Below are 60,948 nucleotides of genomic sequence, written 5' to 3'. Positions count from 1 at the left end.
TGGAAACCAGCACGTCCGGCCTCCATCTGGGTCGTGGGCACAAAGCTGAGCTCAGGAGGAAGCGGCAGTCCAATCACCAGGTCCTAAACCACTTCTAACTGCAAGCCCAGCCGTGGCCGCTGTGGCCAGTGGCCCCAGCCTGCACCTGGGTCCAGCAGCAGGCTGAGAGGAAGGGCGGGGATGTGGGGGCTTGGCCATCCTGCGACCAGTGGATCAGTTCTCTGGCCACCCCCACTCCCACCCTGGAAGCTGCTGTGAGGCCCTGTGCCAAGCCAGGCCCCACTGCACCGTGGCAGGGCGGGCACCTGCCCCCTTCTGCACCTGCTCGGGCCACCCGCCGGGCGGGGCATTGACAGCAGTCCAGGGACTCGCTTCCCGGACCCCAGCCCCAGGACAACCTCTTGTGGCTCCGCCCCTCCCTGCCTCCACCTCCCTGGCCCACAGGCTCTGCCCCTGACCTTGTCAGGACCCGCAAGGTCCCGGCCAGGATGGTGCAGAGATCAAAGCTGAAGAAGGGGAGGGGGGAAGCCCTTGGCCAAGAACGGGGCGAGGAGGACACAGACACAGGCAAGGGCCCACCTCCCTCTGTGTCAGCGACAGGTGGAGACAGGGCAGGAGGCACAGTCATGCCGCCCCGGCTGCTGCCCGCTGTGTGCGGGTACTGGGATGTCACAGTGCACCCCAGGACCTGCCCTGGTGCTGTGCATCAGTCCCATCCCAGCCACGTCTCCAGAGCAGCCTGGCCCGGTGCAGGGAGAGGGCCATCGTCATCGTGTAGGCTGTGGCCACACGCGGGCCTCTGGCCTCACCTGCCCACATCCCTGCAACACCTTTCACGTCCCTCTCTTTTTCAAAGGGAGGCTTGCCGCGACATCAAGGCTGGGGAAACCCAACCCCGGGCCTCCCGGGGCCATGGTGCGTGGCTATCAGCCGCCAGCCGCCAGCCCAGCGTCAGACACCTTCTCCGCCTCAAGGCAGGGCCGCTGAAGATAACGGACCAAGGGGAACCCGAGTTTACTCTGCTGGACCGTGTCCTTGCCCCCTGCCGGCTGCTTCGGGAATCACGGTTGGCGGGCCTGGGGCGGGGGAGAGGGCCTGGCACCACGGTCAGGACACAGACCTGCTTTCCATCCATGGAGTGGTCCCCTGTGCCCTCCTGTGTCCACCAGCTCAACCCCACGAGCCACGAGCCCGTTACCCAGAAAACACGGGCTTTGGTGAGGTGCAGTAACTTCCCCTTCTGTTGCAGCTGTCTCCTGTGGCCGTGCAGCCCGAGCACAAATCTAGACCTCACCTGCCACTGGCTGCTAGTCCCTGCTCAGGAAGCCATCACAGGGCCCGGCGCTGTGGCCTAGCAGGTAAAGCCACCGCCTGCAGTGCTGGCTCCCATAGGGGTGCCGGTTCGAGTCCCGGCTGCTCCACCTCCATCCAGCTCTCTGCTGTGGCCTGGGGAAGTGCTTGGGCCCTGCACCCGCGTGGGAGACCCAGAGGAAGCTCCTGGCTCCTGGCTTCGGATCAGCGCAGCTCTGGCCATTGCAGCCATCTGGGGAGTGAACCAGCGGATGGAAGACCTCTCTCTCTCTCTCTTTCTCTCTCTCGGCCTCTGCTTCTCTCTCTGTGTAACTCTGACTTTCAAATAAATTAATAAATCTAAGAAAAAAAAAGCCATCACAGGGAAGCAAAAAATAAAGAGCTCAGCAGGTTTTCAACTGGAACAAGGAGATTGCTGCAACAACACACACACACACACAGAGACACACACAGACACACAGACACACGCAGATACACACAGACACACAGAGAGACACACATACAGGCACAGAGACAGAGACACACACAGATCACACACAGAAACACACACACACAGACACACACACAGGCACAGAGAGAGAGACACACAGAGACATACACAGAAACACACGCAGATACACACAGAGAGACACAGAGAGACACACAGAGACAGAGACACAGACACACAGAGACACACACACAGAAACACAGACACACATAACCACACAGATAGACACACACACACACGGGCAGAAACACAGAGACACAGACATACACACACAGGCACACGCGCGCGCACACACACACACACACACACAAAGCTCCAGTTCGCCCTTCCACAACAGACACAGGCACATCCTTCAGCAGGCAGGGAGGGGTCTCCGGCTCAGGCCTCTCCAGAGAGACACACACGCTAACACGCGTGCTCACGCGGGGCTGCCTTTACAACACCCGCCTGCAGCTCCCAGCGAGACAAAACCGAACACCGTCAAGCCGCTGAAGGCTGCCGACAGCCGGGAGCGAAGGTGTCGGCACGGCGTTCTTAGTGTTCGCTGTACGGTCTCTACACTCACACGACACCCACGCCTGTGAACCACCCGGACCAAACAGCCGGAGAGGGAGCCAGCGCGGACGCAGCCGCGTCCTCGGGGAGCCGCCCTGACCCTGCCGCCCGGCTTCCCGGCCCCTTGTCGCTGAACTCCCCGCCACACGCGTGTTCTCGCAGCTTCAGGCTGCACGCGTGGCAGGCTCTGGGGTGAACCCGCAAGTGGGAAGGGGGAGTCCACATTTTGAGTGACAAAGCCTGATCCGAAATGCTGATACCTCCACACCGGAGCAAACCGAGCTCCTCTGTTGTTTGATTTTAAAATCAGGCAGGAAAACCCGAAATCCCAGATGTGCCAACACCAACAAGACACATTTCAGATCCTGCATCCTCGGAACCAGGCCTGCTCCAGATCCCAAGAGAGGGAACCCTCAGTGACTCACGGCTTCCCCCTGGTGGTCCCCTGACCCCACACAGGCTCTGCCTGCTCCTACAAACAGCAGGGCCGACAGCAGGTGCAGCAGGAGGCCAGCCGGGACCACAACGTGGGAACCAACTTGGCATCACGGCTCTCAGAACTTCAGGTGCTGTTTGGCAGTGATCAAAGCCGGAATGTGGTCTTTTAAGCGAAGTGAAAAAGTCATGTTAAGGCCACTTGGTAACTCACTCCCGGAACATTTTTAATGAGCACTTCACAGCCAAATTCCCAAAGGAAGAGAGACCCCCAGCATTTTGGTTTTCACAGAGGCTTTCTGCATTCCAGGGCTCTCGTACCCCTCAAATGCATTTCAGGATTAACAAACGAGGCCGCTGTCGCATCCGGGGCAGAGGTCAGGTTCCCAGAGGAGCCATCGGGGTGGGCAGAGACCCCCATTAAAGTGTGCACGCATCTGAGCCAAAGGCAGTCGCTCCCCACTCACACGCCTGCGGCTGGCGGGGTGCACTCGGGGAACACGGGGAGCCGCGGCTGGCTGGGGGCACCCTGAGGAATGGCGCGGTTCCCACGGCAGAGGGAAAGCGGGCGCCCGATCTGCAATGGCTCCTTCGGAACCCGAAACACAAGGTCACCCAGATGTGGCCAGGATCACGGGAGAACTTCCGCCCGTCCGGCCCGCCGCGCTGTTAAATTCCGTTCCTGACACTGGCATCTCAGACACAGGGCAGTGTCCTGGATTCTCCCCAGGGCGCTTGTTTTGGTTCTCGGGCTATGAGTAATATTTGGCAAACGCCTCGTGCCTGCGTGCGTGCGTGCGTGCATGTGGCGATGCGCTCTACCCGCTGTCACTCACTGCTCCTCGCTTAACCGACACACTTTTGCGGCACTGGTCCACGGCGACCACTACGGCTCTGGACGCGATACGGAAGAACGTAAAAACCACGCCAGGACTGACACGTGTCCCACTTGCAAGCAGGTCCAGGACAACTTAGAAAAGTGTTCAGTGTGATATGCATAGGATATACTTAGTGTTTGCATACATGTCCCACGTCTATGGCTAATACCAAAGGCAAAGTCTTCCTACATTGTCAACGCATTTCCATTCCTACCCTTGACTTCTCCATTTAGCAAAGACCCTGTGTGTCCCACCTCCCTGCACTCAGGGCCAGCAGCAAATCAGAGAGGTGACCCGCCCATCCCATCACGGTGACAGCTCAGGGGGGCTCCTCCCTGGGGCCCCAGAGCACCTGCTGGCCCCCCCAAACCTTCCCTGGGTCTGTTCTTTGAAGCTTAGATTCGAGCACAATGTGAGCTGTCACTTGGCATCTGCCAGCTTGGTCAGTCATCCCCGGGTCAAGCGTCCTGGCTGGAGACAGACTGTCCCTTCCCTTTCAAAGACGAGGTGGTGGGGAAACCCGAGCGGGAGTCCGTCCTGCGGCCGTCCGGAGGGCGCAGCCGCCTAACGCAGCTCGTCCCCTTGCAGCCCGGCGGGCTGGCCGTTCACGGCCGCCTTGTGTCTGTGCCTGGCGAGTAGCTTCCTGTTGATCCAGGCGAGGGTGGCCCCTTTGCTCCGGGGGCCCTCCGGCTGTGGCAGGAACACGAGGTCGTTGTGCGACTGGCTCATGCCCGGGTCCTTCTGCGGGTGCCGCCGGCGGAAGAACAGCTTTGCGCCTTTTCTTAAAGCTCCCCCTGAAAGAGCCAAGCACAGGGGACGGCTGCTCAGGGGGGCGAGGACGGGAGGCAGGGACACAGCCCGAGCTTACTGCTGAAGGTTCCACTGCCGCCCGCACGAGCCACGGCTCACGCCTGCCCACCCAGGGGAACCAGGATTGGAGGGCGGAGCGTGGAGGCTGGACCGTGGCTCGGTGCCCATTCCGGGGGAAGGGACTTTGCCACCGACCTTCTGATCAAGCCAAATGGCGTCACCTTGGCCACCAGCGCCCCCTGGTCCCCGAGTTCCCTTCCTTACAAAGGGTGCAAACGCAGCACCAGGTGCCCAGAAAGGGTGGGCACACTCAGGAAGCCCACGGGCAAGCCACTCGCCCAGGAATGCCAACGATTTGTCCTGTTGGGAGGAGGACTTTTAAAAATAGCTCCAGCCCCTGCTGTGTGTACATTTCCCTACCATGAAATCGTTGCTCGCCCCATTTTCAACCTACAAACCTGGAGCTTCCTCCAGGCCGACCCGGCTGCAGAGAGACGGACAAGGGAGCCACCGAGGCAGCAAACCCGACCCTGGCCCGCAGAGATCAAGCCCAGCTCACGCCAAGAGCAGCCCACGTGCCTTTGCGCAGATTGGCCGGACACCCTGTGAACCGGGACCCACCAGGTCAGGGAGCACCCCGGCGTGGCCCGCGGCCCCCGTCACCTTCCGCAAGGAGGTGGCAACAGCTTTGATGCCCGTGAAGTGAACCTGTCAAAGCTGCGGTTTTTGAAAAGCTGTTGTCTCTCAAGATCACCCAGAGGGAGCCTCATCAGCTCTCACGAAGGCTAAGGCCGGGGCCCCGGTCCAGGGTTCCGGGGGTGGGGGGCCCTGGAAACGGGGTGAGGAGGCAGGTGCACTGGACTGTCTTCCCGGAAAGAGGCCACAGTTGGGGGTGCTGAGTAACGACCACCACTGGATGCGACTTTGGGCTCTGGCCGCTGGGGCCGTCCCTGGGGTCGCCCAGGACACAGCGCAGGGGCTCCAGGGACAGAAGGCCTGGCTGTGAGGTGTCCCAGCCGGACCAGGAGCACAGGCTGGGGGGTGAGGGAGAGGGGAGCACCGGCAGGCATTTCTTTTTCTAAGTTTTCATTTTATTTGAAAGACAGAGAGAGAGAGAAAGAGAGAGCTCCCAACCACTCATCCACTCCCCCAAATGCCCACAGCAGCCAAGGCTGAGCAGGCGGAAGCAGGAGCCCCCAGCTCAATCCAGGGTGCCCACGTGGGTGCCAGGGACCCGAGCACTCGAGCCACCACTGCTGCTTCCCACAGCGCGCGTCAGCATCGCAGGCGCCCGCCCAGGAGGCCTCTCTGACCTGCAGGAGCCTGCCCGGGGCCCTGCTTCAGGTTTACCCTGGAGTCCCAGCAGGGCACGTGGGCGGGGCTCTCACAGGTGGGATGGGGGTCTGGGACACTCTCACACCTCTCCCCCAACTTCTCCCCAGGAGGAAGCAAACAGACCGCCCCCACCTGGGACAGCCGCGGGCCAGGGGACGCACACTGGTGCAGAGGCCTCCCCTGGAGGGCCGGCTCCAGGGCCCACGTCACGTCTCCCTGCGGTGACATCACACCCGAGGTTTGAGCAGGGACAGTGCCACCGGCTGCCTGTGTCCCCCGGGAAGCTCTCAGTCCCCCATCTCAGAACACGGCCTTATTTGGAGAGTCTTGGCCATGGTTCTCGGGGTGGAGTGAGTCATTGGTATGGGCTGCCACCCAACACCACCACGGCGGACACGGTCACGGTGACACGGCGGTGCGGCCGGGGACGCCGCGTGAACACCAAGGCTGACATCACACGATGCTTCTCAGTAAGCCGGGGAACCCCAACCACGGCTGTACCTCCGGGAGCTGGCGGAGACCTGGAGCAGGTGTGCCCTCCCAGCCTCGCGGGGCCTCGCGGGGCCGGCCCTGCCCACGCCACCGGAGACTGCCAGCCTCCAGAGGATTATCCCTGCTGCTGGGACCCCAGGACACGGGAGGGGCGAGGCCCAGCAGTGCCGCACGCCTTCCTGTCCGGTCCTCACAGCCCTGGCAGCCACGCAGGGAATCCGAGGAAGCAGGAGCTGGCAGGGAGGTGGCGTGCCCAGCCCTGGGACAGCTGAACCCTGCCGCGTCTGTGCTCAGGTGCCCCCTGGACAGTCTGACGTGATGGGGTCTGGGAGACCCCGGGCAGGAACACTTCTCAGAACACCTGGGGTCGGGCAGGTGTCGGGCTAATGGTTCAGGAACTCCCTGGGTTCACGTCCCAGCTCCAGCTGTTGTGGGCGAGTCAGTGGAAGGGAGCTTTCTCTCTGCCTCTGTTTCTCTCTCAAATAAATTAAGAAAAAAAAAAAAGATCCCAGAGTCTCGCTAACCTGCAGCAGGGTTACAACCACGAGGCCAGGTTAGGCCACCGTACCCTCAGTAGAGCCACCCCTGTCCGCGGGGCCTGCGTCTGTGCACCCAACCACAGATGAGAATGTTTGTGTAACAGTGTGTCAGCACCCTCAACAGGAGACGGCACAGCTAACTACACGGCGCTGCCAGTGGCTCAGGCCCCGCAGGAATCCACGGGACACGGAGGTCAGGTGCAAGCTCCCGAGGACCTCCCAGTGAGGACCGGCACCTCGGACTGTGGAATCTGCCAGGGTCCCGGAAGGCAAGGGCCGCAGAGTGCACGTGGGAGCACAGCCCCCCTCCCCCCTGTGCACACACCCCCCTCCCCTCACCCCTCTGCGCAGACACACTTGCCTCCCCCCACCCTGCTCAGACACGGCTGCCCCTCCCCCCGCCCCTCTGGGCACCCCCACTCCCCCCACTCCTCTGTGCACAGACACGGCCCCCTGCCCACCCCACCCCGTGCACAGACACGCCCACCTGCCCCCCCTCCCCGTGCACAGATACGGCCTCCCCGCCCCCCGTGCACAGACACGCCCGCCTGCCCCCTATGCACAGACACGGCCTCCCCGCCCTCTGTGCACAGACACGGTCCCCTGCTCCCCAGCCCGCTGACAGTAACTGCTGATAACCCACATCCTTGCATCTGAAGATGGACCCCCGAGGGTTTCCACCTGCACGGGGCACCGGTAGGCTGGACACGCTGTGGCCTGCGCTGCCTAGGATCTCTGCTGGCCGCGGTTCACCCACATCGTGAGGACTCGCAGTCTGAGTGGCGCCTTCCTGCTCCGGCCTGCTCCGGCCTGCTCCGGCCTGCTCCGAGCGCTGCACACACACCGGGCGCCCACTGGGGTCAGCCTCCATTCTTCTGTGCTTGCTCAGCACCTCCAGAGCCGGTCGGCTCCTCTGCTGGTGTCACCGCGCAACGTCACCGCCGGAAACCTGAGGGCGTCCTCTGGACCCTGTGCAAATCTCCTGAAGTCACCGGTGCCATTCACGGACTTCCCTGCCTTGACGTGAGCTGCCGCGGGCTCCGTGGGGTCGGCAGCAGCTTCCTCCACAGAGGACAGAGCTGGGGGAGGCGCCAGACCTGCTGCCCTCCGGGGACAGCGCCGGGCGTGTCCTGGGCCTCCCGGCTGCCCGCGGACTCCAGCCTCGCCAGGGCCGCGCGGAGGGAGGCTGTCCTTGGGCACACGTAGCCGGCGGTTGTCCTCGGAGGAGGCTGGCGGGCAGGCACCGGCAGTTTCTGCGTCACACTGGACTCCAGCCCGCGGATCTGTCCCCTTCACTGAGAGCCCAGGTCCCGCCCACAGGGCGGGAGTGGCTGAAGCCCCCTGGGTTTTAGGAAACCTAACTCTGCCAGGCCACCCGCTCTCCCCAACAGGCAGGGGACAAGGGTCAGACCTCAGCTCCAAGCTGCTGCTTTTTTCTTAAAGATCTACTTATTTGAAAGGCAGAGGGACAGAGAGAGACAGAGACAGAGACACACTGATCTTCCACCTACTGGTTCAGGAGCTGGGCCAGGCTGAAGCCAGGAGCCAGGAGCTCCATCCGAGTCTCTCCTGTGTTGCAGGGGCCCAGAGCCTTGGGCCATCTGCTGCTGATTTCCAAGGCGCATTAGCAGGGAGCTGGATCGCAAGTGGAGCAGCCGGGACTTAAGCCGGCACTCACAGGGGATGCCAGGGTCACAGGTGGCGGTTTTACCCACTGTATCAACGCTGGCCCAGACTCAATCTGGAAAAGTCCCTGAGAAACAATTTGGGCAGAGGTTATGTGGAATTTCAAGCAAATAACCAAGACACTAACATGAGAAACAGGAAGAAGAAAAGTCTTCTTTGGTTCTAGCAAGGTTTGGAAAAAATGTGTCATAGGGCTGGAGTTGTGGCATAGCCAATAAAGCCACCACCTGCAACACCAGCGTCCCATGTGGGTGCGGGTTCAAGTCCCGGCTGCTCCTCTTCCAATCCAACTCCCTGCAAATGCACCTGGGAAAGCAGCAGAAGATGCCCGAGTCCCTGGGCCCTGCACCCACACGGGAGACCTGGAGGAAGCTCCAGGCTCCTGGCTTCAGCCTGGCCCAGCCCTGGCTGTTGCAGCCATTTGGGGAGTGAACCAGCAGATGGAAGACCTCTCCTCTCTCTCTCTGCCTGTCCTTCTCTCTCTCTGTAACTCTTTCAAATAACTAAATAAATCTTTTAAAAAAAATCACAAGAAGGCTGAAGAAGCACATGAAAGAATGAAGAAGTAGTTCTTGTAACAGCAGCTTTAGCAAGTATTTCCGAATGCACCCCCGCCGGTGTCGGCAGCGGTCAGGTGGACGGCCGAGGACAGACAGGTGGACGGCCGAGGACAGAAAGGTGGACGGGCGAGGACAGACAGGTGGACGGCCGTGGACAGACAGGTGGACGGGAGGTGACACCAGTGGCAGGAGAACACGGAAAAGCACGGTGTCTGCCCAGGAGCAGCTTCAGATCTCAGCTGGACCCACAGCCCGCAGGGCAGCAGGAGACCCCTGCCGGGGGCGGGCGGGGCTGCGGGACGCAGCAGGGGACAGGCGGCCCTCACCTGAGGGTCCAACCTGGACACAGGTGCCGTACAAGGGGGCTTCGCTCACAGGTGGAGTGGAAGTTACTTTGATGCAGAAGCGTCCTGGAAGCCACGCCCACTCTCCCACTAGGCTCTTTCCCGTGGACTTTCGGACGCCCCTGTGCACGCGCGCGGATTCAGAGTGTTTCCCACCCAAACCACCGATCTTGCAATTCTGTTTCTCCATGAGCTTTCTGAACCACCACCCGCCTTGTGATAACTTCAGCTTGAACAAGCAACAGGGAAAAGTAGCAACCTGGGAGGGCGGAACTGGAGGGGGTGAGAGGCAGGGAGGGGGTGAGTGGGGAGGGGCGGGCCCACTGCGGCCTGTGATGGGCACACGCAGAAGAGCTGCGTCACTTACTGTGCGGGCGGTTAGCTCTGGCTGGCACAGCGGTCTTCCGAGGTTAGAGGGAGCGAGCGCAGGTGCAGAGGTGAGAGGCAGAGAGACAAACGTGCGAGAGCCACATCAGGACGGAAGACAGCGAGAGCCCAGCCCCGCGCGCCGCGCTCACGGGGCCGCCGCTCGGCACAGCCTCTCTCCACGTGCCGGCTGTCACGCGTGGCTAGGCACACGCAAGGTACACGCACGGCTGCCCCACCCCCGCATGCACCGCCAGCGGTGTTCAGTACACTCGCATCACTTCCAAAATCTGAGACAAACCCCTGTCGGGCTGTGCTGGCTGCACCGTCGCAACCCGTGCCTTCCCGAGGAGCGAACACCCAGGGCAGGTGTACGCGGGCCGGCACACGCCTGGCTGGGAGGGAGGCACGGCCACACGCTGAGCGCGGTGCCAGAGCCGGGGGACCTCTCTTTCCCCAGTTCTGGAAACCATTTGGGCAGAAAACGAACGCTGTGGGGCCCAGAACCCAGAGCTGCCGGGGACTCTGGCGACGTCTCACGGAGACGCTGAGGACGGGCCGCGGCCGACGCCTGGGTCGGCAGCAGCGTCCTGTGACACGCGGGCTGGAGTGGGGGCTCGAGGCAGCCCCAGTGTACCTGCCTGACGCCCAGCCCCCCTGGAGGGTGTCCATGCAGCTGGCACACGATGGCCAGGACCCAGCGATGCTGGAAACCCAGGGAGAGAACTCTCTGGAAGGAAACCCAGAGGGCGGGCAGGGAGAAGGGGGAGGAGCCACATGGGGGGGCTGGCACCGTGGGGAGGGGGGACTGGAAGAGGGAGGAAACACACTGTGTCCATCAGGGAGGGGAGGGCCACGCACTCACGCCTCTGGCTTCCTGCCTGTCATGTGCCTGCGTGTGCGTGTGGGTGTGCGTGCGTGTGCGTGTGCAGCCCTGGCCCGAGGCGCCCTACCAGGAGCAAGGGAGCCGCCACAGAGGTTGGTGTAGGCACAGCCACCCAAGCACCCCACAGGGCAGCCGCGTGCAAAGTCCCCCAGGGCCAAGCCGCCTGGAAATCGTACGGGACATCTCCTCCTGCCTCCGTCTTCCTCTTGTAACTTTCAGCTCCTCGCCCGCCTGGCCCTGCACACGCGGTAAAGGAGTGGGTCCAGGAGGGGCAGCAAGGGAGCCCGGGCTGAGACAGGGAGCAGAGATGGACTGGGCCAGGCTGCGCTGGGGGCGTGGTCTCACTGCGGGGGACAGGGGCCCCCTGAGCCCTGTGAGGATCTCAGCAGCCACCCCCCTGCCTGGGCCCCCACTGTGACAACCAAAACATCGCCCACCTTGCCGGCTGTCCCGGCATCAAGGCAAGGGTGGCTGCGCCGGGTGTCACCAACAGCCGGCTCTGGGCACTGCTCCGCCCACTGGGGGCAGGAGCCCCAGGAATCGGGCACGCGTGGTGGGTAACGGTGGGATCCCCGCCTTGGAGGAGGTTGGGGCTCGGGGCGTCTTGGGGTCTCAATCCAGGCCAGCTCTGAGCCCCCCGCTACGTTCTTCCCGTCGCCGTCACACCAGGTGCTGTGCGGGTAAAGCCGCACCCTCAGAAATGTCCGGTTCAGCCAGGGCTCCAGCGAGCCTAACGAAATGACGGCCTCGTTCCCACACACCTATGGGCTGAGCAGCCCCGATGCAAAACCGCGACGTCCGCAGTGCTCCGAAACCCAGACTTCCTGAGTGCCGCCATGACCCCACGAGTGGGAAATCCCACGCCTGACCTCGCACTAACAACCACGGCTGACGGCAGCGCCGGCCCTGCGCACACGGTGTCTGCGACACACACACACACACACGTTTCCAGCTTAGACTCTGGGCCCCTCCCCAAGACACCGTCCCAGGCTTGTGCAAATATTCTAGAATCCGAGTCTCAGGCACTTGCGGTGGCAGGCGTTCTAGGACAGGCTCCTCCACCTGACCCTGTTGTCCCGGGGGGCGTGTGCCCTGGCAGACCCCGGGGGTCGGGGCGGCTCTGCCCTGAGCCCCATAGGGCAGCTCCAAGGCCTTGGTGACTTCTGCGCCCGCAAGGGGAGCCCAGGTGGAAGCCGGCACCCCCAGCAGAGCTGCCCAGCCGCTCCCCCACACAAGGACCCCGATGTGCCCCTCCCCGCCCCCACGAGCCCGGCAGGAGCTCACACGCTCAGGGTGAGGTGGGGACAGCATCAGAGAGATAAGGAACAGGAAACAGAAGACGGAGCGGACAGTGAGTGGGGCGGAGCCGGCGAGCGGGCGGGAGCGAGTACCTTTATGCTTCTTGGCCACGACGGGCTCGGAGACGCTCAGGGAGCTCTCAGACAGCTCGTCGGCGTCGGGCTCGCGCAGGCCGGGGCCGCTCCACGCTGCCCCCTGCGGGCACTCCTTCTCCAAGTCCCACGACCCCAGTTCACTCTCCTGGGGCTCCGCGGCAGTGGGCGCCGGGGCCGCCTCCGAGGCAGACGGGGCAGACGGGGCGGGTGGGGCGGACGGGGCGGACGGGGCAGCCGGTGCGTCCTCCCGGCGGGCACCGTCGTCCATGGCGGCTGCGTAGTCCAGCATCAGGGCAGCATCGTGGTCCTGAGACAGTGAGGTCTGCCGGGCAAAACGCACCATCAGAGGCGGAGGCGGGCAAGCAGGAGAGCCGGCAGGGCCCGAGGAGCTGGGCGGCGCTCCCGACACCGGCACCGGCACGGGCACGGGCACGGGCCACTTTGCAGCTTGGCCGCCGGTCCTCTAAGAAGGGGCGTCTGCAACAGGGGGCCGGGCGGGTCTCTGCCCAGCGGGGCTCAGTGAGGGGAGGCCCTGGGCGGGCTCGCAGGTGGGGCAGCAGGTGTCCCTCCCCCACCCGCACGCCTGGGGACGCTGGGGAACGGGGACGTGAGCTCGGGAGCTGACTATCTAGAGGTCCCTGCAGATCACGAGTGGAAATGAGCGGGAATGCACACGCCGAGTCCCGGGAAGATGTCTGTTTGTATGTGAACACACGTGGAGGGGTGCGGGGGCGGGAGGTCCCCGGGGCGGGGGGCGCTCGTGCTGCCTGGGCCCCCTGCGCAGTCACAGGTCAAATCTCCGGCTCGTGGACATGCCCACTGAATGGGGTGGCCAGAGCACGTGGCAGTGGGCTGGGGACACTGAATGCGGGGACCCACACTCCTAAAGGCTCCACTGTGAAACCTTGGAGAAAGCACCCCGGGGGGTGCCACCCACTCAGGGTCCAGGAAACCCAATCCAAACACCGCCCCCTGCTGGAGGCCACCAGACTTGCACCCAGGAACCCAACAGACACTTGAGGCCATCTGTGTGTGAGCTGGGGCCTGGGAGGCTGGGACAAGGCCACCCACACCCTGGGCACCACGGCCACACTGGTGACTCGCCTCCAGCACCTGCCAGTCCCCTCTGGCCCCCTCCCAGGGGCTGTCAGCACACCCCCCCACCTGACCTCGGGGCCCCCCAGGATCTAAGCCACCCAAACTCCTTCCTCATCCTTCCTCATCCCCTCCCGTCCCACATCCAACCCTCGCCACTGCGAGGCAGGCAGCACGTGGTCCAGCAGTCAGGAATCCACATCGCACGCTGTAGCACCTGCTTTGGTGCCTGCCAGTGCACACCGGGAGGCAGCCATGCTGGCTCGGGGGCCCGGGCTCCTGCCACCCGTGTCTGGGACCCTGACTGAGCCGGGGGTGCTGCAGGTGTCTGGGAGAGAAGTGGAGGACAGGCACGCTGTCTCCCTCGCAGACGAACGCAGAGTCTGCCAGCACCCCCGGCACAGGTGCGTATGGGAACGTCGGGTCAGCAGGGCTGGGTCAGGGACGGCGTCTCGCTCAGCCAGGCGAGACGAGGCCAGCAGCCACGGCCTGGCGGGCTGAGGACCGCGCTCAGGGCTGGGGCCGGCTCCCGCGCGCAGCCCCGGCCGGGCCGTGCCGCCCTACCTTGGAGACCCCGGATATGATGATGGTGCTTTTCTTGCGGGGCGACTTGAGCTTGAGCTTGGAGGCCTCGCTGAGCTGCCGGATGGCCACTTCCGCCACGGGGTCCAGGCCGTTCAGCACCAGCAGCTCTGCGGGAGAAGGCAGAGCTCAGCTCACTTCCCTGACATCAGGCGCGGCCCCGGGAACATTCTAGAAACCCTGCTCTATACAGGGCCGGAGAGAAAGCAGTTTGGACTTGGTGGGCCAGCTGGTGTCTGAAACAACTTCCCAACGCTGCCTCCGTGGTGTGAGAGCTACAGGGGCCTCGTGTCACCGCGGCTGGGTTCCAGTAAAACTTTATTGATGGGGCCGGCGCTGTGGCATAGCGGGGTAAAGCCACCACCTGCAGTGCCGGCATCCCATATGGGTGCCGGTTCAGTCCCAGCTGCTCCACTTCTGATCCAGCTCTCTACTATGGCCTGGGAAAGCAGTAGAAGATGCCCAAGTCCTTGGGCCCCTGCACCCACATGGGAGACCTGAAAGAAGCTCCTGGCTCCTGTTTTTGGTGTGGCCATTGTGGCCATTTGGGGAGTGAACCAGAGGATGGAAAATTTCTCTCTGTCTCTCCTCCTCTCTCTGTGACTCTGCCTCTCAGATAAATAAGAAATAAACCTTTAAAAAGTAAAATAAAATCCCCACGTGTAGGTGGGTGTTGTGCTTCAGGCTGAGCGAGTTTAATCCTGGCTCTTCCACTTCCCATCCAGCTTCCTGCAGCTCAAGCCCCTGGGGCCTGGCCACCGCGGGGAGACCCAGATGGAGCCCCGGCTGATGCAGCCAACTGGGGAGTGAACCAGCAGGTGGAGGACCTCTCTCTCTGTCTCTCGGCCTCTCTTTCTCTCTCTGTGTAACTCTGACTTGCAAATAAATAAATAAATCTATTTTTTTAAAATAAATAAAGGAAAAGAAAAGAGGGAGGAGGGGAGGGAATCGGCTTCCCAGACTGCAGGCGATGCGCGCCGGGTGGTCTGAGCAGACCGAGGGTCGGCACCAGGCAGCCCCGGCGCTACCTGTGTCTGAGGAGGAGAAGGCTTTGCTGACGGGCGCGCCGTGGCAGGGCACGGCTTGGATAGAGATGTCCTTCTCGATGACCTTCACCCTGACGGGCGTCTTCACAGGAGACTCTGGGGGAGACAGCGTGATCAGCAGGGCGGCGGGCCGGCTGTGGACCCACAGTTACCGGAGACGCGGAACGCCCCCCGCCCGTGTCTGCACCTCCAGCGAGGCGCTGGCTGAGGCAGGGGCCACGGCGGCGGAACAGGGGGCACTGCCGGCAGCCGGGGCCCCAATATTTCATAAACCTTGCAATGAGGCCGGACTCTCCCCTGCACTGTGCCAGTGGCCCATCCTGGGAAGGGAAGGTGTAGGCACTGGCGGAGATGCGATATAAATAAAAACAAGAAATCACCACTTGAAGTGAGGCTGTCTTGCAGGGGACAGAAAGGCCATGGCCGCTCATCGGCCCTCGAGGGGAGGAGGTCCACGGGAGCCGCGAGCGACTTCCCTAGGGCGCATTCCGTCCCCCCGCGGCACCAAGAGTACCCAGATGTGGCCGCAGCTCCCATCATCCCAGAGGTCGTGCCCAGCCACAGAACAAGCCCGCGTCTTGTCCGCTGCCCTCTTCCTGTGCCCCGAGCGTGTTTAGTGACAGCACAGGGGCTGGCTCTGCGGCGCAGCGGGCGAAGCCACCGCCAGGGACAGTGCCATCCCCTATGCCCGCCTGCTCCACTCCCCGCCCAGCTCCCCGTTAGTGCACCTGGGAAAGCAGCAGAAGACGGCCCAAGTGCTGGGGCCCCTGCGCCCATGCGGGAGACCTGGACGCAGCTCCTGGCTCCAGCCTCGCCTGGGCCTGGCCATTGTGGCCAGCAGATGGACTCCCTCTCCCTCTCCCTCTCCCCCACCCAGCCCAGCACAGGGAGGCAGCTGCCAACAGGGCCTGCGTGCCAGGCAGAGCTCCCGCAGGGCGCCCGTTCCCGGGGGTCTCACCCGGGCTCAGCGGGGACGCCCTCCCAGTGTCAAACCGAGGCTTGGTCTTCACAGCAGTGACGGTGGTGACCACAGTGCCACACGGCATCACCGTGCGGTCCTTCTCTATCTTGGCAGCCGGCGCGGGGGGAGGGGCTTGCCACGCCTTCGGGTCCCCGGGTTCTATGTAAAAAAACTGCAGAGAAAGCAGGGGTGGGGGTGTTATCCACGGGGGTGGGGCTTCCAGGGCCAACGCCCCAGACATGAGCTCCACCCAGGCTGTGGTCCTCTGTACTAAACCATCAATGACGGACAGCGCTGACAGTGCCAACGCTGTGTGCACGGCTGCCGCACAGCACGGGAGTCGGGCCCGGCTCAGCACAGCCCCAGCTGTTCTGTAGCCACTTCGCACGAGCAGGTGGGCAGAGGCCGAGGGCTCGGAGGGGAACCTGCAGGGCCAACGGCCGCCGTGGGACCCAGGCCCAGAGACGCCCTGCGGTCGGCAGCATCGCTCCGCGCATGAGCCGCTCACTTCTCACGGGGGCCACGGACGCGAGTGGAGACGCTCCTTCTAGCAAGGGGTTGAGCCCGGGCTGGGCTGCCGTACCTCGGCGGTGATGGAGCCCAACACGGAGCCGCGGGGGGAGGATCCGCCGGCCAGCGCGAAGCTCTGGGGTCCGGAAGGCTGCTTCTTAAACAAATCTAAAGGGACCGTGGCCACCGCCAGCAACCCTGCAGAGACAGGGGTGAGGCCGGGCTTCAGCGACTGCAGAGGGGTCTCGGGTGGGGCCCAACGGGCGGTGCTCTCAGCTTGAAAATGCCCCAGCCCCCGGGGCCCGCGCTGTGGTGCAGCCGGCTCAGCCGCAGCCTGCGACACCAGCAGCCCATGTGGTTCTAGTCCCGGCTGCTCCACTTCTGATCCAGCTCTCTGCTACGGCCTGGGAGAGCAGTGGAGGATGGCCCGAGTGCTTGGGCCCTGCACCCGCATGGAAGACCTGGAGGAAGCTCCTGGCTCCTGGCTTCTAACTGGCTTAGCTCCGGCCTTTGTGGTCATTTGGGGAGAGAACCAGCAGACGGAAGGCCTCTCTCTATAATTCTGACTTCCAAAGAAATAAATCTTTTCTAAAAAAGAAAGGAAACGCTCCCGCCGTGGGATGTGTCAGAAGCACGAGCGGTGGGAGCGCTCAGGGCAAGGGAGGCTGAGGCGTCAGGACAGCCAGGGGTCCACTGTGGCACGTGTGTGCATGCGTGTGGGTGTGTACACGTGCGTGTGTCAATGTGTGTGGGTGTGTACACAGTGTGTGTGTACAAGGTGTGTGTACCCGTGCATGTGAGTGTGTATGCGGCATGTGCATGCATGTATGTGCGTGTGTGTACGCGTGCATGTGGGTGTGTACCAGGTGTGTGCATGGGTGTGGTGTACATGCGCGTGTGTGCACAGGTGTGTGTGTGTGTGTGTGAGCACATGAAGCGAGGGCGGGACAGAGGAAGGGAGTAGCCAACCACGTGCATGACCACAAATTAGTACAGAAACGTGGGCAAATGCTCAGATTACCGAAGACCGAACAGGGCTCTAAGGGGACTTTGTGCACTTTTGCCAGTCTGACGTTGTGCGCGTTCCACCAGGCTGCACCACAGGGCCCTGGCTGCCACCGGCAGAGCGGGGTGAGCGCTAGGCTCCCCTCCCGGCCGGCTGTGGCCTGCTCTGGGTGTCCCGTGGCCCCCTCTGGACGCTCAGGGTTTGCCTCCGAGCAGCCCGGTGACCTCGGGAGTCCTGGTGACGTAACGGGTAGGACGCGTAGGGCTAGCAACAACCAAACAGCTGGATTTCCTAGCTGGATGAGGCGGGTGGGGGTCCCCCTTCTCCAGTTTGCTGTTTGAGGGGCTCTGCAAACGCCTAGCACACGTGGGAGCTGCCGGTTTACTGCAGGCACACACACTCTCTCAGCTTCCCCGGAACCACTCCGGCTGCTGCTTTCTTGTGTCTAAACCGCGGGTCCAGGCACTGGGACCGATGTTTAAGGAAAAGCCAGGGACGGGAAGTTCCGCGGGGGTCTCCAGGGGCTGGGGAGGAGCGAAGGGGAGCCAGGTTCCAGGAGGATGCAAGATTCGGAGAGGGGTGTGGCGATGGCTGCAGAAACCCAACGTAAGGACAGACAGCGGGCGGCGGGCGGTGGACAGCGGGCAGCCGACGGTGGGCAGCGGGCAGCAGGTGGTGGATAGCAGGTGGTGGGTTTGCCTTGACTGAACCATCTTCTCAAAGGAGGTCCCTGAGCCTGGGAGCACCCCAGATTCTCCTTTAAGCCCAGAGTTGCTGCCTAAAAGGTTTTAAGGTTTGGCCTTTTGGAGGGGCAGGGGACAGTGTTGCCCATCTGCTGGTTTGCTCCCCAAATGCCCACAGCAGCGGGGGTGGCCAGGGCCAGGCCAGGACTGGACGCAGGTCTCCTGTGTGAGATGCAGGAGCCCGACTCCCTGAGCTGCTGCTGCTGCCGCTCAGGTCTGCCCTGGCGGGAGGCTGGACCAGGCACCACGCCCACTCGCCGAACTGGCCTTAAAAAGCTGACGAATCAGCTGAACATTTTCCCAAAACGCATGCAGGAGTTTTCAAAAGGACCAGAGGATGCGCATTCGGGAAACGCGGCCCAGACTGCGGGACGCGCGCACCAAACGTGCACCCCTCCGTTCCATTTCCCAGAGGCTTCCCGAGTCCCCTGGAGGGCACTGTTAGCAACTTCAGTGCCCTTTGGGAAGCCTGGGGTGGTTTCGGGGAAGGGGCCTGGCCAGGAGGCGGGGCCTGGCCACCCACCTGCCACTCACCTGAGGACTGCCCGTCTTCTGAGATCTGCAGGTGCAGCTCCTTGGACTTGGCATTCAGTTCACTGCGGGAAAGGAGAAGCCGGGGCCTTGAAAAGGTACTGATTTGTTCTGATTTTTTAAATATATTGTTTTTTTTTTTTTTTTTTTTTTTTTTTTTTTTTTTTAAGGAAAGGAACACAAAATTGTCGGTATTTAAAGAACGACAGACACGTAACGCACACAGCAGACTCGGCGTCGTCACAGTCAGGGACAGCGCTGTTGGCAGCCGGGACGGGGCACGCGTGCGCCCCTGGCAGCCACGGAACACGGGCAGGGCGGGCGGTGCGCTTCCTTCTGCTTAATTTTTGCTCATTGGAACGCAGGGCCACACGGAAGCCACAGCCACAAAAAGCTCACGCAAGATGTGCACACGGAAACACTGGGCGTGGGTTTCAGAACATCGTGCACCAAACTGAACCCATCTTTTCCTCCCATTTTTTCATGAATTCTGCAACGCCTCATGTAATTACACAGACAAAATAAGGAACATAACGTACCTCCCTCCTACTTGTCTCTCTCTTTTGAAAGATTTATTTGTTTATTTGAAAGGCAGAGTTAGAGAGAGAGAAGGAGAGACTGAGAGATTTTGCTTCCATCTGCTGGTTCACTCCCCAAATGGCCACAACAGCCTGGGCTGGGCCAGGAGCTTCCTCCGGGTCTCCCACGCGGGTGCAGGGGCCCAAGGACTTGGGCATCTTCTACTGCTTCCCCAGGCCCATTAGCAGAGAGCTGGACAGGAAGTGGAGCAGCCAGGACTGGAACTGGTGCCCATGGGGGATGCTGGCTTCATAGGCAGAGGCTTAACCTGCTACATCACAACGCCAGCCCCCTACTTTTCTCTTATGAAAACAGAGAAAGCGACACCATTTTTTTTTTTTTTTTTTTTTTTGGCAGGCAGAGTTAGACAGCGAGAGAGAGAGACAGAGATAAAGGTCTTCCTTTTTCTGTTGGTTCACCCCCAAAGAGGCTGCTACAGCCGGCATGTTGCGGTCAGCACGCTGCGCTGATCCGAAGCCAGGAGCCAGGTGCTTCTCTTGGTCTCCCATGCGGGTGCAGGGCCCAAGCACCTGGGCCATCCTCCGCTGCACTCCCTGGCCACAGCAGAGAGCTGGCCTGGAAGAGGGGCAACCGGGACAGAATCCGGCGCCCCGACCGGGACTAGAACCCGGTGTGCCAGTGCCGCAAGGCGGAGGATTAGCCTAGTGAGCCGCGGCGCCGGCCAATACCATTTTTAACAGGCATAATTCTGCTACTTGGCCTCATGACAATTTATTTGGCCAAGTCTTTGATCGCCAGCTCTGGCCGTATTATCAATAAGCTCAACACCACTGCCAGGCTTTGCTACCATGAAGGTGAAAAATCTTTTTGAACTGAAGTTTATTCCTTAGTTCTCGGGCTGAACGGCTTCTCACAGGTGCACAGCCGCCTGCAGAGCTTGCGTCTAGATTTCTAGCGTGCAGATCTGGCTGGGTTTGCTAAGGGAGTGTTCATCCATTCCTTAAAATGTATGTATTTATTTTACTTGAAAGTCAAAGAAACACACACACCAAGAGCGAGAGCGAGAGCGAGAGAGCGAGAATCACACATTTGCCGGTTCACTCCCTAGACGCCCACAGCAGCCTGGAGCAGGGCCAGGCCAAAACCAGGAGCCTGGCACTCAGCCTGGTCTCCCACACGGGGGCCAGGGAGCCAGGTCTCGGTCGTTAGCTGCTGCTTCTCCGAGCACACGTCAGGAGGGGCTGGTGCTGTGGCGTAGGGGGTAAAGCCGCCGCCTGAGAGCCCGCCTCCCACGTGGGCAACAGTTCGAGTCCCGGCTGCTCCACTTCCCATCCAGCTCTCTGCTGTGGCCTGGGAAAGCAGTGGAGAATGACCCAAGTGCTTGGGCCCTGCACCTGCATGGGAGACCCAGAAGAAGCTGCCGGCTCCTGGCTTTGGCCTGGCCCCACTCCAGCTGTTGCAGGCAGCCAGCAGCTGCCTGTCTGTCTCTCTGCCTTTCAAGTAACGATAAAAACAGGAAGACGGGTGGCACTCCCAGTGCTGAAGGCACCTCACTTCTAACGTGTGGACAGGGGCTAGCACGCGACTTTCATGTTCTCTCCGGGGGCAGTGGGGACGGCGCAGACTCACAAGGTGAACTCTTCTTCCCACGTGAGGTCAGTGGTGCATCTCGCGAGGCCGCTGGAGAACCTCTGCAGGGGGTCGTTCAGCTGCGCGGTGCACACAGGCTGAGCGGAGCCTACAGCGGGGCAGAGGGACACGCATCAGCCTCACACGTGGCCGCATTCACACACGGCCTGCGCGCCACCCACAGCTGCATGACATGGCCCGCCTGACCTCTGAGGCTCTTTCCTTCGCTTGCCGTCTACAAACTCTCAAAGCGCTGGCCTGCACTGCGGTTTACAGAATTTCTTCCTGGGGCCGGAGCTGTGGCGTAGCAGGTAAAGCCACCGCCTGCAGTGCCGGCATCCCACATGGGCGCCGGTTCGAGTCCCGGCTGCTCCACTTCCCATCCAGCTCTCTGCTGTGGCCTGGGAAAGCAGTGGAAGATGCCCAAGTGCTTGGGTCCCTGCACCCACGTGGGAGACCCGGAAGAAGCTCCTGGCTCCTGGCTTCAGACTGGTGTGGCTCCGGCTGTTGTGGCCATTTGGGGAGTGAACCAGCGGATGGAAGACCTCTCTCTCTCTCTCTCTCTCTCTCTCTCTCTCTCTCTCTGTAGCTCTGCCTCTCAAATAAATTAATTAAAACAATTTCTTCCTGTCCTCAATGTCAACAGCCTTGAACTGACCCCAACGGCCCTGCCTGCAGGCAGGGCTCCCGGCGGGGTGGGAGAGGGGTGGACCTTCCTCAGAGCTGGGCCCAGTTTTATTTGTTTGAGGCGGAGCGAGGGGAGAGGGAGAACTGGTTCATACCCAAATGCCTGCAAGGCCTGAGGCCGCCCTGGGTGGAGGCCGGGAGCAGAGAGCTCCCTCGGGGTCTCCCACGCGCAGCAGGGACCTGACTACCTCCCCCCACCCCGCTGCCTCCCAGGGTGCACTGCAGGGGAAGCTGAGCCGGTGTGGACACGGGTGCTCTGATACGGGCGGAGGCACCTGCTCCGGCAGGACCAGCAGCGAGCTGAGAACCGTGACTTCCAAGCCTAAACTTGAATTTGGGATGACTGCAACTCCAGGGGCACCTCCCAGAGAACCCTTTTCCCGGCTCCCACAGGACAGGCGGTTTGCGTTTGTGCCGTGTATCTCCTGGGGCTGGGCCACGTCAGTGCCGGCACATCCGCGCCGCCCTTGTGGCCGGCAACGGCAAAGCACCTGCGGCAGCGCACGGCTCAGTGGCTCTTTAAATGGCACCAAGATCATTATCGTCTCTCCGCTGTCGGCTTCAGCAGACACAGGCGCTCCACACCCGACCCCGTCAACAAAGACCTTTTTAAGAAACAGTTATTTCTGCTTCAAGACAGTGCCTCCCCCTGGAGCCCGAGGTGCCGAAGGTACCGCATGCCGCCCGGCGGCCGCCGCGTCCAAACCCCACCCCACACCCGGCCAAGTGCCCTGCACGTACCCTATTACCTGGCTTTCACAGCCATTCAGGGAGAGCCTGGGACCCAGAGGGAGGGGACAACCCAGGAGGGTGAGGAGTGGGCCTGCCCTCACAGCAGGTGTGTACCGGGCTGGGACCCCCACCCCAGCCAGCCGAGCCCCAGGAGCCCACCCGGCCACAGAGCAGCGTGGCTGACACGGCGACAGGAAGTGCACCTGCACAGCCGGCCACGGCGAGCTCTGCCGAGCACGCTGGAAGTCAGTGCAGCCTGCCTGTGCCTTGCGAAGTGGAAGGAACCCCTTCCAACGTTCCCTGAGGGATCTTTGTGAGCCACGGGCCTCTGCCACCCATCGATCTCCCCTGTGGGACCCCCACCCCTGCAGCCAGGGATGCTAATCACGAACTGAGGGCTGCACAGTGCAGAGGGCGGAGGGAGGATGAACGAAGAACCAGTAAGTGGAAGGCACTTTCCAGACTACAGAAAGAGGGCACACGACAGTCCCATCCCCTCTCCCCCTCTTCCAACCAAGGCAGGGGTCTCAGTGCAGACCCCACAGGGGTGCCCGGGCGTCGTCCCAGCCCCCGAGCCCCCAGGCCACGGGGTAGGGGTGACCCCGTCGCGGGCGGCCAGCACCCACCTGAAGCGCCAGCGTCGTTCAGCAGCGAGGCTCGGACGTTCCTCACCAGCAGCTTCAGCTCATGCGCCCTCGGCGGCTTGGGGGGGCAGGGGTCCTGGGCAGCGGCCGGAGCGCGCTGGAGGGTCTGCGGAGAGACACACAGGAGCGGCGGCCCCGGTGGCTGCTGGGCAGCGACCCCTCGCCTTGATCTGTGGCCACATCCCGCGCAGGGCTCCCCGTGTGGCTGCGCTGGGATGCAGGGCACAGTCCCAGGGGTCCACACCATCCAACCCTGCAGGCCCTAGGACAGGGAGGATGTCCTCTCCGAGCTGCAGGTGCCTCTGCCCCCACCCCTGCCCCTTGTGGGCCACTGGCCCGTGGCCACCTCCCTCCTGCAGGCCGGAGCTGACACGCACAGAAGGAGAACACAGGCAGAAGCCGACAGTGGCAGGAGCAGCCGGCCCAGCGACGCTCCCACCCCGTGCCAGAGGGGTGCCAGGACATCTCCCCCGGGCATGGGAAGGACCCACCCCGGACCCCCTGTTTTCAAACCAGGGCTGTCCAGGCAGAGACCTGGGTGCTGACTTGACCCAGAATCCTTTAGGGGGCTGCCTGGGCCCAGAGTTCTCCAGGGGCCCATTTGGAAAGCGGGGGGGGGGGGTCTGAATGCTGGGAGCTGGAGGCACCAGGAAGTGAAGCCCCGGGCGGTCCCGGTGGCCCAGCACAGGGCCTGGGGCCGCCCCGGGTCTGGGCTGGAGCTGGGACGCGTTTTCAGTGTAACTGGACTCTGGGGGCCCCGGTACCACGTCCGGCACTGCTCTGGGTGGGGCTGGGAGTGCGTCTGGACGACGTCCACGTGTAAGTCAGCGGCTGAAGGGCTGACGGAGCTGTCGCAGAGCCCTCTGGGGCACAGGGCGTCTCCCACCCAAGCCTCACGCTCGAACCCAGCTCTGGCTCAGGTGGCTCTGCAGCCTGCCGGCCTCGGACTGACCAGTATAATGGGCAGCCAGGCTATTTGCATAAACTCCACAATTAACAGTACGATTAACCCTGGCGCCAGCACTGTGGCATGATGCCTGCATCCCATATGGATGCCGGTTCAAATCCCTACTGCTCCTCTTCCGATCCAGCTCTCTGCTGTGGCCTGGGACAGCAGCAGCAGATGGTCCAAGTCCTTGGGCCCCTGCACCCGCGTGGGAGACCCGGAAAAAGCTGCTGGCTCCTGGCTTCGGATCAGCGCAGCTTCGACCACTGCGGCCATTGGGGAGTGAACCAGCAGATGGAAGACCCCTCTCTGCCTCTGTCTCTGTCACTCTGCCTCTCAAATAAGTAAAATTTTAAAAAAATGAGGAAGAAAGAAAATGCTTTCACGTCCCTGTAACTTGTTCCCAGACTGCTGGTTACCCAAAGCGGCTTCATTCCTCCTGTTGGTGAAGTTTCTACTGTTCCACCTGCTACTGATGTCTAATTTCGCAATAAATATTTTTACACAAACCCCAGAGCTAGCAAAGATGTAAAACGATCAGTTAAGCCAAGGGATGCTGAGGGCAGGCAGCCCAGGGCAGACGCTCCGCCCAAGAGTTTAGGCAGGGAGTCAGGTGACAGCCTTGTCAGACAGGCGGAGGTGGGCCAGCCGAGTGACGGCAGACAGGCGGAGGTGGGCCAGCCGAGTGACGGCAGACAGGCGGAGGTGGGCCAGCCGAGTGACACTAGACAGGCGGAGGTGGGCCAGCCGAGTGACGCCAGACGGGCGGAGGTGGGCCAGCCGAGTGACACTAGACAGGCGGAGGTGGGCCAGCCGAGTGACGGCAGACAGGCGGAGGTGGGCCAGCTGAGTGACGGCAGACAGGCGGAGGTGGGCCAGCCGAGTGACACTAGACAGGCGGAGGTGGGCCAGCCGAGTGACGCCAGACGGGCGGAGGTGGGCCAGCCGAGTGACACTAGACAGGCGGAGGTGGGCCAGCCGAGTGACGGCAGACAGGCGGAGGTGGGCCAGCCGAGTGACGGCAGACAGGCGGAGGTGGGCCAGCCGAGTGACGGCAGACAGGCGGAGGTGGGCCAGCCGAGTGACGGCAGACAGGCGGAGGTGGGCCAGCCGAGTGACGGCAGACGGGCGGAGGTGGGCCAGCCGAGTGACGCCAGCTGCCCCCGCCCTGCCTCGGCCACAGGGTGGATGCGACAGCAGGCAGGGCCAGGTCCCAGGCTCGTCCACCAGTGTTGCTCTGCGAGCTGCCGGGGCAACGTTATCCCTGGCGGGAGGGGGTCCCAGGCACTGGCTCTCAATGCACGGTGAAAAGTCAACTTTGGGCTCAGGCCAGGCAGAGCCCCAGGGCCTGCTCAGGGTGAGGCGGGGCTTGGCGAGCCGCCCAGTAGCCGCTCACGCCCGTCCCGCGGTGCTGTGGGACGCTGCTTGGACCCCGGGGCTTCAGCCCAAGACCAGGGGCGTTGCTGACCAGCCAGCGTTCACGCAGCCTCTGCTGGAGGTCAAGGGCCACTGGACACACACGAGGGCGCCCCGGGAGCTGCAGGCTGGGTCCCCTAACGGCTCGGATGCAGCCGCACCTGGCGGAGGGTTTACCTGGGCTTCCTTGGCGTCCGTAGGCTTGGCGCTCAGAGCCAGGGACGGAGAGGCAGAGCTGACCAGATGCTTCAGGATGTCCCTGAGCGGCTCCAGGACCGTGTTTGTCTCGAGCACCGGGCCCTGGTGAAACAGGACAAGTTGTCGGCTCCCCCGGGACCGAGAGCTCACGCCGTGGAGGGCAGGGCTACGGCTCTCTCACGCCTCCCAGACGAGGTAGTCCTGGGGTCAGGGCCACGCTGCTTTGTACCCTTGGGACTCCAGGAGATCTTCTGGGGAAGGGGGTGTCGATTTGCTGACTTCAGCAGTAATTCATAGCCAGCACAAAACATGTAACAGTGGGGGTGGCGCTGTGGCGTAGCTGGTAAAGCCGCCACCTGCAGTGCCAGCATCCCACATGGGCGCCAGTTCTAGTCCCGGCTGCTCCACTTCCAATCCAGCTCTCTGCTGTGGCCTGGGAAAGCGGTGGAAGATGGCCCAAGTGCTTGGGCCCCTGCACCCGCGTGGGAGACCTGGAAGAAGCCACGTGGCCCAAGCCAGTCTGGGAGGGAAAGCTGGGGGTGTGTGGAGCCTGCCAGTGCCGGGAGCGAGCTCCCGCGGAGCCTGTCCTCACGCGTGTGTCTCACGCACACCACAGGAAGAACCACGAGAGCCCGGGACCGACCTCCCCCGCGGCTCTGGGCTGCACGTCCACGGACGTCTCGGGCACATTGATGAGGGACCACGTGACCCGGATGTCCTCTCTCTTTTCTTCCAGGTGGAACTCCAGCTGTGGAAAAGAATAAGAGGGTTAGTGGAGATCAGCCCTCTCCCCAGCCTTGCTGATCACGCGTGTGCGTGTGGAAGTGCACACGTGTGCGTGGTATGCGTGCACTTACACAGGCAACCTCAGCCTCCCCCGGGCCTGTCACAGCAGCCGGCGTCCTGCCAGCTGCACCTGCCCGCCCCCACCGCAGCGCTGGCAGCCGAGAGCCGATGCCGCCACACCCTGCGGTCTCTCTTCAAACGCGGAGCGAACGGCACTTTGCATTTTTGCTTCTCAGATGACCGCCAAGGCATAGAGCAGAGAGGGCCCGGGGCGCCTCATCCCCAGCCCTGGACACAGACCCCGCCCCCCAGCCCAGGCCCACACCCCTCAAAGATGGCGCATGGAATCCAGCGGCACCCTACCATCTCCTGCCTGGGCCACTTCCACAGCCCCAGAACCAGACCCCTGTGTCTCACGGCGCCACGTCCAGTCCCGCCCATCTCGGGGCGGCAGAGCTGTGGTCCCCACGACCTGCATGCCCTCCTCCCAGGAGCCTGTGCATACGGGACCTTACCAGCCTGGGGGTCCTGCGGCGGTGGTCAGGGCGAGGACTGGGTGGGGCCCTGGGTTCTGCAGGTGGCCACAGGGCAATCGCCAGAGCCAGCCAGGGAGGTGAGACTGGGGAGTCCAGGCTGGGGCAGAGGGTGGGGGAGCGGGGCTGCCACGACCACTCATGCCAGCTCAGGCCCCACAGCCCCGAGGAGCTGACTCCCACCCACCGTCTCAGCTGTGGGATCGGCTGTCCCAGCTCCACGGTACCCGTCTGGGCCATGGGATCAGCTATCTCAGCTCCACGGCAGCTGTCTCAGCTGTGGGATCGGCTGTCCCAGCTCCACGGTACCCGTCTGGGCCGTGGGATCAGCTGTCTCGGGTCCACAGTTGCTGGTGACCCCGGCGAGGTAGCCTGACGCTGCATAGCAGGGCCTCGGTGCCTGCCTGCCCTGGTCCCACGTCACCACGGCAGCACGGGTGTAAGGAGGGAGGCCAGGGCAGGTCACTCACTACGCTACATTGTTATCGTCCTGTTATTCACTGTTAGTCTTTGGCAGTGTCTGATTGATACATTCACCTGTACCCTAGGGGCGTGTGTCTAGGCTGACCTCGGAGGTCGGGTGTGATGCTGCCCGTGGCCCGGCGTCCCCCGTGGGTCAGGGAAGTGTTCCCCGTGGAGGCAGGGACGGCTGTGTCCCTGTGACCTCCTGATCGAGGACTGCCCACAGTAAGCGTGAGAGATTGCAGTGTGTGCTTCTGTGTGACACGTGTGACGTCTGCGGGGAGGGTGCTGTCCGTCTCTGTAGCAGCAGACGGGCCTGGTCCATCCTCAGGCGGCTCCTCCTGGATACTCCCTGGGCTCCCGAGCGGCTGGCGCTCCCGGGCCTGCCTTGGGCTGCTGTGAATCCAGCCTGTGTCCCTCGCTCTGTCCCTGTACCTGGTTAGCAATTTGGGGACTGACCCAGAGCCCTGCTGCGTCCTCGGCAGGGAGGAGTCCCGTAGGCTGTTGTGATCAGGCACATGTTTTTAAAGATTGATTGATTTGAAAGGCAGAGTTACAGAGAGAGAGAGAAAGGTCTTCCATCCGTTCGTTCACTCCCCAAATGTCCACAGCTGCTGGAGCTGGGCCGATCTGGAGTCAGGAGCCAGGAGCTTCCTCCTGGTCTCCCTCGTGGGTGCAGGGCCCGAGCACGTGGGCCGTGCTCTGCTGCTTTCCCAGGTGCATCAGCTGGGAGCTGGATCGGAAGGGGAGCAGCCGGGACTTGCAGTGGCGCCCATATAGGGTGCAGGTGCGTAGGTGCTGCAGGCGGCGGCTTCACCCGCTGCGCCACAGCGCCGGCCCGCCTTTGGTCTCGACACAGAAGAGGCCGCTGCTGCTGGCGGAGCCTCGCGGTGGCCTCTGGTCCCAGGCAGGGGCCGCCCTGCTTCTCCAGCGCTCTTTGCCTGGAAGCTGCCCAGAGGTGGCCGCAGTGGGAACCCCCGTGCGTCCCTGCCGCCGCCTGCCTGGTGCAGTGGGGCACAAGCTAGTTCCCTGGGACAGCGGGGCGAAAGCGCTTTATTCCTAGAATTTCCTGGAAGGCAGCCCTGTTCTCAGCCTGCTTCTAGCAGGCAGTGAGCGTCTGGGGAACTGAGTCTGAAGTCTCGCCCTCCCCGTCGCGTGGGGCGGGGGTGGGGCAGGAGCAGGCGGAGTTGAGATTTCTGCTTTAGAAAGAGGCCCCTGAGGGGCTGGTGCTGTGGCACAGTGGGTAAAGCCACCGCCTTCTGCAGTGCCGGCGTCCCACGTGGGCACCTGTTTGAGTCCCGGCTGCTCCTCTTCCCATCCAGCTCTCTGCTGTGGCCTGGGAAAGCAGTGGAAGATGGCCCGAGTCTCTGGGCCCCTGCACTGGTGTGGGAGACCTGGAGGAAGCTCCTGGCTCCTGGCTTCAGATCAGCTCAGCTCAGGCCATTGTGGTCACCTGGGGAGTGAACCAGCAGATGGAAGACTCACTCTCTCACTCTCCCTCCCCCCCACCCGGCCCCTGCCTCTCTGTAACTCTGCCTTTCAAATATATAAATAAATCTTAAAAAAAAACAAAAACAAAAACACAGAGCCTGAGCCAGCAGGGAAGGGGGTGTATTCATTTGCTGCTGTGACAGATGATGGTCAGCGCAGGTTCCGGCAGCCCAGTCTGGAGGCCGGTGTGCGATGCCTCCACGGGGAACACTTCCCTGACCCACGGGGGACGCCGGGCCACGGGCAGCATCACACCCGACCTCCGAGGTCAGCCTAGACACACGCCCCTAGGGTACAGGTGAATGTATCAATCAGACACTGCCAAAGACTAACAGTGAATAACAGGACGATAACAATGTAGCGTAGTGAGTGACCTGCCCTGGCCTCCCTCCTTACACCCGTGCTGCCGTGGTGACGTGGGACCAGGGCAGGCAGGCGCCGAGGCCCTGCTATGCAGCGTCAGGCTACCTCGCCGGGGTCACCAGCAACTGTGGACCCGAGACAGCTGATCCCACGGCCCAGACGGGTACCGTGGAGCTGGGATAGCCGATCCCACGGCCGAGACAGCTGCCGTGGAGCTGAGATAGCTGATCCCATGGCCCAGACGGGTACCGTGGAGCTGGGACAGCTGATCCCACGGCCGAGATGGCTACCGTGGAGCTGGGACAGCCGATCCCACAGCTGAGACGGCTGCTGAGTGACTAACGGGCAGGAACGGACACAGTGTGGACACTGGACGGAGGGAGAGCAGTTTCGTCACATACTCAGAAGGGCAAGCAGTCTCAAACTCAGCCACTGTTTAGGAATTTTCCGTGCACCATTTTAGACGGCAGTTCACCTGGGATAACAAACCCCAGAAAGGGAGCCACAGGTGCGGGAACCGACTGTGCTGCTGGTCGACGTATGAGAACAAGAGGTTCTGCCAAGGTCGACGTTTTAAAAAACCAGACAGAGGCGTGCGCGGTGCGGGATCGGCACGGCGTGCGGAGCAGGCGGCCGAGGGCTGGGCCTGGCGCTGGGCTGCAGCCGCCTCCCGTCAGACGCCTCTCGGCTCACTCTGCCGACGGAGCCCCCGACTGGCTGAGGGGCCGCGAAGGCACCGAGTTCTTACGTGAATGTCCGTAGTCTGTGTGTGTGGCTGTGTATGTATGACTAGGTATGTCTGTGTGTATATGTGTCTGTGTATATGTGTGTATACGTGTCTGTGTATATGTGTGTCTCTGTGTACGTGCACATATGTGTATGTGTTTGTGTGCGTATGCATGTATATTTGTATGTGTTCTCCATGTACATGTGTATGTCTCAGTGTGTGTATGTGTGCATGTGTGTATGTGTCTCCATATATGCATATGTATGTTTATGTGTGTATGACTGTGTGAGTCTGTGTGTCTATGTGTGTGTATCTGCATGTGTGTCTGGTGTGTGTATCTACATGTGTGTCTGAGAATATGTGTGTGTATGTGTGTATGTCTGTGTGTCTGTGCAAGTCTGTATCTGGGTCTATGTGCGTGTGTCTGTGTGCACATGTGTCCATGTGTGTCTGTGTCTGTGTAAGTCTACATCCGTGTCTGTGCCTGTGCATGTACAGGGAGGGCGTTGTCCCACTCTGATTTCCGGCACAGGGCACACAAGCACGCGTGAGCGAGCCCCCCACCGCAGGTGCCCGAGAGCCGTTCCCCCCACCTGCAGATGAGCCGGGGAGAGCCGCACGTCGTAGAGCCGGCATCCTGCGCTCTGGGCGGGGGCGGGCCCTGCGCTCACCAAGAACTGCACGCTGTCGGCCACCGCGTGACAGGTCACCACCTGCAGGAGACAGGGCGAGGTTACTGAGCAGTCACAGAAGAACGCAGCCGTGCCAAAGACGGACGGCACGGCTCATCAAGGCTCTGCAAGTCGGGGACAGCGTGACGTCATGACGCAGGCATGGCTCTGACATCAGTCGGAAGGCATTTAGGAGGGGTGATCTTTACAGCTAACGCGGCCCAGAGGACATCTGCCTCCTGCCAGGGCTCCCTCACTGGAGTGGACCTCCTACAGCAAGCGGCTAGCCGACCCCGGCAGCGGGCCGAGCCAGCACAGTGGCACAAGGGTGAGGCCAGGTGCCAGGTGTGCACCGGCGGGCAGAGGGAGAGGCGCTGGTGCCGTCGGGAGGCTGAGGGTATGAGGCGGCCCGCCCCTCTCCCTAGGGAGCGGCTGACCCCACTGCGCGAGTGCCTGGAAGAGGAGGAGAACATTCTTCAATCCCCCAGTGGATTTATCGGAATCTAAAACACTAAGTGGAAAAGATTATCAAAATAATTACGTTGCCCGAGTCTGCGATTCCAGCAAGTTCAAGGCTGGGACATTCTCCCTTCGCCTTTCTCGTCTCCCGGTGCCCCTCACCGTCACCGTCACCAGCCCCGCCAGCTCCGCCCTCGGCAGCTCTCCCCAGGGCAGCACCGGCTCCCCGGCCCCCATGCCAGGTCCCCATGCCGAGCCCCCGGCAGAGGGCACTTTCCCACGTCCACGGTGGAACCCTCGACGACCCAGATCTAGAACTAGAAAAGCTGCCTCTGTCTACATCAGCCGCAAGGTGCACGGTCGCCGCCGTCACCCGGCCCCGAGCGACGGCTCCGCAGGGGTCGGCTACAGATCTGCATCACCTCCTGAGGTCACAGGCCACCGCCTGGGTAAGCCACGTCAGCCGTCATGGAGGACACTGTTCCCACGCCACGCCACGGGGAAGCCACCGCCCGTGGCAGCAGCCGCACGAAGCCAACCAGGCGCTCGCTGGAGCCCCGCGCCTGTTTTTCTGCAACCTTCCAAATTAACCGACCGGAGTCTCACTGAGAAAACGCACTTACCTGGTGCCTTGAATGGGGAGAGGGAGTTGGGTTTCCCTTTCCACTCAGCCCCACAGAAAGCCCTGCCCCTCGCCCCCACCCCGTTTGTCCGCAGAGACCGGAGCACGTGACTGACAGCCAGTAAACAAGCAAATACAAGGAAGGCCTTGAAAGAGTCATGGCCAGGACCACGCCCTGGGGCACCGGCCCAGCCCTAAGAAGCACCTGCCCCAGGGACCGCCCTTTCTTTGCCCCCCACAGGTGCATAGCTGGAAAAGCTCATCAGAGACCCCACCGGCACCTGCCTCGGCACGGACGCAGCCAGACAGGGCCTTTCCTGAGCTCGTCTGCGTGCAGGGTCGGGCACAGGGCCAGCCTGGGCCTCCAGCGCCCTGCGGACACCAAGGGCCCCATTTGGCAAATGGAACCAAATGGAAAGGAGGCTTTAAAGACAAGTAATCTGCTTTTAGCGTATTAAGGCGTTATCCACAATGGGGCTTAAACTCTCCCAACCCACGCTGCAGGTCCGCTCGTGCGCGTGAACAGCCAAGGGTCAGCATCTCCAACACGACACTCGGCAGACCCAGCGGCTCCATGTGGGCGCCCCCCAGGGTCTCCACGGCCAGGACCTGCTGGCCTGGGGCCCCGAAGCCTCCCGTGGTGTCAGCCCTGGATCTTCCAAACTTAAACACGAGCGAGGTCGCGAACCTGTGGCTACGACACGGGACTCTCTGAGGTCCCAGGAGTGCCCCAAAGCAGGGCTCCGTGGAGCCAACATCTGCCTCCTTGGGAGAAGCTCCCTTGAAAGCAACCAGCCCTCGGTCTGCTTAATGCTTGAGATTCTTTTTCTTTTGGAAGGAACTTTCGAATTCCATAAACCATCTCAAAGTCAAGGAATGGAAGGCTGAACTTGGAATTCCAGATGAACACCGCTCTTCTCCAGGCAAGTGTTTTACGGCAGGTGTGCCACACGTGGTGAGGTCTCGCAGCTGGGCTGGCCGGGGTCAGAGGGGACCCCTGGGCCCCCCCTTGGATCGAGATGGGGGGGTGTCTGATGGAGGCCCCATGAGAACCGGCAAGTGGGAGCTGAAGGTGACCAGTGCTGCCTTTATGACAACCTGCGACCCAGCAGACAGCTCCGACCTTGAAGCCCCGTTCCTCTGGGCTCGTGGGCCAACCCAAAGTCCCTGGGATCGTCTGGAGCCCGGCACCCCAGGCCGAGAAGCCCCAAGGTTGTGGGCCAACCACAGAGCCCCTGGGATAGTCTGGAGCCCCAAGGACATGGGCCAACCCAAAGCCCCTGGGAGCGTCTGGAGCCCGGCACCCCAGGCCAAGGAGCCCCAAGGTCGTGGCCCAACCACAAAGCCCCTGGGATCGTCAGGAGCCCCAAGGTCGTGGGCCAACCACAAAGCCCCTGGGATTGTCTGGAGCCCCAAGGTCATGGGCCAACCCAAAGTCCCTGGGATCGTCTGGAGCCCGGCACCCCAGGCCGAGAAGCCCCAAGGTCATGGGCCAACCCAAAGCCCCTGGGAGCGTCTGGAGCCCCAAGGTCGTGGGCCAACCACAGAGCCCCTGGGAGCGTCAGGAGCCCCAAGGTCGTGGGCCAACCACAAAGCCCCTGGGATCGTCAGGAGCCCCAAGGTCATGGGCCAACCACAGAGCCCCTGGGATCGTCAGCTCCCGCCTGCGTTCCCTCCAGCTGCGCACACAGCAGCCTCGGCTCCTCTAGACTCCTCCAGAGAACCGGAATCACCTAATTCCTGTGTCTCCGCAGGAACTGGACCACAGCTGAGACAGTGCAAGGCAGAGTGGCTGGGGCTGGCCACTTCTCACACCGGGAGACGACGGCCCAGGAAGAGCCCCTGCACGGGTCGCTCACGCTCCCTGCTCCCCCGCCCCCCGCGGCTGCTCTTGGTGCAAATGCATCGAAACTGTTCTTTCTACCCTGCAACAAATTTCTCAGTTTCAAAGCAAAACCATCAGCGCTAACTGTCCTCAGAGCAACTCCAAGGTCAACCCCACCTGCAGGACGCATCTTGGAAAGGCACTGGCCCAGCGGCCTGGGATGGAAACTGCTGGAAACAGAAGGTGCTCAAGGAGCCAGCACTGTGTGTAGCAGGTAAAGCCGCCACCTGCAACACCAGCACCTGCAGCGTTGGCATCCCGTATGGCTGCCAGTTCGAGTCCCGGCTGCTGCACTTCTGATCCAGCTCCCTGCCACTATGCCTGGAAAAGCAGCAGAGAATGGCGTAAGTGCTGGGGCCGGCGCTGTGGGGCAGCGGGTTAACGCCCTGGCCTACAGTGCCAACATTCCATGTGCGTGGCGGTTCTAGTCCCGGCTGCTCCACTTCCGATCCAGCTCTCTGCTGTGGCCTGGGAAAGCAGTAGGAGATGGCCCAAGTCCTTGGGCCCCTGCACCCGTGTGGGAGACCCGGAAGAAGCTCCTGGCTCCTGGCTCTGGGCGTTGCAGCCATCTGGGAGTGAACCAGTGGATGGAAGACCTCTCTCTCTGTCTCTCCCTCTCTGTAACTCCGTCTTTCAAATTAAAAAAAAAAAAAAGAGTAAGAGAGACAGAAGGATAAAGAGAGGGAGAGGGAGAGACAGAGAGAGAGAGAGAGAGAGAGAGAGAGAGAGAGAGAGAGAGAGAGTGACAACTGGCTGCAACAGTCGGGGCTGGGCCAAGCTGAAGCCGGGAGCCAGGACTTCCAACTGCGCCTCCCACGTGGGTGCGGGGCCCGAGCACTTGGGCCGCCTGCTGCTGCTTCCCGGGAGCATTAGCAGGGAGCTGGGTGCACAGCGCCGCAGGACGCACACCTGCCTGACACGGGATTTGGCTGCGGAAGGTGGCACTCACCCCTGCACCCCTGTCCTGCCACGCTCGCCCACTGGCCCTTCTCTGGAACAGCACACCGCCAGGAGCCGCGTGTGCACAGAGCTGGCTCCACGTGGCCTCCCACCCCACCCGAGCACGTGCTGTTCTCTCACCCGCCCCAGACTGAAGCTGTCACCCGGGTCTGTCCCAGGCTGGTGGGCAGTTTCCGGTGTGGAGCCAGACCCGTGCATCAAACCACTACAAACGCCCATGCCCGGCACCCCAACAACCAAAACCGGGAGCACCCCAGGGCCCTCTCACCCCGTCTCCTCCAGGCCAGAGTCCACACAAACGGGTGGCCTCGTGGGAGGCACTTTGCCCACGCAGCCCCCACACTGGGTCTCCAAGGGCGGGGCCCCACTGGGAACCCCCAGCACCTGCCCTTGGAAAGGCACCAGTTCCAAACAACGTGCCGACCTGTTCTCGTAGCATAAACACCAGGTGAATGAGGTACCTGGAATTTCAAGTCATGCAAAGCAAAGAGGAAAAAAGAAAAAGCCAGCGGCACTTCTCCTGTGCGGGGGGAACCCGAACCTGAGCAGCTGACCCGCGCGCGGCGGGGGGAGGGGGGGCGCAGGGGAGCCGGAGCAGGCGGTGCACTCAGGCAGCTCAGACGACAGACGGTGCACCTGCCGCTCCCTCCCTGCCCGCACCGGCTGCCCCTGCACACGGGATTCTGGGGAGAGCTCCGCCCAACCGTCCAAGCGCTGAACTCTGCACACGCAGAGGCTGGTCAAGGCCGCTTGGCTCTCTTCCCTCTCTTCGCTGTCTCTGTCACAGAGGGGACGCGGGCGGAGGCAGGCACACAAAAGTGCGCAAACTGCGGCTGGCAGCGTTGTTTACCGTGGGCAGCAGGCGAGGCTCAGCTGCAGCCCCCGCTCCGATCCTCTGTATCTCTGACAGTGAACCCCCCCTGTGCGCCTCAGCTTCTCCCACCCACAGTGGGTGAGACACAGCAGGGGGGTGTTGTGAGCGATGGACAAGGGCTACACACCTGACACCATCAGGAGCTCTGGTGTGGCAGGTGCCCGGCGGGGCGCCACCCCTGTCCCAGCCCCCCTTATCCCCACAGCCCCCCCAGCCATGGACCCGCCACTCAGGGACAGCAGGAAGTGCCCCAAGCCAGCCTGGATGCAAGCGGTGGTGTCCTCCTTGGCTCCCCAGCAGGGCGGGCAGCAGCCTTTATGTAAAACTTCTACGTGTGGCTGCCCGCTAGGAGCGTCATCTGCTCGTGTGGAAACAGCACCAGGAACAGAGACGGTTACAGCTGCTCCAGGGACCCCGACTCCCAGGGCAAGGGGCAGACTCGCCCCCAGCACCACCTGTGCCCTCACAAAGGCTGTGTCCAGACACTTCCGCCAGGGCGCTCCTTCTCTGCGGGCAGCCTGCACGGCACGGTCCCAGGCCCCGAGGAACTGAGCGCCAAACTTCAGGCCACACAAAAAGACCACAGCCACTCCCTGCTCAGGAAGGGCCAGCTCCCAGAAGCCCACAGCCCGGAAATGCAGGTCTCCTACTGGGCTGAACGCTCCCAGGCACATCTCTCCCAGGACACAGAAAAGAGAGCAAAGGGAGACGAGGCACTGCTCATTGCGACCAGCGACCAGCGGAGCAAGCAGAGGGCCAGTGCCTGCAGCAGGGGGGGCAGGGCACACCTTGCCAGGAGGCGTGCCCAACCAGGGGTCTGAAGAGATGCCCTGTGCCCCAGCCCCATGAGGATCCCCTAGGGAAATGCCACACCCTCCCAGGGCTTGCTGCTGGTGACAAATATTTGTCTTTTGTCCTTGGTTCCTGGCACCAGGAATCCCCCAGAGATAAGAGTGCCTTTGTATGCTAATGAGATGACAAGGTGGCCTTGGGCTGGACTTTCAGCCCCACTCCCACCTAGGAGAGCCCAGTTCAATTCAGCCGGCCAGGAGTGGATCCCTCACACCTGTGTCACGGCCTACAGGTGACCCCTGACCAACTTGCTGAGCCCATGGGGTGGCTAGTAGGGAAGGGGGGGGGGCTGTCCAGGGAGGCTGGCGCTCTCCCCTCCCCCACATCCTTCAGAATAAACTGCGCAGGGGCTGGCGCTATGGCACAGTGGGTTAAACCTCTGCCTGCAGCGCCAGGATTCCATGTGGCACCGGTTCTAGTCCCAGCTGCTCCACTTCCGATCCAGCTCTCTGCTGTGGCCTGGGAAAGCAGTAGAAGATGGCCCAAGTGCTTGGGCCCCTGCACCCGCGTGGGAGACCCAGAAGAAGCTCCTGGCTCCTGGCTTTGGATCAGCACAGTTCTGGCCGTTGCAACCATTTCAGGAGTGAACCAGCAGATGGAAGATCTCTCTCTCTCTCTCCCTGTTAGGTAGGAAGTCAGAAACTGAATCTGTGTGTGTGTGTGTGTGTGTGTGTGTGTGAAAGGCCTGAAGACCAGCACTCACTGTGGAAGCCCCGAAGCCCAGCGTCCCCCACTCCAAAGTCCTGCCTGGGCCCTGGTGACCTCCCAGGGGGTCCCAGCCCTGCCCCAGGGAAAGCTCCCAGAATTCTCTCTCCTCAGGACCAAAGGGGCTCCTGACCTTAGGATGTGGGGCACTAAAGTCTTCCCAGACGCCCTAGGGGAGCCCCCCTACTCTGCCAGGAGCCAGCGAATCTGGGGAGGAATTTGCTAATTTTCACCCAACAAACCCTTCCGCCAGGACTCCCCACCCTTTGTCCTGGAGGAGAGGGGGAGGGGTAAACAGACGCCCTTAAAAACCCAGGGAGTCCCACTGGCCAGCGTTCGGCCCTCTGCTCTCTGCTGACCGCCCGCCTGGCCAGGCGTGTTCTCTCCACTCAGCCACGTGACCTCGCTCCCCCCAGTCCCAGCGGCTGGGCGCTCTCTGTCCCTTCCGTCCTGACCGGTGCCCGTCCCCAGTAAAGCCTCATCACTCCACTCTCTGTCTCACGCCTGGATTCTTTCTTGTGTGAAGACAAGAACCCCACGGCCTCCACGGCCTTCCCTCCGGGGACATCCCTACGTGGGCTCACGTGCCAGCCACAGGCCCCTCGTCCAGGATGACAGAGACCACCGTGCACCGCGAGGGAGCTCTGGAAGGGGAGGGGTGACGCCTGGGAGACAGAGAGCCCGCGTTCCCCCATCCTTCCCTGGCCGTGCCCCCGTCAGCTACAGTTGCTTCCGTCACGAGAATTCTGCTCAAAGCCGCTACCTGGGACACCTGCGTCCCACACGAGATCCAGAGCCCCAGCTCCGCTTCCGAGCCAACTTCCCGCTATGCGCTCCCGGGCAGGCAGCCCGTGACGGCTCAGAACCCGATTCCCACCACCCAGGTGGGAGACCTGGCGCCTGGCTGGGGCTGTCGCAGGCATTTGGAGAATGACCCAGCGACGGAAGATCTGTCTCTCTCTGTCCAAGTAACTTTCAAATAAAAGTGAGAATGAACACATCAAATCTCTATGATGAAGAGAACAATTACGCACAGCAGAAAGCACGCACTAGGACGTGGACGGAGAACGGCTCGTCAGCGTGGAGCCCGCACGCGGCTCTCGGGGCCAGCTCCTGGGGCGAGGCCCTGGGGTCTCGCAGCCGCAGTGAACGCATGCATGTTAGGCAGCGGCCTGCCCAGCCACGCTGCAGGAGACACTTGGACTACGCCGCAAGATGCCTTCCCAAAACCAGCTGTGCCACGGGTGCCCAAGAATGGCAAAGGACGCGAGGACCGGGGGCGGCCGCTCCTAGTCACCGTTCCGACAGGACCCCTTGGGGGGTGACCTCGGCCCGGGCTGGTCATCGTGACACCCTCAAGACCACCGAGTCCACCCCCCCATCCCTGCAGCCAAGTGGCCGTGGGGGCAGCCGCTCAGGGGTGGGGGCCGTGCACCTGCCGGGCCCCTGCTCCATCTCAGAAGACAGCCCTGGCCATGGCCAGGACGAAGCAGAGCCAAGTGCTCCCTCCCTCCCTCACAAAACAAGACCCCGTGTGCGCCCGCCCCTGGCTTCCATGAACTCCGAGGAGCGGGTGAGCAGGACAGGAGCCGTCGCTTCCTGGCAGGACGGTGGTGGGGAGGTGCAGGGAGCGCCAGGAAAGAAAGCGGTAAATTTTGTTTCTAAAAAGCTTACATACTTCTATTTTTTAAAAAAATTTTAATGAGCGTGTACTACTTCCGTGGTTGTATTAAAACAAACACAATCGAAGCACCCACTTCCTACGGCTGGCTGCCCCGTGGCAATCTACCAAGACCCTAAACACGTTCCTAGTCTTTCGCAAGCACCTGGCCTTCCAGGAAGTGGGAGGGAAGTGGAGGTGCCGCCCGGGACAGCAGGGGCAGGCGGAAGAGAGCGTCCCCACCACGGAGCTCCTCTCTGCTCGGCACGGGTCCACGTGCGCGTGCCAGATGGACTCGCTCCCCTTGGCACAGACGGGCAGCGAAGCCACACAGAGCGTGGGCGGGAGAGGAGAGCCGGGGCAGGGCCCGGTCCGGGCAGCCCCGTTCCAGCCCCGTCCACCACAGCCATGGCCCGGATGCCAACACCCACAGCCACTCCGTCGCTAATGAGATCTTTGGGGCGGGCTAAGCACACGTGGAGGCAGGGGACCAGGTGGATTCTAAGTGGGCGGCACCGGGGAGAAATCGCTAAACACCGACCACGCACGGACACAGCCCCTCGCCAGGCACCAGACCAGGGCAGCTTATGTGGCAAAATAGGCTTGTGCGTCTCAGGTTGCCGTGAGTCTGTGTCGAGTGCATGCTGACAGCAGCATCTCTGTGCCCACACCAGCGCGGAGCCACGAGGCCCGAAGCCCGGCCGTGTGCCAGCCTGTGAACCCGCGGATACCTGACAGCGGCCGGCAAGTGGAGGCAGCTTTGTAACGAAGTGTGTTCCCTGAAAGAATGCAACTGTTTCGCAAAGCTCTTAGCTTCTAGAGAGGCTAAGGATACCTCTGGGGGCACAGGCCGGTGCATGCGCGGGCACACGGCTGTGCAGCCAGCACCCCCCACCCCCTCTGCAGGAGCGCGCCCCATCCCCGGCTGAAACTCTGCCCCCGTCCTCCTCCCCGTAGCCCCTGGCAGCCCTGTGCACTGGCCTCCTCTGGGGACCGCACGCAGGCAGAGCCCCACGGCACCTGCTCTCTGGCGCCTGGTGACCTTACCTCACTCACAAGGCGCATCCTGGCGGCAGCAGGGTCAGGGCCCCGTGCCTTGGGAAGGCTGAATGGTACTCCATCGTGGGCGTGGCCCGCGCTTTGCCCAGCCCCCGGCGCCGGACGCTGAGGCTGCTTCTATCCGTCAGCCACCGGGAGACCACAGCTGCGAGGCCGAGAGTGCACTGACGCTGCGCCCTTCTTAGCTTTCCCCGCGCACACGGTCCCCCAGCTCGTCGGGAAGAGTATCCTCTCACTCCCACCTCTGGGGCTGCTTCCCGGGCAGCGTGAAGACGCCTGCGTGCAGGCGAGTGCTCTGTCCACGCCTCTGCTGCCCTCTCCCCGCCAGGCCGGCCCTGCACCCTGCTCTTGGCAGAGAGCACCAGAGAGGCTGCCGGCCACGGAGCGCTCAGCCACCGTCTGCACCAACACAGCGGCCGCTCACGGCCCTGGGCAGCTCAGGCCTGCAGCCCCCAGCCACGGCACAGGCACTGGGCCGTCTGCCGCCAGGCTCACACGGTGCTGGACTCAGCATGCTGGGCATCCTCCGGCAGCCCCCACCTGCCAACGGCAGACAGCGGTGTGACCCCAGGATTGGACAATCAGAACTCTCCGCCCCCCCCGGCGCTGGGCCCGAGACAGCTGACGTGGCTCTTTGGGGGCCAGTGCTGGAAACGGCAGCCAAGCCGAGGCAAGCACACCTGGGGCCCAGCAGCAAGTCCACGTGCACAGCAAACACACACGCTCCCAGCCGCGTCGCTGCAACCTGAGGAGGCCACCCCGCGTGAGCAGGTGCAGCAGGAGCTGGGCTGCGCCCCGGGCCCGAGCTGCAGTGAGAACAAACGCATTGCGTGAGGGCTCACGATCCCATGTCCGGCAAACACAGAGCTGCTCGCGTAACCGCACAGGCAGAGCGACCAGCACATCCGTGCAGAGGAGCCGAGGGCGGGGCCCGGCAGAGCTCTCCTCCACCTGGAGCCACACTCCTGTCCCTTCCCCCACAGTAAAGTGCAGGTGGACCTGTGAGCATTAGGCAGAATCTTTAAAACACACACGGGGCCGGCGCTGTGGCGTAGCGGGTAAAGCAGCCGCCAGCAGTGCCGACATCCTATATGGGTGCCAGTTTGAGTCCTGGCTGTTCCTCTTCCTATCCAGCTCTCTGCTGTGGACTGGGAAAGCAGTGGAGGAAGGCCCAAGTCCTTGGGCCCCTGCACCCACTGGGAGACCCAGAAAAAGCTCCTGGCTCCTGGCTTCAGATCGCCCCAGCTCCAGCCACTGTGGCCATCTGGGGAGAGAACCAGCAGATGGAAGACCTCTCTCTCTGCCTCTGCCTCTCTGTAACTCTGCCTTCCAAAAGAAAGAGAAGGGAGAGAGGGAGGGAGGGAGGAAGAAGAAAGACACAGTGTTTGTGCGCATGTGTGGGAACTGGACGTGGGCGCGCGTGGACAGGGCGCGCGTGGACAGGAAGCTCTGGTCACGCCCTGCACACAAGCTCAGTGCGTCTCTGGCTGCACAGAGCCGGGGCTCGGAGGGCAGCCGTGGCCGTGGCCGCCGGCACCGCTCTGCCCTTGGAGCAGCTCTTCGCACGTGTCGACTGTCACCAGCCAATAAGCCACGTTGAAATGATTTATTCTCATTTGATTGGAATGCAGAGACAGAGGGGGGAGGGCAGACAGAGGCCGTCCGGCCGTCAGTTCACTCCCAGATGCTGCCACGGCCAGGGTTAGGACAGTCTGCTGTCAGGAGCCCAGAACTCAGCTCAGCCTCCCCGGACTTGGCCATCACCTGCCCGCCTCCGGGCTGCAGGGCAGGAAGCAGAGGAGCCAGGACTCGCCCAGGCCCTGCACGTGGGATGGGCGTCCCAAGAGGAGACGTCGGCTGCTGCGCCAGACGCCCACCCAAAATGAGCCATTTTTAAAAAAGATTTTATTTATTTATTTGAGAAGCAGAGTTACAGACAGTGAGAGGGAGAGACAGAGAGAGGTCTTCCTTCTGCTGGTTCACTCCCCAGATATCTGGCTGTAATGGCCGGAGCTGAGCCGACCCGAAGCCAGGAACCAGGAGCCAGGAGCTTCTTCCAGGTCTCCCACGCAGGGGCAGGGGCCCAAGGACTTGGGCCATCCTCCACTGCTTTCCCAGGCTGTAGCAGAGAGCTGGATTGAAAAAGGAGCAGCCAGGACTCAAACCGGTGCCCATACTGGATGCTGGCGCTGCAGGCGGAGGATTAACCTACTGTGCCGCAGCGCCAGCCCCCAGTTGAAACATTTTTAATCCTGGGTTAAAAATTCAGAGCGGGAGGGTATCAGTAACAGTACAATAAGTGGAGGGTCGGCCTTGTATCAAAGGGGACGTCGTCTCTTAGGGCTTGTGACAGAAACTTCCTTTACGATTTATGGTTTCCAGCCAATCCAAGAAGCAGGTATGGCCCACGAGCTGTTACCCACAGGAAGCTAAGCCGCTCAGCGGCTGGGCAGCACGGATGTGTTCGTCACGTCACAGAACACGCGTGTCCACGTCAGCTCTGTGAGACACAATTCACGCAGCAGGTAGCTCGCCCCTCTCGGCGGCCCGATTCCCGGGCTGTGGACGCAGCCAGAGGGGTCAGCCACAGCAAGCGTCTCCAGGACAACGCTTTCCCCCTCCCAACAGGAGACCCCGCTCTGCGGCCCGCGCCCTGGCAACGCTGCCATCCCACACCGGAGCGCCGGCTCCACCTCCCTCCCAGCTCCCTGCTCACGCACCCAGGAACGCAGCAGAACGTGGCCTCAGTGCCTGGGCCCCTGCACCCGCGGGGGAGACCCGGATGGAGCGCCAGGCTCCCGGCTTCAGCCTGGCCCAGCCCAGCCATTGCAGCCATTTGGGGAGTGAACCAGCAGATGGAAGATATCTCTGCCCCCACTTTCAAACAAATAAATAAATGCTTATGGAATAAATAAACGCTGTACACATGCGGCAGTCCCTCTCCACGTCCTCCCCAGCACTAACACCAATCTGCTTTCTGTCTCACTAACTCACCTTGTCTGGATTTTCTGTATCAGCGGAGCCACCTGCTAGGGGGCGTGGTGCCCCAGGCGCCGCCCCGCCAGCCTGCATCAGGACCGCACTCCAGGTGGAGCCTCCGTCGGTTCACCCCTCATCGGCCCACGGCTGGGCCCCCTCCCCAGGGGGGTCCTGTGGGGTCAGTAATTTTAGCGCAAGCCCCTCCCTTGCCCATCTTCCCTCCTGCGAGAGCCGAGCCCCACTCACCTTCTCCTGGGCCGACCTGAGCTCGCTGGAGACGTCTTGCACGGCCAGTGCCAGGGGCGGCGGCGGCTCCTGCAGCTCCTGCTCGAAGCACAGCAGCAAGGGGCCCTGGAAGAGAGGAGGGGGCAAGTGAGCGGCAGGTGCACAGAGGGAGGGGGGAAGGTGCACGGAGAGAGGAGGGGGCAAGTGGCAGGTGCACGGAGAGAGGAGGGGGCAGGTGCTCGGAGAGAGGAGGGGGCAGGTGAGCGGCAGGTGCACAGAGGGAGGGGGGAAGGTGCACGGAGAGAGGAGGGGGCAAGTGGCAGGTGCACGGAGAGAGGAGGGGGCAGGTGCATGGAGAGAGGAGGGGGCAGGTGCACGGAGAGAGGAGGGGGCAGGTGCATGGAGAGAGGAGGGGGCAGGTGCATGGAGAGAGGAGGGGGTGAGCGGCAGGTACACGGAGAGAGGAGGGGGCGAGCGGCAGGTGCTCGGAGAGAGGAGGGGGCAGGTGCTCGGAGAGAGGAGGGGGCAGGTGCATGGAGAGAGGAGGGGGCAGGTGCATGGAGAGAGGAGGGGGTGAGCGGCAGGTGCACGGAGAGAGGAGGGGGCAGGTGCACGGAGAGAGGAGGGGGCAGGTGCTCGGAGAGAGGAGGGGGCAGGTGCTCGGAGAGAGGAGGGGGCAGGTGCTCGGAGAGAGGAGGGGGTGAGCGGCAGGTGCATGGAGAGAGGAGGGGCAGGTGCAGCATGGAGAGAGGAGGGGGTGAGCGGCAGGTACACGGAGAGAGGAGGGGGCGAGTGGCAGGTGCACAGAGAGAGGAGGGGGTGAGCGGCAGGTGCACGGGAGAGGAGGGGGTGAGCGGCAGGTGTACGGAAGAGATGAGGGGGCAGGTGAGCAGCAGGTGCACGGAGAGGGGGGCAGGTGCTCAGAGAGAGGAGGGGCGAGCAGCAGGTGCACGGGAGGGGCTGCTCCAAAAGCCCACGAGCTCAAAAACGCAGTGAGGCATTCGCTGCTGTTGTTAACTCTGTGACAAACATCAGGGGTCCACCCGTCCGTGACCCCACCCAGAGGGCATTTGCTTAGGGGAGGGGATAGGCAAAGACAAAAACACAGGAAAATCCAAAGATGACGCAGAACTGCTGGCAACACCGTTCCGGGCCCCAGGCTGACGGCTCCCTGAGCGCTGGGACCAGCCAGCAGCAGACCAGGCCTGCTTCCCCCTCCCCCCGTCCAATCCAAGCCCCCTGCTCATGCTGGAATCACCTCCCCTGGCTGCCCCGGCTCCCACCGTCCTGTCCCGGTACCTGAGCTGTGGGTGGGCGGAGACCCCCAGAGCCCAGCCTGCCCCTGGAACCTGAGGGGACAGACAAGGCCCCAGGCCTGAAATGAGCCTCGCCAGGGCAGTGCCCGGAGAGGGGTTCCTGTAGCCACTGCCCCACAGCCCTCTGGGGCAGCCCGGCTCCTGCCCTTGGCCTAATGTCCTACAGGTCGGCTCTGCCCTCAGCCTTCCTGCAACCGAAACTGTCCAAGTAAGAGGTGTGATTGCATTAATGTGACATCGGGGACAGGTCAGGCAGCCAGGGCTCGTTCTGAAAAAGAGCTCTCACGGGCCGGCACTGTGGTGTAGCGGGTTAACGCCTTGGCCTGAGGCGCCAGCATCCCATGTGGGCGCAGGTTCTAGTCCCAGCTGCTCCACTTCCCATCCGGCTCCCTGCTATGGCCTGGGAAAGCAGTGGAGGATGGCCCAAGTCCTTGGGCCCCTGCACCCGCATGGGAGACCCAGAAGAAGCTCCCGGCTCCTGACTTCAGATTGGCACAGCTCCAGTCATTGCTGCCATTTTGGGAGTGAACCAGCGGATGGAAGACCTCTCTCTTTCTCCGTCTCTACCTTTCTCTGTAGCTTTCAAATAAATAAAATAAATCCTTTCTTAAGAAAAGAAAAAGAGCTCTCCCTAGAGGTCCAATACCTGTGTCCCTAAACTGACCTCTCCCGACACGCGTGGCGCACACTGGGTATTCTCGTGTGCCCTGAGCGCATGGGCAGCCGGCATGCACAGAGCCCCAGCTCCCACCAGGTCTTTTCCACTGCAGACACCCCTCGGTGGTGAGCGCCAGCTCCGGCCACGGCCAAGGGTGGGAGAATGGCCTCTGGGAAATGGGGCCAAAGGGGTTCCCCCGCCACTCACAGGGAGACTTGGACGGAGCTCCTGGCTCCTGGCTTCAGCCTGGCCCAGCCCGGGCTGTTGCGGGCATTTGTGGGCCGACCAGTGGATGGAGGATGTCCCATTTCTCTCTGCTTTTCAAATAAATAATAAACATATTTTTTAAAAACCTATTCTGGCAAGCACAGGGCAAATAAGCAAACAGGGGAGTGACACTGTAGTGATTTCTTAAGAATTCCCAGTGATCAAGATAAAGGCAGTTTAATTCGCGGGCTTGTAGCCGCACCCTGGACTAGCAACGTCCACGTCACCCCAGGAATGTGGCCAGGGGGATGAAATCTCCCTCCCAGGATGACTTCAGTCTCCGGCAGCTCCTGGCTCGCGGGGGATCCGTCCGCCTGGGCCGCACGAAGAGGCGGGAGCTGAGGCTGCCGTGTGAGCCAGGCCGCCCGGCCGACAGCGAGCGCCAGGCGGGGAGGCCCCGGCTGCAGGGCCCGGGCACGCGTGCCTGTCCACAGCAGCCTCCAGCAAGACCACGTGCAGGCCCAGGCCTCTGCACTGTCACCGGCTCCCTGTGGGACCTGCTGAGTGACAGCCTTGAGATCTTGCTGGGAACTGTGATGTCCCTGGGTCGCCTTGCAAAGGAAATCCATTGCTAATTAAAAGTGCTAAGTGAGGGGGCCGGCGCTGTGGCAGAGCGGGTTAAGCTGCCACCTGCAGTGCTGGGATCCCATGTGGGCGATGGTTCAAGTCCCGGCTGCTCCACTTCTGATCCAGCTCTCTGCTGTGGCCTGGGAAAGCAGTAGAGGATGGCCCAAGTCCTTGGGCTCCTGCACCCACGTGGCAGACCTGCAAGAAGCTCCTGGCTTTGGCCTGGCCAAGCCCTGGCCCTGGCAGCCATCTGAGGAGTGAACCAGTAAGTGGAAGACCTCTCTGCCTCTCTGTGTCTCACTCTCTCTCTGGCATTTGAATAAACAAACAAATCCTTAGAAAAAAGAGGGCGTTAAGTGAGAACAAGGACGGAGAGACTGGCCCTCCCTCTCCCTGATGCAGAACCCGTGAGTTCCAGGAACAGCGCCACAGACTGGCGACCTCAGCGTCTCTGCCACTCAGCCGTGCCCAGACAGCCCCAGTGCAGACCCTGCTGGACGTCCACCCAGGAAAGGAGGCGCGAGAACTCCCAGGAGCCTGAGAGGGGGCGGCCAGCCCACCCGACAGAGGGCACAGCAGAGCTGCCCACGTCTGCCTCCGTGGCTCCGGGCTAGGGGCCGAAAATGGACCGGGGATGGGGCAGGACAGGAAGTCCAGAACTGACTCGGGTGCAAGTGGGAACTCGGGACGGCCACCCGAGGGGTCTGCAGGTGACGGGATCCAGGAGGCCCCGCGGGTACCGAACCCGGCAGATGCTCCGTCCCCGGGCACAGAAGCTCTGGCGTCCACACGATGCTTCGGCCATCTCTAGGTTACTACCAGAGCCTGGCCCACGGTAGCCGCGCGGTCAGGGCTTGTTACACTGCACTGCCTGGGGAAGAATGACAGGGCAGAACTGTGGGCTCCGGAGGGCATAGCTCCCCTCCCCCGGCCCAGACAGGGCCAATCTGCAGCTGCAGGTCCCCTGGCAAAGGAGGCAGCCCAGGCTAAAGATGAACGGAAACAAAGTAGCAGAGGGCGCGGCTGAGAGGAACCCACTAACCAACAGGCCTCCTGCCCGCCCGCAGGTGACAACGCAGACCCAGAAGAGGCTGGGAAGGCAGCTGGGACCCAGGACGCTTTGGGATTCCAGGGGATGTGTTCCTGGGGGCAGGAGTTAGCGACGCAGAGACCGCTGAAGTGCGCACTAGAATTGAAGAACTAGATGATCGTGCGGAGTGCGTGACGGCTGCCCTGCTCTCGGAGGAGGAGGTCAGAATGAAGGCACAGAAGGCCCTTTCCCTCTCTGCGCACCGCCCCGGTGGCTGGAAGGAACGGGCACCTTGGGCCGGCGCTGGGGCAGAGTGGACTAAGCCGCAGCCTGCAGGGCCACATCCCATATGGGCGCTGGTTCAAGTCCTGGATGCTCCACTTCCCATCCAGCTCTCTGCTGTGGCCTGGGAAAGCAGTGCAAGATGCCCAAGTCCTTGGGGCCCTGCACCCATGTGGGAGACCCAGAAGAAGCTCCTGGCTCCTGGCTTCAGATCAGCCCAGCTCTGACCATTATGGCCATCTGGGGAGTGAACCAGCGCATGGAAGCCCTCTCTCTCTCTCTCTCTCTCTCTCTCTCTAACTCTCTAACTCTGCCTCTCATATAAATAAGTACAATCTTAAATAAGAAAAAACAAGCACCTCATGCCAGCAGCAGCAAGGGGGCCGTGGAGGAAGCGGCCGGCCCATTTCCTGAGGAAGACTGGTGAGGAAAGGGGGCAGCTGCCGCGTTCAGCACAGGAAACACGGAAAACCCCAAGAAGTGAGGATCCGGGAAGCAGAGCGCACCTGCCGGCCCAAGGGCTGTGTGTGAAGTGGGTCGTGCTGCTCGGCAGAACGAGGAGGTTACATTCAGGAAATTCAGGCTAATGACTGAGGACGTCACGACAAATGCCGCCTGGCTCACCTCACTGCCGGGGTCTCCTACATGACAAAAGGTGTGACACACAGGAGCTGCAGACAGACAGAGACAGACAGAGACAGAGAGAGAGATAGAGAGAGAGGTGCACACACAGTGCTGTGGACAGAGAGAGACAGAGACAGAGAGGCACACACAGTGCTGTAGCCAGAGAGAGGTGCACACACAGTGCTGTAGACAAAGAGAGAGAGGTGCACACATAGTGCTGTGGACAGAGAGAGAGAGGTGCACACACAGGTCCAGCATGCACACCTGTGTCCAGCTCTGTGGGTCCTTATCCACACCTGTGTCCAGCTCTGTGGGTCCTTATCCACACCTGTGTCCAGCTCTGTGGGTCCTTATCCACACCTGTGTCCAGCTCTGTGGGTCCTTATCCACACCTGTGTCCCAGCTCTGTGGGTCCTTATCCACACCTGTGTCCAGCTCTGTGGGTCCTTATCCACACCTGTGTCCAGCTCTGTGGGTCCTTATCCACACCTGTGTCCAGCTCTGTGGGTCCTTATCCACACCTGTGTCCCAGCTCTGTGGGTCCTTATCCACACCTGTGTCCAGCTCTGTGGGTCCTGCATGCACACCTGTGTCCCAGTTCTGTGGGTCCTGAATGCACACCTGTGTCCCAGCTCTGTGGGTCGTTCTCCACACCTGTGTCCAGCTCTGTGGGTCCTTATCCACACCTGTGTCCCAGCTCTGTAGGTCCTTATCCACACCTGTGTCCAGCTCTGTGGGTCCTGCATCCACACCTGTGTCCAGCTCTGTGGGTCCCGCATCCACACCTGTGTCCAGCTCTGTGGGTCCTGCATGCACACTGTGTCCAGCTCTGTGGGTCCTTCTCCACACCTGTGTCCCAGCTCTGTAGGTCCTTATCCACACCTGTGTCCAGCTCTGTGGGTGCTGCATGCACACCTGTGTCCCAGCTCTGTGGGTCCTGCATGCACACCTGTGTCCAGCTCTGTGGGTCCTTATCCACACCTGTGTCCAGCTCTGTGGGTCCTTATCCACACCTGTGTCCAGCTCTGTGGGTCCTGCATCCACACCTGTGTCCAGCTCTGTGGGTCCTGCCTGCACACCTGTGTCCAGCTCTGTGGGTCCTTATCCACACCTGTGTCCAGCTCTGTGGGTCCTGCATCCACACCTGTGTCCAGCTCTGTGGGTCCTTCTCCACACCTGTGTCCAGCTCTGTGGGTCCTGCATCCACACCTGTGTCCCAGCTCTGTGGGTCCTTATCCACACCTGTGTCCAGCTCTGTGGGTCCTGCATCCACACCTGTGTCCAGCTCTGTGGGTCCTGCATCCACACCTGTGTCCAGCTCTGTGGGTCCTTATCCACACCTGTGTCCAGCTCTGTGGGTCCTGCCTCCACACCTGTGTCCAGCTCTGTGGGTCCTGCATCCACACCTGTGTCCAGCTCTGTGGGTCCTGCCTGCACACCTGTGTCCAGCTCTGTGGGTCCTTATCCACACCTGTGTCCAGCTCTGTGGGTCCTTCTCCACACCTGTGTCCAGCTCTGTGGGTCCTGCATCCACACCTGTGTCCCAGCTCTGTGGGTCCTTATCCACACCTGTGTCCAGCTCTGTGGGTCCTGCATCCACACCTGTGTCCAGCTCTGTGGGTCCTGCATCCACACCTGTGTCCAGCTCTGTGGGTCCTGCATGCACACCTGTGTCCAGCTCTGTGGGTCCTTATCCACACCTGTGTCCCAGCTCTGTGGGTCCTGAATGCACACCTGTGTCCCAGCTCTGTGGGTCCTGCATGCACACCTGTGTCCAGCTCTGTGGGTCCTGCATCCACACCTGTGTCCAGCTCTGTGGGTCCTTATCCACACCTGTGTCCCAGCTCTGTGGGTCCTGAATGCACACCTGTGTCCCAGCTCTGTGGGTCCTGCATGCACACCTGTGTCCAGCTCTGTGGGTCCTTATCCACACCTGTGTCCAGCTCTGTGGGTCCTGCATGCACACCTGTGTCCCAGCTCTGTGGGTCCTTCTCCACACCTGTGTCCCAGCTCTGTAGGTCCTTTTCCACACCTGTGTCCAGCTCTGCGCACCTCCTGGACCTGGAATCCCCGAGCCCCACGCAGCGCGGAGCACACAGTGCCCTAACCATGGTAAACACTTCCAGCCAAAGCCAACCGGGCTGCTTCCTGGGGCGGGGGCTGAATCCAGGCCCAGAGGAGGGGAAACAGAACCGTGGAGCGCGGAGGTGGGTGGTGGGGGCAGCGTGGGCTGGCGGAGGCTCGCAGGGGCTGCTCGTGGAGGGGCTGTGGACAGCACACGGAGGACAGGAAGCGCGGAGGAACCGGACGGAGCACAGCAGACGCTCGCTCGGCGTCCCTCGTGGGCGAGAGGCCGCTGTTGCAGACTCCGTGGGCACCGAGGGGCAGTGGGATTAGTGGGGGGCCCAGAGAAGCTCCCCGGAGATTTGTTAACCACGGTGGGGGGGGGACACAAGCGGAGACAGCAGGGGCCTGTGGCTCCGGCATCCCATATTCAAGCACTGACTGGAGTCCCGGCTGCTCCGCTCCCAATCCTGCTCCCCGCTAATGCGCCTGGAGAGGCAGCGGAAGATGCCCGAGTGCTTGGGCCCTGCACCCACGTGGGGGACCTGGAAGAAGCTCCTGGCTCCTGGCTTTGGCCTGGGCGTTGCAGCCATCTGGGGAGCGAACCAGTGGATGAAGACCTCTCCCTCTGTGTAACCGACTCAGAATAAATGAATAAGTCTAATAAACAGTTACAGCAGAAAGCTCCCTCTACAAAGCGGCTCCCTTCGTCAGCTCACACACAGAGGGGCGGCTCGCCCAGCACCCCCGGGCCCAGCCAGTGCACCAGCAGGCCGGCTGCAGACCCGCCTCTCCCTCGCTGGCACGCGATGGTGAGTTGCTCTGGCTGGATGCGTGCCGACGTCCCCGCTGCTCGGCCTTGCCCCTGAATTCCTGCCTTGTTGGGCAGCAAGAGTGCAAAGAGCGGCCCGAGCTGGCGCCGGTCCTGGGCCCGATCTGCAGAGTCACCAGGGAGGCTCCCGAACGGGGATCCTTCACAGGCAAGAAACAAAGCACACCCACGCTGGTCTCGCCGGGGCTGGCCGGCTCCCCGGCCGCACGGCCTGTGCACGGCCGCTGTCTGTCCTCTCCACAGGGCCGGCCATTCAGCCCCCCAGCAACCAGGGCTGCTCCAAGCTGGCGAGCTGCTGGGCACAGGGTCCAGTGTGCTAGGACAGACCTGGACGCCGCCCCGGCTCACAGGCTGCCAGGGTGGGGGTGGGGTAGCGTCCACGCCGAATGGCAGGATCAGGGACCTCCGGGCTGAGACCCGATGGGGGGAGCGTTTAGCCCGGCAGTCAAGACGCCCCGTGCCACACCACAGCACCCGGGCTCCACGCCCAGCTCCTGCTCCCCCAAATGCAGAGCTGCGAGGCAGTGGCGTTGGCTCAAGAGGTCGGGCTCCTGACTTCCACGTGGAAGACCCGTATCCGGTCCCTGGCCCTCAGCGGCAGCCCTGACCCAGCCCGGGCCATTGCAGGCATCTGGGAGTCTGGGATTCTGCCCACAAGACTGGGGAGGACCCTGGAGGCCGAGATCACCCTGTCTACTCGGGAATTCGCAGACACGCGCGCTCCAGTCCGAGCTCGGCACAACACGCTCCAAGCTCACACGGCCGCTCTTTCCAGCGAGGCCCAGGGGTCCAACAGTCTCGGTCATCTGTACTCGGAACATCGGCCAGAAGATTCCCGGGCAGAACTAGAAGCCGACGGGCTTGGGGACGCCCCCATCCAGGGTCCCAGGCAGCTGGTGGCAGAGGGCCCTGCCTGACACGATGCAGCTCCGGGCCCAGGACCATGTGGCCGCCAGCCTAGGGGCGTCCAGAGCCAGTGACGCCGCGGCAACAGCCATCCCCACACCTGCGGGTGGGTGGTGGGTGCGGACCATCCCTGGCGTGACCGGTTATTATCACCAAGTGCTTTGCAAATGTTTGCTGGCTGGCTGGTGCCCGGGCGTGAGCAGCTGGAGCCGCCACCCAGCCAGTGCTGGGAGCCTCTGTTCTCCGAGACCCGAGTGCCATCAGACCAACAGGAATCAGGCAACACCAGAGGCGCAAGCGCCAAAGCTCAAGCCACCACTTGGGGGCGCTGTCGGGTGAAGGGGCTCTGAAGGAAGGCAGGGGGTGTGACAGGTGTGTGTCTGGTGGCTTCTCACTGGCCATTCTCAACCCAGGAGAAGGGCCCTGGCACAGACAGCCTGCCCTGCCGCTGTCATTGTCGTCACAGAGCCCAGGGGACGCCGCACAGGAGCCCACTGCTGGCTGATCCCGTGAACAACCCGACCCCAGCAGGGCTTGAGACACGCAGGCCTCAATGTCAAATTCACGTCTGGAGGCCGGTGTTGTGGCGCCGTGGGTAAGGCCACTGCCTGCAACACTGCCATCCCACATGGGCGTCGATTCGTGTCCCGACTGCTCCACTTCCCATCCAGCTCCCTGCTAAAGCGCCTGGGAAAGCAGTGGAAGATGCCCACGTGCTTGGGCCCCTGCACCCACCTGGGGGGCCCAGACGGAGTTTTGGGCTCCTGGCGTCAGCCTGGCCCAGCCCTGGCTGTTGCAGCCGTTTGGGGAGTGAACCAGCAAATGAAAGACCTCTCTCTCTCTCTCTCTCTCTGTAACTCTTTCAAATACATAAGTAAATCTTTTTTTTTTTTTTTTAATTGCTTCTGCAGAGGTGTGTGGCTGCAGCCAGGGATGGACCAGGCAGAGGTCGGCCTGGGCTCAGCTGGCCGCGGCAAGTCCTCCAGCCCCTGGGCTTTGGGCTCCCCCCTGGAGAAGGAAGGGGCGGCCAGAGAGTTCAGGTCTCTCTCCACCTTAAAACCAGAGAGTTCAGGGTCTCTCTCCACCTTAAACAGACAAAACGGGGCTAGCAAGGGGGTGGGGGGGTAGAAAGCACTGCTTTTCATGGAAGATGCCGGAGACAGACAACGGTGTCACCAGTGTCGCCCCACTCCCCCTGCCTGGGACAGAGTGATGTCTGGACAGGGTGGGGGCAGGGGCCACCAAGCCGGGCTCTGCAGGCTGAGAGCCGGCTGGGAGCCATCGGCCCTAATCCGGGATTAGTGGGCCTGGAGGTGGGGGAGGGCAGAGAGGACATCCTGCAGGGTGGCTGCCGGGCCACCCACAACACACACACACACACACACCTGCTCGCCCACACGGGCGCTGCCCTCGCGGCCCCCGGGATGGCCCAGACGCTGGGAGGGATGCAGGGAGTCGCAGGCAGCTGGGCCACCCAGATCCCATCTGCCCACACAGCCCTGCCCTGCGATTCTAAGCGAGCACCATTGCCAGGCTGCGTGGGGAAGGAGGCGCCAGACCAGCAAGTGACCCCTCAGGTCCGGCCCACCGTGGACACCCAGAAACGCCACGCGGAGCTGGCGCCGGGCCCACCGCTGCCTCCTCCAGGCAGGACTCGGAGCAAACTCGAGTCCGAGACTGTGTAGACGGACTACGCAGACAGGACACAGAGACGCAGCCTGGCCCAAGCCGCCCGCCGCCCGCTGGGCACAAGGCCCTCCCCGCGCCCAGCAGCTCCAGCGGCTCCAGCGGCCAGCGTCCCCTCCAGTGCTTTCCTCAGGGCACTAACAAACTGGACCAACCCGAGACAAAGCCAGAGCAGGGACCGCCCCCTTCCCCTCTCTGCCTGCCAGGCACGTGGGAATCGGGGAGCACTATATCCGGGGTACCCCCTTGCTGGGGCCAATCAAGAAACATCAGGCAATGAAGCAGGAAGGGTGAAGTGAGGCCCACCCCAAACACTGGGGAGGTGAAGGCACCCCCCAACACTTGCTCACCTCCCGCAGGGGAGCCGGTGACCAGCCCATGGCACCGCACAGCGGGTTCAGCTCTCAAAGCCAGGCCTGGGACATCAGGTCAGCCAGGGGTCAGCGACGGCAGCCTGGGCCGGGGGGACGACAGGCTACAGGACAGGGCTGGCTGCCCTGACTCGGCTCCAGCCGGCCCCCGTTCAAGGCTCCCGGGCAGTCGTCGGTCAACTGACCTTGCGGGCTTTTCTCTTCCAAAAGGTCAGCTCATGTTTGCAGAGCCGGGAGCCAAGTCTCCTGCACTGTGAGATTTATACTCACTTACACGGCAGGCTGTTTGGTCTCTGCACTCCACAGCCCCGTGTGCCAAGGTCACGGCACCAAGCCCAGGCCTGGCCGCGGGGCAGGGTCTGGAGGGCTGGGGAGCCCAGGCTGCAGCCCTTGCTGCTTCCAGGGTGGACAGCCGGGAGGTGCGGAGCAGGCGCAGGAACGCATACACCTGACCGCAAGGTGCAGCCGGGAGGCCGGGAGCCACTTCCCCAAACACCAGGTCGTAATTCTCCCCTACAGAACGTCTGAAAATAGTACACACCAGGAGCCTGGCATCAAACCACCACTCTCCAAGGTGAAAATAAGCCACAAGTAAGTAAGGAGGAGAAACATCACAGGAGGGTGCAGCCACAGAGCCAAGTACTAGGCCCCCAAGCCTGAGGTCAAGGGGCAGCCAGGGTCATGACCCTGCTCTGCCAGGCACCGGCTGTGTGACCTTGGGTGGGCCACCTCACCTCTCCGGGCCTCAGTTTCTTTGCCGGTGAAATGGACATAACACCCTTGTCTCAGGAATGGCAGGATCCAACGCGCAGACAGGCAGCGCCAGAAGCCCCCATGGCAAAGGCTGGCAAGTGGCCAGCCCCCACCTCACCAAATGGTCACTCTCTCCAGAACCCCAGGAAGGCAGCTTCAGCTGGGATGGGCGCAAACAACTGGGCCACCGGCAGCGCGCTGGGAGCGTCCAACGGGGCCGCAGTCGGGCAGGTACCAGCGGGAGGAGGACTGGGCCCCTCTGGCCAGCACCTCGCGCAGCGACTCTGTCCCCAGGGGCCTGGCGCGCTGTGGTTTGCCAAGGAGAACCCAACCCCCCGTCCTGCCTCCCCGCGCGCCTCCCAGCGTTCCTAACTTTCAAGGATGCTCCGCTCCGGATGGGGCACTGTGGACCAGGAAACCGCAGCCGACCCCGCGCCGGCGCGCGCTCCCGGAAACTCACCGCTTCCCTCCGGGCCGCGTCGTTCAGGGCGGTCACCCAGGCCGCTTGCCACTGGCGTCTCCAGCTGCTCAGTGTCAGGATCCAGGAGAGCAACGCGTCGGGCTGCGGGCGCTGCCGCTCGCCGGGTTCCGCCACCCGCCGTCCGGACGCAGGGCGCGCCCTGGCCAGCGCCCACTGCGCCAGGTACAGCCCCACCGTGACCAGGGCCGCAACGAAAAGCGACACCAGCACCAGCCACTGGACCTCACCGAGCCACGAGCCCGGCAGGGCCATGGTGATGGCGCATCCCCGGCCCGCCTGGCGCCGACTCCCCCAGGCAGCTCCCGAGCCCGGGCGCACGGCCCGCCGGGTGGCGAGCTCAGGACATCCGCTGGCGCCCGCCGGCGCTCCCGGGGGCGTGGAGGGGGCGCGGCGGCGGCGCAGGACTCGGAGGCCGGAGGCCGGGAGGGCAGCAGGGAGGAAGCGCCGGCGGGCGCACGGCGGCCACCGCCCGGGATTGCGCCCCGAGCCCCGCACACCTGGCTCGCGGGGACGCGCGTGCGGACCTGACGGCCGGCGCCCCCGACTCCGGCGTCTGCAAGTTCCCGGGGCCGCGGCCGGGACGCGTTTCCTCCTCCGCGCGCCGCCCCGGGCGTCCCGCCCGCGGCCCAGCAGTGGCCGGAGGAGGCTCGGGCCGCGGGGCGGGGCGCGAGGGGCGGGGCGCGGAGCGAGGCTGGGGGCGGGGCCCGCGGGCAGCCCCGCGCCCCCGCCCCCTTAAAGGCCCCGCGGCCCTTCCCGCCCCGCCCCGCCGCCGCCCCTGGCCAGGCCACGTGCGCGCACTGCACGCCTTCCCTTAGGCCGCCGCGTGGTGACCCGGCTTCTTCCGCGCGCATAGGCCTGGCGTGGGGACGCTCCGGGGGCGCGGCTCTGTGCGCTGAACCAGCGCGATTCCCGCGGCTGATGCAGGGCTGCCCGGCTCGGCTTGTGTGCGCGTGCGGGTCAGTGCGCACGTGTGTGAGCGCGCCCGTGTCGGTGCACACGTGTGTGCGCGCGCCCATGTCAGCACACGCGTGTGTGTGTGTACCTGTGTGCTCACAGGTGTGTGCGTGCTCCTGTGATTGCACACTGCGTGTGTGTGTGTGTGCATTCGATCATGAACCCTGCGGTTTGAGGGAGAGTCCTGGCTGGACCGGGTGTGAGGTCAGCGCTCGGAAAGTCCCTGGAAATCCGGGGTGAGGCAGGAGGGCTTGGGCCGGGCAGATGCCGGGCAGTCAGAAAAATGCCCCTGTTCAGGACCCTTGTCTGTGTGCACGTGCATGTGTGTGGTGTCCTTGCGGCGTGGTTGTGTGTGTGTGAGTGTGTGTTCTGTGTTGTGTGGTGTGGTGGTGTGTATGTGAGCATGGAGGGGGTGCAGCTGTGTCTATTTTGGGCATTTGACCCTGCGGTCGGGTCAGGGAGGCCCGAGAACTTGGCTTTCTCAGCCCTGCAGGTGGGCAGTCGGTCACGTTGTCATCGGAGACTCTGGGCCCTGGAGGAGGAGGAGGGACCCGGGGCAGCTGTGGGTCAGAGCGGGGACCAGCAAGGAGGCCACATCAGATCGGGGCTGGCCAGGAGAGCCGAAGAGCCAGCCCTCGCCCGGCCAGGGGCCCGTCCACTAGTCCAGGGGCCCACGCCTGGGCACTGGCCTCCGCTCGGCTCTCGCCATCTTTGGGCTCCCATCTGTGCCTTCAGCAGAAGCAAAGGAAACGCGTCCCACTTGGGGGAAAGTTTGCTGCTGTTCTGATCTGCAGCCAGACCTGCACGGCTGAATAACGCAAGTCCTGCTGGTCCCCCCGCTGGGACAACTCGGCTAACGAGGCGGCCAGGGCTGTGCCCACCTGTTCCCACGTGAGTGGCGGGCACACGTGGCCGGGGCCCTGCGGGCAGTGACGCAGCCGCCTGCCCTGTGGGACTGGTGGGACCGGTTGCATTCCTCCAGCCGTGTCTCAGAGGCGTGTGCACCCCACTGCCGTGTTTACAGGCTGGCAACAAACAGTAAATAACAGGCAGCTCTGGCTTGCAATGTGCCACCCCTCCGTGCATGTTACAAAGAGCAGGTCAATATTTGCTGTGTGCAGAAGCAAACTGGGAAAGTAGGCAAACTCGCGGCCTTACAGGTCAGCGTGCGGTCGGCCAGCCCCTGTGGCTGGAACAGGATCTCTGGAGAAGAGCTGGCTGCCTTCCCGCTTCCGCTCCTAGCCCCGCGCAGCACCGCAGGTAGCCACCACCCCCAAGCAGGGACAGTCCCCAGTCCCAGGACCCGGCCTCTGCACACCAGCTTCCTTCAATCCACTCATAAAGAAGACCTCGTGGCTGGGTGTGCTCCACCCTGCTCACCTGGGTGGGGGGCTGGGCCAGGGGAGGAAGCCCACGGGTGCTGAGCCTCATCCCAAGCTGGCTGTCTCCCTGCGGGGGCAGGTGGTGCTCCAGTTCCCAAGCTAAGGCCTCTTCCCATCAGCCCGCGGCGGGCACCTGAGGGCAGTGCGCGGGCTTCATCCACCTGTGCTGGTGTCGGAAGCTTTCTAACTCCCTCTTCCCAAGGTTCTACCCAGCAACCGGAGAGCCCCTAGGCAAGGTCCCTTGTTCCAGTTCTCGTTTAGAATGTCTCCAAAGTGTTCCGGGCTTGGCCAGAGTGGCGTGCTGCTCTCTGCTGACTCACCCCAGCTCCGGGCAGCGAGGTCGGCGGGGGGACTGGGGTGATGTTACGTTGCAAGCAATCAGCGAACATTTCTAGCGTTTCAGGTCTATAAGCAAAAAACGTTCCTGGACAAACAAACCTATCTTTCAAAATTCCATTTTCCAGGAACTTGCTTTTTAAAGATTTATTTTATTTACTTGAAAGACAGAATTAGGGAGGTAGAGAGAAAGGTCTTCCACCCGTTGGTTCACCCTCCTCATGGCCGCAACATCCTCCACTGCTTCCACTGCTTTCCCAGGCCATAGCAGAGAGCTGGATCTGCAGTGGAGCAGCCGGGACTCGAACCGGCAACCTGTGGGATGCTGGCGCTGCAGGCCGGGGCTGTAACCTGCTGCGCCACAGCGCCGGCTCCCAGGCACCCTTTGAAGTACCTGTGCTTATTCACGATAGAAAGTAGTCAGTACCTCTGAGCCAGGTACTCTTGTAGGTATTTTTTTAAATACTTATAAAAAAAAATAAGAGCTTTGGTTAAATTTCCATTTTAACTGTGCTAAATTTCTAGAAGGGGCCGGCGACGAGGGGGCCCGGGAAGTGTTCCGTGTGTCTCTAAGTAGAAAACTTCGCTTCTCCCGAGCTGTCCCCATGTCCCTGTCCTTCCTTGGATTACTCAGACTGATGCGAGGCCGGCAGGCTGTGACAGTCACTAGTGCAGCTCAGCTTGGTGGCACTTAGAGGGAGACATTCCGAGAATTCCCTCTTAGCCAAAGGCTTTTAAGGCCTGGCTCAGCAGTGGGGGGAGGGGCGGCTCTGGCCCACACTCCTCCCTGCGTTCACGCTGCCGCCTTAGTCATTCCACAGTCCAGGGCCAGGCTGCGCTGCTCCATTTCCTGTCGTGCCTGAGGGCTTGATGCCGAAACTGATGAACCCGGCCGGAGGTCATCCATGGTCAGAGCCAGCCCTGGCACGGACAGCCCCCCCCCTCCGGGGAGGGCCTGGAATCTGCTGACCCCCAGCTCACGGCGCTGTCCTGGGCAGGCTGAGGGCTCTGAGCGCGGCCGCAATGCAGGGGAGCATGGTGAGCAGAGCACACCCACGCCGGCCGCCCCTCACAGGCAGGACAGACTCCTGGATTGGCGGCACCATGAGCCGGCCCTGCTGCCAGAGGTGTCACCTGTGGTATCCCCCAGGTGCACGCGGTGTGGGAAGGCAGGTGTGCCCGGAAGTCACAGGTGTGTGCAGTTTCTCTGTGCTCCAAGGGACTCCTCCATTCTCAGGGCCATAATCCGGGTTCAGAGAGGCTGAACAATGGGTCCAAGACCACACAGGAGGAAGGTGGCTGGGCCAGGGCTGGACCCCGGAGGGCATCTGCCCCGAAGTCCATATTCCTTTCATTTCCTTTTGTAAAGGTCAAGGCAAACAAAGTATAACCCCCTCCCAAAAAGGTTAAGAGCTGGAAATGTAGGGGCCTTGTTTCTCACAGCCATGGACAGAGATGTGCATGGCTTTCAAAAGATTTATTTATTGATTTGAAAGGCAGAGAGAGAGAGACAGAGAGAGAGAGAGAGAGGGAGAGAGGGGCTCGATTTGACGGCACAAATACTAACACTGGAACGAGAGAGAGGGGTCTTCCATCTGCTGGTTCTCTCCCCAAATGGCTGCAACAGCTGGAGCTGAGCCCATCCGAAGCCAGGAGCCAGGAGCCTTCTCTGGGTCTCCATGTGGATGCAGGGGCCCATGGACGTGGCCCATCCTCCACTGCTTTCCCAGGCCACCACAGGGAGCTGGATCGGAAGTAGAGCAGCCAGGACCCAAAGCACCGTCCACAGGGGATGCCAGCGCCACGGGCAGCCGCTCTTACCCGCCATGCCACAGCGCCAGCCCACCGATGTGCAGCTTTGGTGTTCGGAGACCTCAGAGACGCGGCTCCTTGCCACCAGAGGGCAGGAAGTTCACCCAGGCACTCGGGCCAGGCAGGGGGCATCTGCAAAGCCCCAAACTCTCTGGGGGAGACTCACAGCAAAACCGGCCCCAGCACCTGCTGTGGAGACAGCGGGGCCATAGACGGCCTGCCTGGCTTGCAGTGGTCAGTGCCCCCACTGAGAAGGGCTCCCACACCACTCACCACCCACACTGGTAGTCAACAGTCAACAGGGTGCAGCCTCCAATCCCACCCACCTGACAGCCTGTCTGCAAGCCTGAGCCACGCCCTGGGGCAGGGCCTGCCGGCCTCCACGGACCAGCCTGGGCGGCCAGGAGCCTGCCCTGGGCAACCCGGTATCTCACCCTGGGACTGGACACTGCCCACAGCAGGTGGGCCGAGGAATGTGACCCAGATGGCCGCCCCAGGTCAGCTGGTGGCTTGGGCCAGGTGAGGGATCGCCTGGGAGCAAGGGCTGACACCCAAGGCTGGACTGGGCCTCGTGCGTGACTGGACCTCGTGCGTGAAAAGCTTCAGCCAACATTTAAGAACACGTCTCGGAGGGAGCGCCCCGTGCTTTCCCCAGACGCAATGACTGTGGCGCCCTCCCCTGGGGAGACACGGGAGGGCGTACTGAGGAAGACAGAGGCCAGGGCCTGCGCTGCTGGGATCGCAGAGGATCCAGTGGGGGTGGCCGGGTGGGGAGAGGCCCAGGGCCCCACGCAGGGGCTGCCGCGGCATCTCCGAACCTGCCAGGCCTGCTTCGGCTCTGCTGATCTGGCCCGTCCAGTGTCCACTGTGGCCTCTCGCGGCTGCACCTGTGCGGCTCCGTGTACAGGCCGCCCTGCGGAGGAAAGACGAGCCCTACAGGCTGGAGAGGCCTCGGGCCCGGTCACCATGCCGGACACAGGAAAGCCTCTCTCCTGTGTTGTCAGGAGCGCCCTGCCTGCGTTCTGCTCTGAAATTTTACTTTATGCTTTTTAAAAATATATTTCTTGGGACCAGCGCTGTGGCATAGGAGGTAAAGCCACCGCCTGCAGTGCCTGCATCCCATATGGGCACCAGTTCGAGTCCTGGCTGCTCCACTTCCGATCCAGCTCTGCTGTGGCCTGGGAAAGCAGTGGAAGATGGCCCAAGTCCTAGGGCCCCTGCACCCACGTGGGAGACACAGAGGAAGTTCCTGGTTCCTGGCTTTGGCCTTGTCCAGCCCCTGCCGTTGCAGCCATTTGGGGAGTGAACCAGCAGATGGAAGATTGCAGAGCGACAGAGACGGAGAAAGAGTGAGGGAGAGAGAGAACAAGAGGTTTCTTTCAGCCAATGGTTCACTCCCCAAATGGCCACGGCATCCAGGGTGGGCCAGGCCAAAGCCAGGAGCCAGGAGCTCCATCCTGGTCTCCCGTGTAGGCGGCAGGTGCCCAAGTACTGGAGCCATGGTCCCCCGCCTCCACGCATCAGCAGGAAGCTGGCTAGAGGCAAAGTAGCAGGGATGGAGAGAGACCCGAATGCGATGCCGCCCACTGGTGCCGCGGCTCGGCATCGCTTCACAGTGCCCGCCCTTGCGCTGTATTTTTTAAGCCTCATGGGGAACAGGAATAGAAGCAGTGGAACACAGTGAGGGGAATTCAGTCTCTAGAGGCAGGGGTAATTACTATTAGGGAGCTTTGTAAACAAGCCAGGCGTGCCTGCTTCTCTGTGAATAATGAATGTGCGAATTCCTAATAATCGTATTTATCCTGTCGGCTCCTCGGCTCCTCGTGTAGCCCAACAAGACTCCAGAAGACCCTCCCGCTCCGTCTGCCTGGCCCTTGCAGTGACCCCAGTGACCCCCAGGGGGCAGTAGTGACCACTCCTGTCTGCCGGAGGTGGGAGGCTGAGCCACATGGCTGGGGGCGGGGAAGCCA

The 60,948-nt window shown here is 62.5% G+C and overlaps 1 protein-coding gene across 3 annotated transcripts; it reads right to left on the bottom strand.

The window, feature by feature from the left end:
- Nucleotides 1-2,990: 2,990 nt before the first annotated feature.
- Nucleotides 2,991-54,889, bottom strand: C2CD2 (C2 calcium dependent domain containing 2). Of its 3 annotated transcripts, none has more exons than XM_070073135.1 (14): nucleotides 54,474-54,889; nucleotides 42,679-42,783; nucleotides 30,300-30,419; nucleotides 25,988-26,092; nucleotides 25,324-25,446; nucleotides 22,767-22,890; nucleotides 20,722-20,830; nucleotides 18,556-18,617; nucleotides 16,346-16,470; nucleotides 15,760-15,934; nucleotides 14,784-14,897; nucleotides 13,738-13,865; nucleotides 12,076-12,400; nucleotides 2,991-4,460 (listed from the first exon to the last, which is right to left on the bottom strand). In XM_070073135.1, exons 1-14 carry the CDS (start codon nucleotides 54,744-54,746, stop codon nucleotides 4,231-4,233), a joined length of 2,118 nt encoding a protein of 705 aa, XP_069929236.1. In that variant the 5' UTR covers nucleotides 54,747-54,889; the 3' UTR covers nucleotides 2,991-4,230. The 3 variants fall into 3 exon arrangements, with proteins under 3 accessions (XP_069929236.1, XP_069929237.1, XP_069929238.1); XM_070073136.1 differs by lacking the exon at nucleotides 54,474-54,889 and adding an exon at nucleotides 53,240-53,284; XM_070073137.1 differs by lacking the exon at nucleotides 54,474-54,889 and adding an exon at nucleotides 42,448-42,603.
- Between the last annotated feature and the right edge of the window lie 6,059 nt (nucleotides 54,890-60,948).

The sequence above is a fragment of the Oryctolagus cuniculus genome, chromosome 4 (assembly GCF_964237555.1).
Source record: "Oryctolagus cuniculus chromosome 4, mOryCun1.1, whole genome shotgun sequence".
Classification (NCBI taxonomy): Eukaryota; Metazoa; Chordata; class Mammalia; order Lagomorpha; family Leporidae; genus Oryctolagus; species Oryctolagus cuniculus.
This window is presented reverse-complemented; position numbering and strand designations above follow the sequence as displayed.

Coding starts and splice junctions, on each gene's coding strand:
- C2CD2 (XM_070073135.1), bottom strand. CDS start 54,746: ATGGCCCTGCCGGGCTCGTGGCTCGGTGAGGTCCAGTGGCTGGTGCTG. Junction 18,618..20,721: donor TGGGAAGAAGAGTTCACCTT/GTGAGTCTGCGC, acceptor CCTTTCCCGCAG/TGAACTGAATGCCAAGTCCA. Junction 13,866..14,783: donor CTTCTCCTCCTCAGACACAG/GTAGCGCCGGGG, acceptor CTTCTCCCGCAG/AGCTGCTGGTGCTGAACGGC.